This window comes from Glycine soja, chromosome 18 (genome assembly GCF_004193775.1).
Source record: "Glycine soja cultivar W05 chromosome 18, ASM419377v2, whole genome shotgun sequence".
Lineage (NCBI taxonomy): Eukaryota > Viridiplantae > Streptophyta > Magnoliopsida > Fabales > Fabaceae > Glycine > Glycine soja.
The window spans coordinates 26215487-26276797 of record NC_041019.1 but is presented as its reverse complement, the minus strand read 5'-3'; the positions used below and the strand labels follow the sequence as shown (position 1 = coordinate 26276797).

Below are 61311 nucleotides of genomic sequence, written 5' to 3'. Positions count from 1 at the left end.
CCACTTTTATTCGGAGCCCCATGATTGATTGTCGTTCATGCATCCTCCACCAATGAGTCTAGAGCCATGCGCAGTGATTGCCTAGTGCAATTCTCCATCTCCACTTTTATTCGGAGCCCCATGAATTGATTGTCGTTCATCCATCCTCCACCAATGAGTCTGGGCCATGCGTAGTGATTGCCTAGTGCAATTCTCCATTCTCCACTTTTATTCGGAGACCCATGATTTGATTGTCGTTCATGCATCCTCCACCAATGAGTCTAGAGCCATGCGTAGTGATTGCCTAGTGCAATTCTCCATTCTCCACTTTTATTCGGAGCCCCATGATTGATTTCGTTCATGCATCCTCCACCAATGAGTCTGAGCCATGCGTAGTGATTGCCTAGTGCAATTCTCCATTCTCCACTTTTATTCGGAGCCCCATGAATTGATTTCGTTCATGCATCCTCCACCAATGAGTCTGGAGCCATGCGTAGTGATTGCCTAGTGCAATTCTCCATTCTCCACTTTTATTCGAGCCCCATGAATTGATTGTCGTTCATGCATCCTCCACCAATGAGTCTGAGCCACGCGTAGTGATTGCCTAGTGCAATTCTCCATTCTCCACTTTTATTCGGAGCCCCATGAATTGATTGTCGTTCATGCATCCTCCACCAATGAGTCTGGAGCCACGCGTAGTGATTGCTAGTGCAATTCTCCATTCTCCACTTTTATTCGGAGCCCCATGAATTGATTGTCGTTCATGCATCCTCCACCAATGAGTCTGGAGCCATGCGTAGTGATTGCCTAGTGCAATTCTCCATTCTCCACTTTTATTCGGAGCCCCATGAATTGATTGTCGTTCATAGCATCCTCCACCAATGAGTCTGGAGCCATGCGTAGTGATTGCCTAGTGCAATTCTCCATTCTCCACTTTTATTCGGAGCCCCATGATTTGATTGTCGTTCATGCATCCTCCACCAATGATCTGAGCCCATCGTAGTGATTGCCTAGTGCAATTCTCCATTCTACTTTTATTCGGAGCCCCATGAATTGATTGTCGTTCATGCATCCTCCACCAATGAGTCTGGAGCCATGCGTAGTGATTGCCTAGTGCAATTCTCCATTCTCCACTTTTATTCGGAGCCCCATGAATTGATTGTCGTTCATGCATCCTCCACCAATGAGTCTGGAGCCATGCGTAGTGATTGCCTAGTGCAATTCTCCATTCTCCACTTTTATTCGGAGCCCCATGAATTGATTGTCGTTCATGCATCCTCCACCAATGAGTCTGGAGCCACGCGTAGTGATTGCCTAGTGCAATTCTCCATTCTCCACTTTTATTCGGAGCCCCATGAATTGATTGTCGTTCATGCATCCTCCACCAATGAGTCTCGCGCCACGCGTAGTGATTGCCTAGTGCAATTCTCCATTATCCACTTTTATTCGGAGCCCCATGAATTGATTGTCGTTCATGCATCCTCCACCAATGAGTCTGGAGCCATGCGTAGTTGTTGCCTAGTGAAATTCTCCATTCTCCACTTTTATTCGGAGCCCCATGAATTGATTGTCGTTCATGCATCCTCCACCAATGAGTCTGGAGCCACGCGTAGTGATTGCCTAGTGCAATTCTCCATTCTCCACTTTTATTCGGAGCCCCATGAATTGATTGTCGTTCATGCATCCTCCACCAATGAGTCTGGAGCCATGCGTAGTGATTGCCTAGTGCAATTCTCCATTCTCCACTTTTATTCGGAGCCCCATGATGTGATTGTCGTTCATGCATCCTCCACCAATGAGTCTAGAGCCATGCGTAGTGATTGCCTAGTGCAATTCTCCATTCTCCACTTTTATTCGGAGCCCCATGAATTGATTGTCGTTCATGCATCCTCCACCAATGAGTCTGGAGCCACGCGTAGTGATTGACTAGTGCAATTCTCCATTCTCCACTTTTATTCGGAGCCCCATGAATTGATTGTCGTTCATGCATCCTCCACCAATGAGTCTGGAGCCATGCGTAGTTATTGCCTAGTGAAATTCTCCATTCTCCACTTTTATTCGGAGCCCCATGATGTGATTGTCGTTCATGCATCCTCCACCAATGAGTCTAGAGCCATGCGTAGTGATTGCCTAGTGCAATTCTCCATTCTCCACTTTTATTCGGAGCCCCATGAATTGATTGTCGTTCATGCATCCTCCACCAATGAGTCTGGAGCCACGCGTAGTGATTGCCTAGTGCAATTCTCCATTCTCCACTTTTATTCGGAGCCCCATGAATTGATTGTCGTTCATGCATCCTCCACCAATGAGTCTGGAGCCATGCGTAGTGATTGCCTAGTGCAATTCTCCATTCTCCACTTTTATTTCGAGCCCCATGAATTGATTGTCGTTCATGCATCCTCCACCAACGAGTCTGGAGCCATGCATAGTGATTGCCTAGTGCAATTCTCCATTCTCCACTTTTTATTCGGAGCCCCATGAATTGATTGTCGTTCATGCATCCTCCACCAATGAGTCTAGAGCCATGCGTAGTGATTGCCTAGTGCAATTCTCCATTCTCCACTTTTATTCGGAGCCCCATGAATTGATTGTCGTTCATGCATCCTCCACCAATGAGTATGAGCCATGCGTAGTGATTGCCTAGTGCAATTCTCCATTCTCCACTTTTATTCGGAGCCCCATGAATTGATTGTCGTTCATGCATCCTCCACCAATGAGTCTGGAGCCATGCGTAGTGATTGCCTAGTGCAATTCTCCATTCTCCACTTTTATTCGGAGCCCCATGAATTGATTGTCGTTCATGCATCCTCCACCAATGAGTCTGAGCCATGCGTAGTGATTGCCTAGTGCAATTCTCCATTCTCCACTTTTATTCGGAGCCCCATGAATTGATTGTCGTTCATGCATCCTCCACCAATGAGTCTGGAGCCATGCGTAGTGATTGCCTAGTGCAATTCTCCATTCTCCACTTTTATTCGGAGCCCCATGAATTGATTGTCGTTCATGCATCCTCCACCAATGAGTCTGGAGCCATGCGTAGTGATTGCCTAGTGCAATTCTCCATGCTCCACTTTTATTCGGAGCCCCATGAATTGATTGTCGTTCATGCATCCTCCACCAATGAGTCTGGAGCCATGCGTAGTGATTGCCTAGTGCAATTCTCCATTCTCCACTTTTATTCGGAGCCCCATGAATTGATTGTCGTTCATGCATCCTCCACCAATGAGTCTGGAGCCACGCGTAGTGATTGCCTAGTGCAATTCTCCATTCTCCACTTTTATTCGGAGCCCAATGAATTGATTGTCGTTCATGCATCCTCCACCAATGAATCTGGAGCCATGCGTAGTGATTGCCTAGTGCAATTCTCCATTCTCCACTTTTATTCGGAGCCCCATGAATTGATTGTCGTTCATGCATCCTCCACCAATGAGTCTGGAGCCATGCGTAGTGATTGCCTAGTGCAATTCTCCATTCTCCACTTTTATTCGGAGCCCCATGAATTGATTGTCGTTCATGCATCCTCCACCAATGAGTCTAGAGCCATGCGTAGTGATTGCCTAGTGCAATTCTCCATTCTCCACTTTTATTCGGAGCCCCATGAATTGATTGTCGTTCATGCATCCTCCACCAATGAGTCTGGAGCCACGCGTAGTGATTGCCTAGTGCAATTCTCCATTCTCCACTTTTATTCGGAGCCCCATGAATTGATTGTCGTTCATGCATCCTCCACCAATGAGTCTGGAGCCATGCGTAGTGATTGCCTAGTGCAATTCTCCATTCTCCACTTTTATTCGGAGCCCCATGAATTGATTGTCGTTCATGCATCCTCCACCAATGAGTCTGGAGCCATGCGTAGTGATTGCCTAGTGCAATTCTCCATTCTCCACTTTTATTCGGAGCCCCATGAATTGATTGTCGTTCATGCATCCTCCACCAATGAGTCTGGAGCCATGCGTAGTGATTGCCTAGTGCAATTCTCCATTCTCCACTTTTATTCGGAGCCCCATGAATTGATTGTCGTTCATGCATCCTCCACCAATGAGTCTGGAGCCACGCGTAGTGATTGCCTAGTGCAATTCTCCATTCTCCACTTTTATTCGGAGCCCCATGAATTGATTGTCGTTCATGCATCCTCCACCAATGAGTCTGGAGCCATGCGTAGTTATTGCCTAGTGAAATTCTCCATTCTCCACTTTTATTCGGAGCCCCATGATGTGATTGTCGTTCATGCATCCTCCACCAATGAGTCTAGAGCCATGCGTAGTGATTGCCTAGTGCAATTCTCCATTCTCCAATTTTATTCGGAGCCCCATGAATTGATTGTCGTTCATGCATCCTCCACCAATGAGTCTGGAGCCATGCGTAGTGATTGCCTAGTGCAATTCTCCATTCTCCACTTTTATTCGGAGCCCCATGAATTGATTGTCGTTCATGCATCCTCCACCAATGAGTCTAGAGCCACGCGTAGTGATTGCCTAGTGCAATTCTCCATTCTCCACTTTTATTCGGAGCCCCATGAATTGATTGTCGTTCATGCATCCTCCACCAATGAGTCTGGAGCCATGCGTAGTGATTGCCTAGTGCAATTCTCCATGCTCCACTTTTATTCGGAGCCCCATGAATTGATTGTCGTTCATGCATCCTCCACCAATGAGTCTGGAGCCATGCATAGTGATTGCCTAGTGCAATTCTCCATTCTCCACTTTTATTCGGAGCCCCATGAATTGATTGTCGTTCAAGCATCCTCCACCAATGAGTCTAGAGCCATGCGCAGTGATTGCCTAGTGCAATTCTCCATTCTCCACTTTTATTCGGAGCCCCATGAATTGATTGTCGTTCATCCATCCTCCACCAATGATTCTGGCGCCACGCGTAGTGATTGACTAGTGCAATTCTCCATTCTCCACTTTTATTCGGAGCCCCATGAATTGATTGTCGTTCATGCATCCTCCACCAATGAGTCTGGAGCCACGCGTAGTGATTGCCTAGTGCAATTCTCCATTCTCCACTTTTATTCGGAGCCCCATGAATTGATTGTCGTTCAAGCATCCTCCACCAATGAGTCTAGAGCCATGCGCAGTGATTGCCTAGTGCAATTCTCCATTCTCCACTTTTATTCGGAGCCCCATGAATTGATTGTCGTTCATGCATCCTCCACCAATGAGTCTGGCGCCACGCGTAGTGATTGACTAGTGCAATTCTCCATTATCCACTTTTATTCGGAGCCCCATGAATTGATTGTCGTTCATGCATCCTCCACCAATGAGTCTGGCGCCACGCGTTGTGATTGCCTAGTGCAATTCTCCATTCTCCACTTTTATTCGGAGCCCCATGAATTGATTGTCGTTCATGCATCCTCCACCAATGAGTCTGGAGCCATGCGTAGTGTTGCCTAGTGAATTCTCCATTCTCCGCTTTTATTCGGAGCCCCATGAATTGATTGTCGTTCATGCATCCTCCACCAATGAGTCTGGAGCCATGCGTAGTGATTGCCTAGTGCAATTCTCCATTCTCCACTTTTATTCGGAGCCCCATGAATTGATTTTCGTTCATGCATCCTCCACCAATGAGTCTAGAGCCACGCGTAGTGATTGCCTAGTGCAATTCTCCATTCTCCACTTTTATTCGGAGCCCCATGAATTGATTGTCGTTTATGCATCCTCCACCAATGAGTCTGGAGCCATGCGTAGTGATTGCCTAGTGCAATTCTCCATTCTCCACTTTTATTCGGAGCCCCATGAATTGATTGTCGTTCATGCATCCTCCACCAATGAGTCTGGAGCCATGCATAGTGATTGCCTAGTGCAATTCTCCATTCTCCACTTTTATTCGGAGCCCCATGATTTGATTGTCGTTCAAGCATCCTCCACCAATGAGTCTAGAGCCATGCGCAGTGATTGCCTAGTGCAATTCTCCATTCTCCACTTTTATTCGGAGCCCCATGAATTGATTGTCGTTCATGCATCCTCCACCAATGATCTGGAGCCACACGTAGTGATTGCCTAGTGCAATTCTCCATTCTCTACTTTTATTCGGAGCCCCATGAATTGATTGTTGTTCATGCATCCTCCACTAATGAGTCTGGAGCCACGCGTAGTGATTGCCTAGTGAAATTCTCCATTCTCCGCTTTTATTCGGAGCCCCGTGAATTGATTGTCGTTCAAGCATCCTCCACCAATGAGTCTAGAGCCATGCGCAGTGATTGCCTAGTGCAATTCTCCATTCTCCACTTTTATTCGGAGCTCCATGAATTGATTGTCGTTCATGCATCCTCCACCAATGAGTCTGGCGCCACGCGTAGTGATTGACTAGTGCAATTCTCCATTATCCACTTTTATTCGGAGCCCCATGAATTGATTGTCGTTCATGCATCCTCCACCAATGAGTCTGGCGCCACGCGTAGTGATTGACTAGTGCAATTCTCCATTATCCACTTTTATTCGTAGCCCCATGAATTGATTGTCGTTCATGTATCCTCCACCAATGAGTTTGGAGCCATGCGTAGTTGTTGCCTAGTGAAATTCTCCATTCTCCGCTTTTATTCGGAGCCCCATGAATTGATTGTCGTTCATGCATCCTCCACCAATGAGTCTGGAGCCATGCGTAGTTGTTGCCTAGTGAAATTCTCCATTCTCCGCTTTTATTCGGAGCCCCGTGAATTGATTGTCGTTCATGCATCCTCCACCATTGAGTCTAGAGCCACGCGTAGTGATTGCCTAGGGCAATTCTCCATTCTCCACTTTTATTCGGAGCCCCACGAATTGATTGTCGTTTATGCATCCTCCACCAATGAGTATGGAGCCATGCGTAGTGATTGCCTAGTGCAATTCTCCATGCTCCACTTTTATTCGGAGCCCCATGAATTGATTGTCGTTCATGCATCCTCCACCAATGAGTCTGGAGCCATGCATAGTGATTGCCTAGTGCAATTCTCCATTCTCCACTTTTATTCGGAGCCCCATGATTTGATTGTCGTTCAAGCATCCTCCACCAATGAGTCTAGAGCCATGCGCAGTGATTGCCTAGTGCAATTCTCCATTCTCCACTTTTATTCGGAGCCCCATGAATTGATTGTCGTTCATCCATCCTCCACCAATGATTCTGGAGCCACACGTAGTGATTGCCTAGTGAAATTCTCCATTCTCTACTTTTATTCGGAGCCCCATGAATTGATTGTTGTTCATGCATCCTCCACTAATGAGTCTGGAGCCACGCGTAGTGATTGCCTAGTGAAATTCTCCATTCTCCGCTTTTATTCGGAGCCCCGTGAATTGATTGTCGTTCAAGCATCCTCCACCAATGAGTCTAGAGCCATGCGCAGTGATTGCCTAGTGCAATTCGCCATTCTCCACTTTTATTCGGAGCCCCATGAATTGATTGTCGTTCATGCATCCTCCACCAATGAGTCTGGCGCCACGCGTAGTGATTGACTAGTGCAATTCTCCATTATCCACTTTTATTCGGAGCCCCATGAATTGATTGTCGTTCATGCATCCTCCACCAATGAGTCTGGCGCCACGCGTAGTGATTGACTAGTGCAATTCTCCATTATCCACTTTTATTCGTAGCCCCATGAATTGATTGTCGTTCATGTATCCTCCACCAATGAGTTTGGAGCCATGCGTAGTTGTTGCCTAGTGAAATTCTCCATTCTCCGCTTTTATTCGGAGCCCCATGAATTGATTGTCGTTCATGCATCCTCCACCAATGAGTCTGGAGCCACGCGTAGTGATTGCCTAGTGCAATTCTCCATTCTCCACTTTTATTCGGAGCCCCATGATTTGATTGCCGTTCATACATCCTCCACCAATGAGTCTAGAGCCATGCGCAGTGATTGCCTAGTGCAATTCTCCATTCTCCACTTTTATTCGGAGCCCCATGAATTGATTGTCGTTCATGCATCCTCCACCAATGAGTCTGGCGCCACGCGTAGTGATTGACTAGTGCAATTCTCCATTATCCACTTTTATTCGGAGCCCCATGAATTGATTGTCGTTCATGCATCCTCCACCAATGAGTCTGGAGCCATGCGTAGTTGTTGCCTAGTGAAATTCTCCATTCTCCGCTTTTATTCGGAGCCCCATGAATTGATTGTCGTTCATGCATCCTCCACCAATGAGTCTGGAGCCATGCGTAGTTGTTGCCTAGTGAAATTCTCCATTCTCCGCTTTTATTCGGAGCCCCGTGAATTGATTGTCGTTCATGCATCCTCCACCATTGAGTCTAGAGCCACGCGTAGTGATTGCCTAGGGCAATTCTCCATTCTCCACTTTTATTCGGAGCCCCATGAATTGATTGTCGTTTATGCATCCTCCACCAATGAGTATGGAGCCATGCGTAGTGATTGCCTAGTGCAATTCTCCATGCTCCACTTTTATTCGGAGCCCCATGAATTGATTGTCGTTCATGCATCCTCCACCAATGAGTCTGGCGCCACGCGTAGTGATTGACTAGTGCAATTCTCCATTATCCACTTTTATTCGGAGCCCCATGAATTGATTGTCGTTCATGCATCCTCCACCAATGAGTTTGGAGCCATGCGTAGTTGTTGCCTAGTGAAATTCTCCATTCTCCGTTTTTATTCGGAGCCCCATGAATTGATTGTCGTTCATGCATCCTCCACCAATGAGTCTGGAGCCATGCATAGTGATTGCCTAGCGCAATTCTCCATTCTCCACTTTTATTCGGAGCCCCATGATTTGATTGTCGTTCAAGCATCCTCCACCAATGAGTCTAGAGCCATGCGCAGTGATTGCCTAGTGCAATTCTCCATTCTCTACTTTTATTCGGAGCCCCATGAATTGATTGTTGTTCATGCATCCTCCACTAATGAGTCTGGAGCCACGCGTAGTGATTGCCTAGTGCAATTCTCCATTCTCCACTTTTATTCGGAGCCCCATGATTTGATTGTCGTTCATGCATCCTCCACCAATGAGTCTTGAGCCATGCGCAGTGATTGCCTAGTGCAATTCTCCATTCTCCACTTTTATTCGGAGCCCCATGAATTGATTGTCGTTCATGCATCCTCCACCAATGAGTCTGGAGCAATGCGTAGTTATTGCCTAGTGAAATTCTCTATTCTCCACTTTTATTCGGAGCCCATGAATTGATTGTCTTTCATGCATCCTCCACCAATGAGTCTAGAGCCATGCGTAATGATTGCCTAGTGCAATTTTCCATTCTCCACTTTTATTCGGAGCCCCATGATGTGATTGTCGTTCATGCATCCTCCAACAATGAGTCTAGAGCCATGCGTAGTGATTGCCTAGTGCAATTCTCCTTTCTCCACTTTTATTCGGAGCCCCATGAATTGATTGTCGTTCATGCATCCTCAACCATTGAGTCTAGAGCCACGGGTAGTGATTGCCTAGTTCAATTCTCCATTCTCCACTTTTATTCGGAGCCCCTTGAATTGATTGTCGTTCATGCATCCTCCACCAATGAATCTGGAGCCATGCGTAGTGATTGCCTAGTGCAATTCTCCATTCTCCACTTTTATTCGGAGTCCAATGAATTGATTGTCGTTCATGCATCCTCCACCAATGAGTCTGGAGCCACGCGTAGTGATTGCCTAGTGCAATTCTCCATTCTCCACTTTTATTCGGAGCCCCATGAATTGACTGTCGTTCATGCATCCTCCACCAAAGAGTATGGAGCCACGCGTAGTGATTGCCTAGTACAATTCTCCATTCTCCACTTTTATTCGAAGCCCCATGAATTGATTGTCGTTCATGCATCCTCCACCAATGAGTCTGGAGCCATGCGTAGTTGTTGCCTAGTGAAATTCTCCATTCTCTTCTTTTATTCGGAGCCCCATGAATTGATTGTCGTGCATGCATCCTCCACCAATCAGTCTGGAGCAATGCGTAGTTATTGCCTAGTGCAATTTTCCATTCTCCACTTTTATTCGGAGCCCCATGATGTGATTGTCGTTCATGCATCCTCCAACAATGAGTCTAGAGCCACGCGTAGTGATTGCCTAGTGCAATTCTCCATTCTCCACTTTTATTCGGAGCCCCATGAATTGATTGTCGTTCATGCATCCTCCACCAATGAGTCTGGAGCCATGCGTAGTTGTTGCCTAGTGAAATTCTCCATTCTCTTCTTTTATTCGGAGCCGCATGAATTGATTGTCGTTCATGCATCCTCCACCAATGAGTCTGGAGCCACGCGTAGTGATTGCCTATTGCAATTCTCCATTCTCCACTTTTATTCGGAGCCCCATGAATTGATTGTCGTTCATGCATCCTCCACCAATGAGTCTGGAGCCATGCATAGTGATTGCCTAGTGCATTTCTCCATCCTCCACTTTTATTCGGAGCCCCGTGATTTGATTGTCGTTCATGCATCCTCCACCAATGAGTCTAGAGCCATGCGTAGTGATTGCCTAGTGCAATTAATCCATGCTCTACTTTTATTCGGAGCCCCATGAATTGATTGTCGTTCATGCATCCTCCACTAATGAGTCTGGAGCCATGCGTAGTGATTGCCTAGTGCAATTCTCCATTCTCCACTTTTATTCGAAGCCCCATGATTTGATTGTCGTTCATGCATCCTCCACCAATGAGTCTAGAGCCATGCGCAGTGATTGCCTAGTGCAATTCTCCATTCTCCACTAATGAGTCTGGAGCCATGCATAGTGATTGCCTAGTGCAATTCTCCATCCTCCACTTTTATTCGGAGCCCCGTGATTTGATTGTCGTTCATGCATCCTCCACCAATGAGTCTAGAGCCATGCGTAGTGATTGCCTAGTGCAATTAATCCATGCTCTACTTTTATTCGGAGCCCCGTGAATTGATTGTCGTTCATGCATCCTCCACTAATGAGTCTGGAGCCATGCGTAGTGATTGCCTAGTGCAATTCTCCATTCTCCACTTTTATTCGGAGCCCCATGAATTGATTGTTGTTCATGCATCCTCCACTAATGAGTCTGGAGCCACGCGAAGTGATTGCCTAGTGCAATTCTCCATTCTCCCCTTTTGTTTGGAGACCCATGAGTTGATTGCCTAGCGCTATTCCTGTGTCCTCCACCGTCAAGTGCGGAGCCTCCGGTGACTGGGAAATGTGGTTTTTGTTATTTTCCCAATTGGTCGTTTCGCCAAACATGTGTGTATAAGTATATTATGTTATTGTTGTTTTTGTTGTTATTTGTATTTTGTTTTGTGTTGTGCAGAAGAAAGAAGAAGTAGAGACGAGAGTCGTCATAGACTAATCACGGAAAGGGTAAAGACGGACAAAATCAGTGTTTTTATCTTTACTTTCCTCTTATCTCCAATAAAAGGTAAGTAAAGAGGGGCAACTGTCATACCCTAATTTCGTCCGAGGACTATTGCTTGATGGCATGCAGCCTTTGATTGACCGCTTTGAAGTACTTAGCACCCTTTGTTGCACAATATGTGAAGTCCCGAGACGCGCCGGAAATCAAAAGAAAGCATGGTTACACGATCCGTGAAATTCTGTAATGTGGCGGAAACCAAAAGGAAGTATTGTTACGCAATCCGTGAGTTTCCGTAACTTCTTCGAAAGCTAAAAACAGAGTAAATATATGATCCATAAGGTTTTGTAGCCTTACGAAAAGAAAATAAGTATCGTTACGAAATTCGTAAAGTTTCGTAACGTTACGGAAAAAGAATCGCAAAAAAAACAAAGAGGGGTGCATTTAGTAAAAAAAAAGGGGTATAAATAGCAATCAGGCCCACTTGGGCCTTCCAGTTTCTTCCTCCAGAAGGCGGTTGCTTCTGGAGGAAGCAACCTGGCTCGCCTGGGCGTGCTGAGCTCGCCTAGGCGAGCTGGGTGGCAAGCTCCTCCCCTATTTTGCTATAAATAGGGGGAGGAATGAAGAAGGAAGGGGTTCAGCCTTCCTGGCACTTCGTATTCTCTTAAATTTGCTGAGGAAAATTGTTTCCGTGAAGAAAATCCAAACCGAGGCGCTTCCGTAACATTTTCGTGGGTAATTACGCGAAGATTTTCAACCGTTCTTCGACATTCATCGTTCGTTCTTCATTTTTCTTCGGTCTTCAACTGGTAAGTACCCCAAACCGAGCTTTTCAATTCATTCTATGTACCCGGGGTGGTCCCCATTTGTTTCATGAAATTTTATTCTCGTTTTCATTTACTTTCCGTACCCCCTTTTGACGTGCTTCAGTCATTTATTTAAGTCATTTCTCGCCTAATCAAAAAATAAAATAAATTTTCACCGATCATTTGATTTGTAATATCCGTTAATTTCTGTTAAAATGAATTTCGACCGTTCGGTCGTGCCGTAACGACATTGGAAATCAAAAAAGAGGTAAAATAATAATATAATAATCAAAAATACCTTTTAGTAAAAATGAAGCGAAAAAAAATCAATCGGGCGTTTTCTCTTTGGGATTTCTCATTCTTAATCGAATTGACTAATAACTAAAGTGAAACTAAGGCTAAAATCAACTCGCCTAGTCAAGCTCGTCCACAAAAAAGTCACTAGAAAGGGTTTGAAAGTTTATCATCTCAGTTTTCCTTATCAAGTAAATGGATCATTTTTAAGGTCCAACGCCTTAAAATGATCACCTTTCAAGTAAAAAGAATCGCTTGATTCACTCTTAAGAAAGAACTACGTAGGTCTGATTTCCTCTTCGATGGAGGGTACGTAGGAGCAAAAGCCCCACTTTTGTCGACCTCAAAAAATAAAAAGAAATAAAAGTTAAGGTAACACAATTTCCACAATTCTAAAAAATAGGTTGTTGTCCTTTGAGACAAACGTGAGAGGTGCTAATACCTTCCTCAAACGTAAATACAACTCCCGAACTTAGAATTTTCATTTTGACCGGTTTCCTTCGATTTTTCTGACGTTTTCCACAAATAAACCCTGGTGGCGACTTCGCGCATCTTTCCTCCTTTGGAAAGCGCACCCGTGAGCCTCGCCTCGCACGCCCGCAAAAGGGCATGTTGCAACAGGTACTAGTACCTATCACCTTTAAAGGACTATATGTCCTCGCCATCAGAGGATTGCACATCCTCGCCTGTAGAGGGCTGCACGCCTTCGCCTTTAGAGGGCTACACGTCCTCATTTTCAGTGTGCTCCATATCCACACCTTAAGAGAATATAAGGTCCTTTGCCCTTAGATGCTTAACCGAGACTTGCACTCCCGGTTAAGGGGCCAGTAATTTCCTTTTATCAGTTCTTGGGCCACCCCCTGATATTGGAGGGCGACCAACTATGCGAGCACATCCAGAGAGGGAGGCTATCACGCATCAACTATGCATACCGGGGCAAGATTTCACCCATGCCACTGCAAAAAGACGAGTGTGGATCATACGCACCAACATGACCACTCTTACATGGATATGGATGATGTTGCTATTTAGCAACATTCTTCCTAGCGACCATAATGCCAATCTCCCCCTGCAGATGTATCAGTTGGTCTGTGCCGTCATGACATAGGTAAGTATGCACGTTACTCAATTGATTTCTGATGTCATCTATTGTTTGCAGGGATCGCGCCCACAAGACACCCAGTGGACCCGAAGAAGTCCAACAGGGCCTTGGGGTTTCCAGCTCTGGTTACGGGCCTCTGTCAGTCCTACAGGGTGCCCGTTCCTCCAGTAAGGTCATCCCATCATGACATAGGTAAGTATACATATGGTTCAACCGATTTCTGATACCATCTATTGTTTGCAGGAATCGCACCCACAAAGACACCTAGTGGACCCGGAGAAGTCCAACAGGGCCCCGGGGTTTCCAGCTCTGGTTACGGGCCTCTGTAGTCCTATAGGGTGCTCGTTCCCCCCGGCAAGGTCACGTCATCATGACATAGGTAAGTATGCACATCGCTCAACTGATTTCTAATTTCATCTATTGTTTGCAGGGATCACGCCCGCAAGACACCCAGTGGACCCGAAGAAGTCCAACAGGGTCTTGGGGTTGCCAAGCTCTAATTACGGGCCTTTGTCAGTTCTACGGAGTGCCTGTCGCCCCCAGCAAGGTCATCAGGCCCCCTACTAATCGAGTTTTCATCAAGAAGTACTGCGTCCCCAGGCAGGCGCAGGGCGAAACACCACAGCAGCCTGGGGATGGCCAGCAGTGGGCAACAGACGCACCGCCATCACCTCTAGAGTTCACCTCAGCTCATCCACAAAAACGTTAGAGCGTTGCTTACGACCCATGGCCGACCAATAGGCAACCAAGTCCAAAGCCAAAGGTGAGCAAAGTACTAGGTTCGTGACTGACAAGCCATCACGCATCCAGCTCAAGACGTTAAAGAAGCACTACTAGGAGACAACCTAGTACCTTTTAAATCTCTGCTTGTTATTTGATCACTTTTGTTTCTCAAGTCATAGCAGGACACACCTAGTTGCTCACGATCCTAGGAATTTAAATAAAACAAGCACAAGCTCGGAAGGTAGTCATACCTCACAAAATATATATATATATATATATATATATATATATATATATATATATATATATATATATATATATATGTTTAGGTAGAAAGATACCTTGGATATGCATGTATGTAGCAAAAATACTTCACAAAATATATATGTATGTTTAGGTAGCAAGATACCTTGGATATGCATGTATATAGCAAAGATACCTCACAAAAATATGCACATGTTTAGGTAGCAAAATACCTCAAAAAAAGTGTGGGTAGGTCTTGTGCACTTTCGTTCGCACACCTTTTTCGAAAAAAAAAAGATGTGATCTCGGGCATCAACCGTGTCCAAATTACAAGCTGTTAAAAAAAAGAGAAAAAAAACAAAAAAAAGACAAAAAATATATCTTTCAGCTGAAATGCCAACATGCTTTTGAGAAGAGATAACTTCCAGCTTTTCTTTGAAAAAAATTCACTGATCATAATCAGTTTCTGAAAGAAAATGTGTGTAATACACCTGAAGGGTGAATGCTGTGAAAATTTTCCCGAACACCCAAAACGGACTCGGATGAATGCATGAATTGATAAAAGAAAATATTTTGGAAACACTAGGTTGACTTAAATAGGGAAAATGAATCCTGAGCCCTAGTGTCACATGGCCATAAAAACTTGATGCTTGAGTGTCCACATGGGTGCATGCATGACCAGTTTTGCAAAAAATTTCATAATCATCATTGTTGCATGTGTATCATGGAAATAATGTAGGACATCCCCTTTATCCCCGAACCGCTGGCCAAACCCTGACATATATCATGACCAGCCGTTCAACAAGCCTTGAGCCAAAATCCCAACTTATCATAAACCTTGACCCAGGGTGAGAATGTCAATCCTTGCCCTCGGAAAACAAAAAAAAAAAAAGAAAAGAAAAATTCCCAATCAAAGAGTGGGAGAAAGCAAAAAAAATAAAAAAAGAAAATTCCCGATCAAGGATCGGAAGAAAACAGAAGAAACATCCAGAAAGGTCTTTGGACCAGACAATATTTGAATAATACAGAATTGTCACCAAGTAAACAAGAAAAAGGAAACCACGACCTAAAGTGGTCCTCTCCCTTTGATTGCTGACAAAATCCTATGCGCTAGCAACTTTCTCGCCACGAACTAAACAAAAACAGAAGAGGAAAAGGCGAAAACGCTCAAAGCCAAATTCCCCACCTAAAAACCATTCCCAAAATAAGTCCTATTGATCCATGATCACGCATGTAATCTTTAATTTGATAGGAAATGATTTGCAAAATCAAGTCATGACATATCTATGGTTCAGAATTAGGATAAAACACTTACCTGTGTGAGATTGATACACTTTGAGTGATTTTCTCCTATTTTTATTGGACCCAGTGTTTCCTCTAAATGGTTGTTTAGAAACGAAATGCTAACATCCAAAATCTCATTTATGGTTATGAGAAAATTTCATCAGCATACTCTCCTTCCCCGATAGACACATCATTTTTCATAAAAAAAAAAGCATATGTTGCTCTGATCTGTTGGAAGTTTTGTCTCTTTACTAAAGCATGTTCGCATTTTAGTGAAGAAAACACTGAGACTATTTTTTAGTCTCACAATTATCAAGAACTACATAGGTCTGAGTTCCTCATCACAAATTGAGGATACATAGGAGCAAAAGCCCTGCTTTTGTCGACCACCCCACTTTTTGTTACCGTGACCCAAGAGTCCGGTGGCATGCGGAGCCACATGACCGTGGGATCCCCAGATTCATGTTCTTTTTATGTTTCATCCTTTATCATTTACATGTTATTTTATTTCTATGACTTTAGGGACTAACGTTTGTTTTTTGTTGTTGCGATTGTCATTTGTTTTGTGCATATATTTTGTTTGGACTATTGCGTTAGTGCTTACTTCGTTGTTGTCAATAGTCTTTGTTGAAATTCCGAAACCGTGTAGAGTTTTTCATTTAGGAACGTCGTCCTAAAAATAAAATGAACAAAAAATCATGATAACGCCAAAAAATAAAGCGTTGTGAACAAATGTCGTGTCTATGTATACAAAGAAAAGAAAAGAGTTTTTTATATATGTAAAAGAAAATGTGTATAGAAGGATTTTGTGTGTGTAAATAATGTGTGAAAAGAAATTCTTGTGTGTGTGAGCGATGAGTGTATATAAAGAAACTTTTGTATAAACTGCGGGTGTCTGTTTGAAAAAACGAAAAAAGAAATCTTTGAGCATGAATAGGGTTTGTATATAAACCGTGTTGACGTCCAGAAAAAGAGTTCTAATGCGTGTACAGAAAAAGTTCGTCATGTATAGGAATGAAGGTGTACAAAGAAAAGTTTTCTGGTAAATGGCAATGGATGTCTAGTTTTTGTGAACATAAAAATGAAACAAAAGGAAAAAGAAAGGAAGACCTCAAAGGTCGACATGTTACAGTTAGGAAGGATAAATCATTCGTAGAGAGCAAACATATCTTCTGGAAACAAGGGACTGACGCTAAGAGTTTATTTTCCTGAATAACCTAGATAAGAATGGATGAATTCATTGAACTAATGAAAGAACATAATTTGGAAACGTTGGGTCTGTTTGTGTAAATTCCCAACCGTAGTATCACAATGCCATAAACGTTGGGTCTGTTTGTGTAAATCCCGAGACCGACACCTTGACACACGAATTTGTTTTGCCCCAGATATCAAGATCGGGCTCCCACGATAAAAGACCCCATTGAGACACAACCTTATACTATTTTGAACCTTGGCCTATAAAAAGAATCCTCACCCTTTCCTCCGAAGCAAAGGACAAGGAATCTCCTCAAGGAAGAGCAAATGACGAATGCTGAAACCTGATTTCCCAAAGAAAGAAATGGAGAAGGAGGAATAAAAAGAAAGAAAAGAAAAAAATGAAAAGAAAGAAAAAGAAGGATTCCCGATCAAAGATTGGAGGAAAGTAAAAAGGAAAAGATCAGAGGAAAACAGAATAATTCCCGATCAATAAAAGAAAAAGAACAGGAAGTCTTCAGAACAGATAAATTTTTGGCAAGATAAATGACTGCCGGCAAAGGAAAACCCATTTTTGGTGGTTCTTCCTTTGGGATTGCCATTCCAATTCATTCTCGACTGGCGATATCCCATCCCACTTAAACAAAGAGGAAAAGACCGAAACGCCTAGCTTCCTCTCCAAAAACACTACCCTCGAGAAAATCCTATTGATCCGTGATCGTACGTGTGATCTATGATTCGATAGGAAATCGTGTGCAAAGTAAAGTCATGGTGCAGTTATGGTTTGGGGTTAGGGTAAAACACTTGCCTGTGTGAGTATTTATACACTATGAGTGATTTATTCCCAGTTTCAGCTTAACCCGATGTTTCCCCTGAATGTTCATTTAAAAGCTAAATGTTGACATCCTGCCCTTCATTTTTGGTTACAAGGAAGATTACCCTCGGCATGAGTATATTGTTTCTCTAAGATATGGTGCTCTCGCGAATGATTTATTTTTCTTTGCAAAAAGCATGTTTGCCTTTTCAGGTGGAAAAAATCGGTGGACCATTCGGTCCTGCCAACAAATCTTGTTCGGAGACCCATGAATTGATTGCCTAGCGCTGTTCATGTGTCCTCCACCAACGAGTCTGGAGCCCCACGAATTGATTGCCTAGCGCTGTTCGCCAATTCTCCATTCTCCACTTTTATTCGGAGCCCCATGAATTGATTGTCGTTCATGCATCCTACACCAATGAGTCTGGAGCCCCGCGAATTGATTGCCTAGCGCTGTTCGCCAATTCTCCAGTCTCCACTTTTATTCGGAGCCCCATGAATTGATTGTCGTTCATGCATCCTCAACCAACGAGTCTGGAGCCCCGCGAATTCATTGCCTAGCGCTGTTTGCCAATTCTCCATTCTCCACTTTTATTCGGAGCCCCATGAATTGATTGCCTAGCACTGTTCATGTGTCCTCCACCAACGAGTCTGGAGCCCCGCGAATTGATTGCCTAGAGTTGTTCGCCAATTCTCCATTCTCCACTTTTATTCGGAGCCCCATGAATTGATTGTCGTTCATGCATCCTCCACCAATGAGTCAGGAGCCCCGCGAATTGATTGCCTAGCGCTGTTTGCCAATTCTCCATTCTCAACTTTTATTCGAAGCCCCATGAATTGATTGTCCTTCATGCATCCTCCACCAACGAGTCTGGAGCCCCACGAATTGATTGCCTAGCGCTGTTTGCCAATTCTCCATTCTCCACTTTTATTCGGAGCCCCATGAATTGATTGCCTAGCACTGTTCATGTGTCCTCCACCAACGAGTCTGGAGCCCCGCGAATTGATTGCCTAGCGCTGTTCGCCAATTCTCCATTCTCCACTTTTATTCGGAGCCCCATGAATTGATTGTCGTTCATGCATCCTCCACCAATGAGTCTGAAGCCCCGCGAATTGATTGCCTAGCGTTGTTTGCCAATTCTCCATTCTCCACTTTTATTCAAAGCCCCATGAATTGATTGTCGTTCATGCATCCTCCACCAACGAGTCTGGAGCCCCGCGAATTGATTGCCTAGCGCTGTTCGCCAATTCTCCATTCTCCACTTTTATTCGAAGCCCCATGAATTGATTGCCGTTCATGCATCCTCCACCAACGAGTCTGGAGCCCCGCGAATTGATTGCCTAGCATTGTTCGCCAATTCTCCATTCTCCACTTTTATTCAGAGACCCATGAATTGATTGCCTACCGCTGTTCATATGTCCTCCACCGTCAAGTGCGGAGCCTCCGGTGACTGGGAAATGTGGTTTTTGTTATTTTCCTTATTGGTTCCTTCGCCAAACATGTGTATATATGTATATTATGTTATTGTTGTTTTTGTTGTTGTTTGTATTTTGTTTTGTGTTGTGCAGAAAAAAGAAGAAGTAGAGACGAGAGTTGTCATTGATTAATCACGGAAAGGGCAAAGACGGACGAAATCAGTGTTTTTATCTTTACTTTCCTCTTATCTCCAATAAAAGGTAAGTAAAGAGGGGCAACTGTCATACCCTAATTTCGTCCGGGGACTATTGCTTGATGGCATGCAACCTTTGATTAACCACTTCGAAGTACTTAGCACCCTTTGTTGCACAATATGTGAAGTCCCGAGACGTGCCGGAAATCAAAAGGAAGCATGGTTACGCGATCCGTGAAATTCTGTAATGTGGCGGAAATCAAAAGGAAGTATGGTTACACAATCCGTGAGTTTTCGTAACTTCTTCGAAAGCTAAAAAAGAGTAAATACATGATCCGTAAGGTTCCGTAACCTTACAGAATGAAAATAAGTATCGTTACGAAATTCATAAAGTTTCGTAACGTTACAGAAAAAGAATCACCAAAAAAAGAAAACGGGGTGTATTTAGTAAAAAAAGGGGTGCACATAGCAATCAGGCCCACTTGGGCTTTCCAGATTCTTCCTCCAGAAGGCGGTTGCTTCTGGAGGAAGCAACCTGGCTCGCCTGGGCATGCTGAGCTTGCCTGGGCAAGCTGGGTGGCAAGCTCCTCCCCTATTTTGCTATAAATAGGGGGAGGAATGAAGAAGGAAGGGGTTCAGCCTTCTTGGCACTTTGTATTCTCTGGAAATTGCTGAGGAAAATTGTTTCCATGAAGAAAATCCAAGCCGAGGCGCTTCCGTAACGTTTCCGTGGGTAATTATGCGAAGATTTTCAACCGTTCTTCGACATTCATCGTTCGTTCTTCATTTTTGTCGGTCTTCAACCGATAAGTACCCCAAACCGAGCTTTTCAATTCATTCTATGTACCCGTGGTGGTCCCCATTTGTTTCGTGTACTTTTATTCTCGTTTTCATTTACTTTCCGTACCCCATTTTGACGTGCTTCAGTCATTTATTTAAGTCATTTCTCGCCTAATCAAAAAATAAAATAAATTTCCACCGATCATTTGATTTGTAATATCTGTTAAATTCTGTTAAAATGAATTCCGACCGTTCGGTCGTGCCGTAACCACGTTGGAAATCAAAAAGGAGGTGAAATAATAATATAATAATCAAAAATACCTTTTAGTAAAATAAAGTGGAAAAATCAATCAGACGTTTCTCTTTGGGATTTCTCGTTCTTAATTGAATTGACTAAATAACTAAAGTGAAACTAAGGCTAAAATCAACCCGCAAAGTCAAGCTCGTCCACAAAAAAGTCACTATAAAAGGGATTTGAAAGTTCAATATCTCAGTTTTTCTTACCAAGTAAATGGATCACCTTAAAATGATCACCTTCCAAGTAAAAAGAATCGCTTGATTCACCCTTAAAAAATAACTACGTAAGTCTGATTTCCTCTTCGATGGAGGGTACGTAGGAGCAAGAGCCCCGCTTTTGTTGACCTCAAAAAGAAAAAGAAATAAAAAGGTAAGATAACACAATTTCACAATTCTAAAAAATAGGTGGTTGTCCTTTGAGACAAACGTGAGAGGTGCTAATACCTTCCTCAAACATAAATACAACTCCCAAACTTAGAATTTTCATTTTGACCGATTTCCTTCGGTTTTTCCGACGTTTTCCACAAATAAACGTTGGTGGCGACTCTGTGCATCTTTCCTCCTTTGGAAAGCACACCCGTGAGCCTCGCCTCGCTCGCCCGCAAAAGAGCATGTTGCGACATTAGTCAACTCGATTAAGAAAGAACAATCCTAAAGAAAAACATCCGATTGATTTTTTTGATTATTTTACTAAAAGATATTTTTTTATTATTATATTATTATTTTGCCTCTTTTTGGTTTTAAACGTCGTTACGGCATGACCGAATGGTCGGATTTCATTTTAACAGAAATTAAAAGATGTTACAATACGAATGATCGGTGGAAATTTATTTTATTTTTGATTAGGCGAGAAAATAACTTAAATAAATTACTAAAGCACGTCAAAAGGGGGTACGGAAATTAAATGAAATGAAAATAAAAGCACGCGAAACATGTGGGGACCACTAAGGGTACATAGAATGAATCGAAAAGTTCGATTTCGGGAACTTACCGATTGAAGACTGAAGAACGACGAAGAACGAACGAAGAACGACGAATAACGGTTGAAAATCTTCACGAAATCACTCACGGAAATGTCTCGGAAGCGTTACGGAAGCGCCTCGACTTGGATTTTCTTCACAGAAACAATTTTTCTCACTAATTTTAAGTGATTTTTAGATACCAAGAGGGTTGAACATTTTTGTTCTTCCTTCATCCCCCTATTTATAGGAAAATGAGGGAGGAGCTTGCCACCCAGCTCACCCAGGCGAGCTAGGTTGCTTCCTCCAGAAGGCACCGCCTTCTAGAGAACTTCGTGGAAGGCCCAAGTGGGCCTGGTTGCTATTTGCACCCCCCTGTTTACTAAATACACCCCCTGCCTTTTTTTGTTGATTCTTTTTCCGTAACATTACGGAACTTTACGAATTTCGTAACGATACTTGTTTTGTTTCCGTAATGTCACGAAACCTTATGGATTACGTAATCATCCCTTTTTTACCTTCCAGAATGTTACAGAACTTCATGAATTGTGCAACAATGCTTCCTTTTGACTTCCGACATGTTACGGAACCTCACGGACTGTGCAACAATGCTTCCTTTCGACTTCCGGCATGTCATGAAACTTCACGGATTGTCTAACGATGGGTGCCAAGTACCTCAAAGTGGTCAAACAAGGGTCGCATCCCAACAAACGGATGGTCCCCAGACGAAATTAGGGTATGATAGACGATTTTTTCAGGTTTTTTTTAAATTATAAAATCTTGTTTATAATCATAATAAAAATTAACATGTTGTAGATTTAAATATTCCTAAAGAAAATAAAGTATAAAAACATAAAACAGTCAAATAATTCAAGTAATTCATACAAATCTGCTACAACAATAATTCAAGTAAAACATAAAAACATAAAACAATCAATAGATCCAAATAATTCATAAAAATCTGCTATAATAATAATTCAAGTAAAACATAAAAACATATGAATAATGATTTCAACCTTCCAATTCTTCATCCTTAGTCTCCAATAATTGCATGTCAAACAATCCAAGCCTTCATTCTTCATTCTGCAGAAATTAAAACAATCAAATAATTAATATATTTCTTTTAATACTCGATCAGTACTCAGTACTATTATCTTTGAATTGAAAATGTAAAGGAGATGTGTCATCCAAATCCAAATCCAAATCTATTCATGCTTCCTAGAATAACTCTAACTAGAACAACAAATCATGTCACACAAACACCTTCACTTACTAATCAAACATAAATTTTTGCAAATCTCCCCTACAATAATTTTTTCCTGAAAATCTCCCCTAACCAGCAACATATATATGGTTATATACTACATGACACAATCAATCCTTAGTAAGTTAATTAGTAATCTTATCATCAAGATCAAAGGCAACAATTCAGTTATCCAAATCCAAGAAAAAGATCATATTTCAGCATCTCCCACCATTCAATTGCAAAACCAAGACAACCCAGCAACACAATCAATCCTTTGAGGTGCGCCGCTGCCCGCTGGTACTCGCAGAAAGAAGAAGAAGAATATTAGGGTTTAGGATAATGGTAAGTGAAACGTGAATTGTGTAGTCAGTAGTGTGTAAGTGAAACGCAAATAATGAAACTGAAACGCAATCCGCACCTAATGGGTAATGTCACACGTACTAAAATAAAAATTAAAAAAATATATAATATGTAAATATGCGGTTTGATTTGAATTTTCAGCTAGAAACCGAAACCGAACCAAACCGCTCGATTTCTATAAAAAAAACCAAACTAATCCGAAAACTTGCGGTTTGGTTTGGATTTCGGTTTTGAACACCCCTATTAATTATACATAAATGCTAATTAAAAATATATTTATTACTTTTTTTTAATTTTATTTTGAAATTTTGTTACTTTTTAAGGACCTTTGAAATTACAAAGTTGACCCTTAAACTATTGGGTAAAATTTAAATGCATTGATGTATGGTTTTAGCATTGATTTAAATTTTAAATGCATTGATTCTACTTTTCCAACTTGCATAATTCATGCGTAAATTGAAAACCTGGTAAACAAATTTGAAATGGCTTTCTTGCATCACCACTTTGGCAGGTATTCAACCATCGCATCACATCACATCTACAAATAAAACTCAAAATCCGCACACCACCTTGTCTATATATTATCATATTTATTGTAAGCATCACCACTAACTCTACTGCTACTTTCACCTTTCATCATCATTCAACTTCAATCCAATGGAGTGGTCTTTCTCCATATCTGTGGTGCTGTTTCTTACCCTTCTCATTCAAATACATGGAAGTGGTTATCTTGATCACAAGCAAGCAAGAGGCTTTGCAGAGAATTATGGTTGTAATTTGTTCCAAGGAAGCTGGGTTTATGATGATTCATACCCTCTTTATGAAACCTCTAAGTGTCCCTTTATAGAGAGGGAATTTGATTGTCAAAACAATGGTAGACCAGATAAGTTTTATCTTAAGTATAGATGGCAGCCCGCAGGGTGTAACTTAACAAGGTATTCACATCTTTTATTTGCTTTTCTTTTTTCTTTCTTTTTTATCTATGCATGCCATGCCATTTGATTATTTCCCACCCAATCAGGTGGACATAGATTTATCATGTATGTCTTCTTTTTTTTGCCGGGGATTTTTTTTATTTATTTATGGTTGTTTCTCTTTCCAAAATTAATGTCTTCTTAGTCATATGATAATGGTTATGTTTGACAAAATTAATTGAAAAACTAGCTCATAGTGAAAGCTAACTAAAAGTTAAAAATTATTTTATGGAATTATAAGTGTTTGATAAAGTTATTTTTTAAAGTAGCTCAAAAATGTAAAATTACATAAAGAATAAAAGTAATAAAATTTAACCTTAAATAAAAAAAATTAAAAAAGAATCTAAGAAATATTTAAACAAAAAGGAAATAAGTATAAAAAGTTATAAGTTCGAAGCTAGTGTTTTAAAAATGATATTTCGGTTATGTTCGGTAAAACTAACTGAAAAGTTAACTAGAAACTGAAAAGTTATCTGAAAACTGAAAAGCTAGTTGGAAGTTGGTAGCTGAAAGCTAAAAAATTAGCTTATTAAATTATAAGTATTTGATAAAACTAATTGTTGACGTAGCTTAAAAGTTTATAATAACAGAAAAATAGTATAATTATAATTTATTCAAAAAATTGAATGAATGTATTTATGATATAAATGAAAGAAAATATTAAAAACTATAAGCTAGCGTTTTTAAAAATGTTACTTCAAGTAATATTTCAAAAAATGTTAGAAGTTATTAAAAATATTTGTTTACCGGATAATCAAATAAGTTTTTCAGCTAGTAAAAAAAAGTTAAAAAAATAGTTAAAATGTGTTGTTGAACATAAATTATATATGTTCAACAAAGACATATCGCAAATTTAAGTCTATTTTTGTTGGAATAAAAACATTTACATGTATATATAAAATTGATTTTTACACTTTTTATAATAAATTTATCCTTTTTATCCCATTCTATCATAATAGTTTCTATCATAAAATAGGGTAATAAATAATTCAAAAGATTGTCAAAGATGAATTATTTACCTATTGACCACTAGTGGAAACAGAAGAAATGAATACTTAATTATAGAGATAGTATAATAAAGAAATTAAATTAACACTTTATTAAAGAAAGAGAAAGAGAAATTTATTCATCATGAAAAAAAATTAATTGATGTGAGAGAAATGGATGCATTGTGGAAAAAAAAATTGCAGTGAGTGAGTATAGTAAAAAGGGGATTGTGAAGGGTATAATAGGAAAAAAAAAACTATTCTATTCTTATTTATAAAACATAGTTTTGAAAAAAAATCATTTTTTTTTTATAAAATTTCATTTCAAATGTTTTGTGCACTAATTATTTTGACTAAATTTTTATCTTTAATTGTCTTTTATTCTCTCCACGGAAATTGAAGAAAATGAATACAGGTATCCAATAAAGTTAAAAATAAATTTTAAAAAATATTATAATTATAGAGAAATTTAATACTAATAAAAAAATTAATCAACTCTTTTAATTAATAAACGCAAATTAATCCATTTTGTCTTATAATTGAGATGAAGAGAATATTATTTAGAAAGATAGTGAGCAATTAAGACTATTTTTATCGGTATAAATTGGTCAGTTGTGTCTTATATTGTTTACTTTTCTATATATTCTGCATGTATGTTAAAAAGATTGCATATAAGTTGCGTATAAATAGTAATTAATTTACTATTCCGTGTCAGTTACCTTTGAATCTGCTGGTTAATTATTTGACTTTTAAATGGAAGAAGACAATGCCCAACTAAGCTAAATCAGAGAGGGACAAAAATCCTCTGAAGCTAGTAAATTGTTTTCTTGGGATGATGGTGGGGTTCAAGCCTAGCTTGAATTGAGTGCGAGATGAAATTTCTAATATAAATTATAAAATAATAATTATTAATTAAAATATAAAGTTAAAGTTTTTATAATTTTGTAATGTGTATAATATATGTATAATTATAATTATAATTACACTAATTTTAACAAAATTGACGGTTATTGTTTTATATTCCACCCTCTAAAAAGTTTACTGTATAAGTCAGCAGACTTCCTCCATTAAATAAGAGTTATCAGTTGTAAAGTTGCTCTCAACCAATTGGTTCTCAATTAAGATCACATCCTACATTAGTTCCAAACAAAAAACCATTTCAATGATCATCAAGACCATGTTATCACCATTTTAATGAATGTTGTTGTTTTGCAGATTCAATGGTGAAGATTTCCTAACTAGACTTAGAGGGAAGAGTATCATGTTTGTGGGAGACTCTTTGGGTTTGAACCAATGGCAATCACTCACTTGCATGCTTCACATAGCTGTGCCACAAGCCCCATACAGCTTAGCAAGGAATGGAGATGTCTCCATTTTCACCTTTCCGGTTAGATCACTTTTATGACTTTTATTTGTCTTAATTTTCTTCCTATATATTCTTAGTCAGTCCCTACCCAAACCTATCACATCTACACAAATTCACATTCACCCCAATTTCTTGAGACATGTCAAGGTAGTTGTTGTGCTCCCAATTTTAACTCCAAATGATAATTAGTTGCAAAATAAAATTTGGATTGGGTTGCAACCATGCATACATGGATAATATTGAAATTAAATAGAGCATTGTTGTCAATCAATGATAATCTAAATGATATCATATATATTAATAATGCATTCTTACAACTAGTCTCTTAGTTAACTATTGACACACCCAAGATATTAGATTCCCACTCATGCAAGCAAGAAAAGGTAACCAACCAATTTATAGAATGAAGGTTGTATTGATAAAAAAATATTAATGTAATACTTTGGTTTCATGGATCCATCATTGAAGAGTAATAACATGCTGGTTAATAATCCAGACATATAACAGAAGAACCAAGATTATTGTTGAAAACACACCGACAAAAATAGTGGAAGAAACGGATTATGTCGAGTTAAAAGTTAGGAAACAATGAAAAATTTCAAACTAGGACAAGGAAAATTGTTTCGACGGTAACAATCTTGACTTCGGGTTCAATTCTTGGGACAAATACCACATAACTTTGGTCTTGAATTAATGGAGCAAGTATCAGTGATCATTTATCTCTTGTAGTAGTGGATTGGCTCTACCTCTACTACTATTTTACATCATGCAACACTGAAACTCTTGTATGCATGTTTGTTCATTTCCTGGTGCTTGGATGAGCATATTCCTTATGCGTCATTCATCGGCATCTTCTCTAATATATAAAAATTAAAAATTAAAAATGAATTAGTGTATCTCATAATTTTGCAGACCTATGATGTTAAGGTAATGTTCTCGCGCAATGCATTACTTGTGGACATTGTTGGTGAGAGTATCGGTCGAGTATTGAAACTAGATTCAATTCAAGCTGGCCAAACGTGGAAAGGAATAGATGTAATGATATTTGACTCTTGGCATTGGTGGATTCACACAGGAAGAAAACAACCGTATGTACTCATTTATAAGCTAGTTTCACTCTTCATCATATTTCACACGCAAAATCGATCTATAACACTTTTTTTCTATTTCTTTTTTTTTATGATTTGGGCTTGTAGATGGGATTTGATTCAAGTAGGGAATCATACATATAGAGACATGGATCGCTTGGTTGCATATGCGATAGCATTGAATACATGGGCCAAATGGGTTGATTACAATATTGATCCTACCCGAACAAGGGTGTTCTTCCAAGGAGTCTCTCCAGATCATCAAAAGTAAGTATCTGCTACAATTTTTAAATGTCCCTTAAAATTGTAAAATTGTGATATCAACTTTTTTAGGCATATTTCATTTTCAAAGAGATTTTTTTTAATTTAATTCATTTATAACATACGAAAATCCACTAGAAAACTCACCTTCCAAGTTCATATACTCAATGAAAAACTTCTATTTGACTTCAAGAAAATTAACCAATCTTCTGAGAAGTAGTTTCGTGAGCTTTTGATTATCATGATATGTACTTCTAAGTAATAATTAGCAGCTTACTTTTTTAAAAGTTAATAATTTTAGTCTGAGGTGAGGTAGTTTTGTTTTTGACATTGGTTAGCATAATAACTAAAATTAATTTTCATTAGTCTATGATAGCCTGAGTTTGACTCACATAAATTTCACTCAATAAAAAAAAGTACGTAGGAAAAAGATTGATGATGATGACTTTGTAAAGGGCAAAGGCAAACAAGATAATGAACTCTAGCAAGAAGATATCCCTCAGCCCATCTTTATCATTTACCAAAATAAAAAAATATTTATTTTCAAAAAAGATAACTGGTCATTGTAAAAATATATACAAATAAAAAGAAAATCAACATATAGTTTTGTAAAACTGGAGTTAACTAACTTGCGTTTGAATTGTTCCAGTCCAGCGCAATGGGGTGAGCCAAGAGCAAACTTATGTGAAGGGCAAACTAGGCCAATATTTGGATTCAGGTACCCAGGAGGACCACTCCCAGCAGAGTTGGTATTGGAGAAAGTGCTAAGAGCCATGCAAAAGCCTGTGTATTTGCTGGACATTACTACCCTATCCCAACTAAGGATAGATGGCCACCCATCTGTTTATGGCTTTGGAGGGCATTTGGACCCGGATTGTAGCCACTGGTGCCTAGCTGGTGTTCCTGATACTTGGAATGAGCTTCTGTATGCTAGTCTCATTAAAAATTAAGCTCTTGTTCTTATTTTTAGGAATCATTTAGCCCAACTTTATTTTTACTTTAAAATTACTTTTAAGTTAAAGTTAAAACTAAGTTGTGTTAGTTTGTTTTATTTTTAATTTTAAAGCTCTGATTAAACTAAAAGTTGTTTGGAAAAAAAATTAATAAGAAATAATATAAAAAAATCAGAAACCACTCTAGTGAAAATAAAAGAGGCTAAAATTTATCCTTCTAGTACTTAGCTCATGTTTATATAGAGAAGACATGCAATTTACAAATTTAATGTCCAATGATAAAGACAGTACTATAGTTAATATTAATATTAACTAATAGCTATAAATAGTATTAAATGGAGAAAAACTAAAAATCATATTACTGTCATTTATAACTATTTTTTTGTTGAATGAGATTGAAAAAAAGCACCCCAACTAAGATATTAACGGCAATAAAATTACAACTTAATTATAAACGACAACCCTTACTTATAAATATAAGACGTGAATTATAAGCTATTAATCTTTATATTTATCTTTATGTATATATATATATATATAAAGAGAGGTGAGCTAGAATATTAAATGCAATCATTTTCCCACTCAAATGCAGGATAATTTGTTAAACATATGTAATTGTTAATATTAACATAATTCTAATATATTCCAGCGGAATAATCCATAAATAACGCGTATAATCAATGCTAATATTTGTTGTTTTAATTATGGTAATGTATATTAATGTGTAAATTTAAATGGGAAGCTCTAATATTAATTATTGGCCAAGATTTTTTCTATAATTAATGTAAAAAGATTTGGGAATGTAATAGATGTTACATGCAAATTCTTTGAGTATTTTTAATAACTTTTTAAAAATTAATATGTTAGGTCTAGATGATCTACTAATAATCATTGGAAGACCAATCATACCTTTGATTTTGATGTTTAAAAAATTTTAATTGTGGATGATCTAATGAGTTGTTAAGCAAACAAGACTTACTTCATAAAAGAGTTAATTACTTTTTTTTTATTATATCAAATCTACAACTCTAGTGAGTATGTGTCCCCTCTTAAGAGGAAAATAATTTTGTTAAGATATATTCAATGACCAACGCACTATTAAATCAATCACACTACTAAAAAAAAGGTCTTTTACATCGGTTCTAATGGCCTTTCTACATCGGTTACGACGCGTGGTGGTAACACAGTGTCGTTGAATACCGACATCGGTTGGAGGACCGTCTTTGAAGGACGACCTTTCTACATCGGTTGTGTAGCTCAACCGATGTAGAATGTGAGTTTTCTACATTGATTCTAAGGTTGAAACCGATGTTGAATAGTAGGGTTTCTACATCGGTTATCAGTCAACCGATGTAGAATGGGTAATAATGGCAAGGTTTCTACATCGGTTATAAGTCAACTGATGTAGAATTTGAAGGATTTCTACATCGTTTATTACTGAACCGATGTAGAATGGGTAGGAATGGCAAGGTTTCTACATCGGTTATAAGTCAACCGATGTAGAATTTGAAGGGTTTCTACATCGTTTATCACTCAACCAATGTAGAATAATGAATTTTTTATTATTATTTTTGCGAAATTTATAATTTCCCCTTCAAATTTTGATGTGATGTTAAAGTGCATGATTGTGGTTTACTAAATGTAAAAATACACATATTTGAGTCAGTAATTGAAAAATCACAAACTATGTGTAAGACTAATGTGAAAAATCAAGAACACCAACAAACAGTTTATTGAAATGTTGTTTAACAACTTCTATAAAGATTTTGCAGGGCCAAGGAAAGTACCTACTGTAGAAGCATTAATCTGCAATAGATGGTGTGAAAAGCCCAAGTTATAATGCACTATCAACCCATCAACCAGCTGATAGACGAAAACAAGGTTTGAATAATTAATATTGCAAAAGATAGGAATAAAGCATGACAATACATTTTCCTATTTCATGATTAACAAACAGATAAATGGTCCAGATAAGATAATCCTTCTTTTGTTTCCCCTCATTTACTCCCATAGTTAGTAGCTGGTTGGGTCCTGCTCTTAAGAAAGTCATGTGAAAAAACTGGAAGCTCAATTACTATTAACTATGTGTATACATAATACAGTTTTATAATCCTTTTAGGCAATTAAACAGTGTTAAAGAATGCTCAGAAGTAAATAACCCCACTAAACAAAATTTATCATAATTAAATACTAAAAGAGTCCACTAGTGACAAAGCCAAAGAATGTATAGGAAGCTGTGGAAGCAGAAGCAGCAGCTGCGGCTGCTGCTTGTGCCGCAACAGCTTCTTTCGCTCTTTTTGATGAACTACCCTTGGGAACTATAGGAATTCTAGGTGGTAATGCTGATTCCAATATAGAAAATCTGTCACGACAAGTATCCCAAGCGAGAAGTCTTGCACTTCCAGAGTCAACAATTGACCAATCACTAACGTTGAAGACAGAGAAATAAGGAATATCTGGCCAAACAATTGCTAGATACCTGTAAACATACGATGCAGTAAGAAAGCAACAGAAAACGCACTCCAATTTAAGAAACTAAATGCTAGAAGAGGAGGAAGCATAACCAAAAAAAGATCTAGGAATACAAACCACAAACACATAAAAGATAGTATTTATTTTGAGTATCACTGATATATATGGAATGCCAGAAGTTAGAATTTTATTCATCTTATATTCTATAGAAAAACCCAAAGCCACAAAATTATATTGAAGAACAAAATATTAGTTACTTTTAAATTACAAAATTTCTTTACAAGAAAAAAAAAAAGCAACCAAGCTGTAGCAAAAGTCAAAGGCAACTTACTTTCCGGAACTGCTGACAGAAAGAACTAAATGCGAATCATGTGGAACAGGAGTACTTATGTGCTTCTTCCCCTGCTTGACAAGTAATGGTTCAAAAAAATCTCCCTTGGGTCTTCCTGTTTCTGACAAGGAGCTGTTATTTCCAAGAGATGGATTTGCAGAGTTGTTTAACTGAAAATTTAATAGCTTTAATTCCCTTTCAATTAGAAATATGGCAGAATGCTCTCTACTGTCTGATGGGGTTGGTAGAGGAGCAACGGGTGGAAGAGATCTAGCATCAAACTCACAGATAATAACACCAATGTTGGTTCCAATAGCTACAAGATGCGGCTGCAAAGTATGTGCAACCATACAATACACCTGCCCCAAAAAATCATAGGCAAAATTAAGTTTGACCAAACTCATTACCAGGTAGAGTAAACAAAAAGAATGGGAAATTGGGCAGGGAGTAATGAGGGTTGGGCTTGAAATTCAATTTCTTCTTTGTTAATGAGGACTTATTGGCCTGAGGTATATAAACATATTATACAACATACAGAAACTGATAACATGATTGAAGTAAAGCTTTCCACAGATTGTGTTACACTCAATTTTGATCTATCCTTGCCTCCATTCAAAAAGATTGATATCAACTATTTGAATGCTTTGAAATATATTCATATCATTCCAGGTTGGATAGCTTCAAGAAGAAGTCATACATGGAACAAAAAATACTACGCCAATTCAGAAATTAGAAGAAAAAAAAGGTTTGGAGAATATCAAGGTTTGGAGCTCGAGGATGGCACCAAGAAGCCACACTGTGGCAAGCCAATTTAGGAATTGGCTTTATACGCCGCAGATCCTGAGAATCAAAAGCTTTTTCATGCTAAGTCTTTCTAGTTACCAGGAGAATTTTCACAAAATTTTAAAATAGCCAGGCATTAGCCCCACTACCACACCTTAAAGGAGACGGTGTCCCATATGGCTAATGTCTTATCTACACCAATTGTGATTAGCTGAGGAGCACCTCCCATCACCCTTGACAACTCAACTGCCACAACCCCTCCATCATGTGCCTAGATAGATGCATTAAGTGGTATCATTAACCAATGAAATGTCCATGCACAAAATCATTAATGAGTCATACAGAAAAGAATAATAAGGTAGAAAAAGAGAAAAGGGGGGGGGGTGGGGGGTGGGGGGAAGATACATTATTTGCCAATGTAAGTTTGCATTTCGCCTTGTACCCAAATTTTAGATGTTCCTTTCTATTATAATAATATGTTATTCATCTCATATCCTTCCTTTCAATTGTATTCTCACCTTCCAATGTAGAATGCAATTGCTTGAACAACAAAAAGGAAATAGGAACAATAATTAAGCCACAACTAACAATGGCTTATCCCTGTTTAGCAGCCATAGTAAGCAATTGACAAATAGGAGTTAGAATGAGGAAAAGAGTGGTACTTTTAAACTCAGCTTGGGTACAAGTTCACGTGAATCTTGTCAGTGGTCAGCACTCCAAATTATGAGCAATCCATCACTAGCACCCGAAACTAGAAGAGCCTGAAATCCAAACATACCCCACACAAATGAACTGCCATACCAAAGTACAAAAGCAACTTCCAATTATAAAAGCAATATATAGAGATAATCAGTCATGCGAAAAACCTGCACATACATTTCACATATCAACTAGCAATTGTAATTTCTCAATAAATTATCTTGATTGGGGGTGCTAGAGAATCCTAACTAAGTTCTTAAAAATTAATGCAAGTAAAATACAATAAAGTAGAATAAGTTCTTCAATGGGGAATCAAGACTTACCTCACCAGAAGCAGCCATGAATGACATCAAGCAAGAGATAGACCCCTTATGACCTCCAGTGTACCTTCGCACAAGCTGCAAGTAACCAAAGTATCACATGATATGCTAATAATTGTAACTAGATTAATATTAATTTTTCAGGTCCCCACCTTCCATGTCATCATTGATAGAACTCTAATGACACCATCAGATGCACCGAAAGCAACAAGAGGACCATCACCACCTATTCTATAAAGGAACTTCATGCTGCAACAACATGTAAAATTGGAAAATTGAAACAACTTATACAGTATGCATAAATATTGCAAAGAAAAGTATAATATGTAAACAAAATATGTATTCATTGCAATTAATTAACTTAGGACTACGATAGAAAATTATGTCATACAACATGTGATGCCAAATTTCCATCAAGAATTGAGAAGGTGGAGATTTTACACACGAAGGATTTTAATTTGTACAAATAAATAGAATTAGAATATCAAAAGAAAAGGTGGCAAACAAAAGATTGTCTAGGGAGAGAAATCTCTATTTGGAATTTGGCAATTTATTCACACATATTCCCACCTATGTTGTATTTTTATGCGTGCCTCAATGATTGCTTCTGTGAAAGAGAGATATTTGGGAGCGGGGAAGGCAAAAAGCTCACACAGTAGAGACTAATTAAGGAGCAATCATCATTTATTACGCACCAGCTATTTAATTAATTCAATTTAATTTTATTATCTAAATTAAATCATCATCATGGAGAAATCATATTTGATGAAAATTTAACATCGTCTTATTTTAAATGATTATAAATATATTTTTTAATATGATTAATTTAATTTAGACAAAAAAGGATAAAATTAAATCAATTTTAAATAATTTTAAAAATCATAATTTAAAATTTTGAATAAAAAATTAAAACATCAAGTCAAGAAAAAAAAACTGATTTAACTTAAAAATGCTAAAGGAGGAGAATTGAATAATAAGAAATTGGAGTGGCAAGGTGGCAGAGGGGGCAAATCAAATCAGGAAAACATGAGCACATATAAAGTGGAGCCAGTGGATGAAATGGAGCCACCTAAGCAAATAAGAATCTCCATGATGCCTAAACTGGTAATATTCAATTCATTGATGCAAATCGGGTTGTCTGCACTTGAGAAAAGCTCAATGCATTGAGCTAAATATGTACACCGTAAATTATGTTCATTGTTAACTAAGCACTATAGCTAGTAAATAGTAATTATCACAAGCATCATACTAAAACATCAAAAGAGCATCATGAGCAAATTTGTTCTTTAAAATAAAAGATAAAATTTTCACTTACATAGAAATGGTCCAGTTCCAGCAGAGTCACCCTCCACAAGCTTGAGCTGGATGGTCACTTTTCGAAACATATATTTTCTCTTAGATCCAAATCCAGCACCTGCAGTGTTCAAAAAAAGGTCACATGTTTAGATGAAAAATAACACATTTTGCAGGGCTATTAAATGGACTAACAAGAATTAGATCTAACAAAAAAAAGTGCAAAATTAGATCTAATAAGAATTAGTTCAAAAGTGATTTGTAAAGACTTCTCATCACCATGAAATATATATGATGTAAAGGAGCTGCTCACTCCACATACCTTGCCCAAAAAGCATATTCCTTGGGAATCCTTTCTATCCTTATTTGGTAGATCAAATTTTGTGGCATTGCGGACTTCATCCTGCAGATGATGTGGTAGGAGATAAAAAATAGATTAAATATTTCTCTAAAAATAGTGTTAAAAAAATCTTCATTAAGAAAAGTTTAACATGTTAGCATTCATAAAATTGTGATACCTGGTTACCTTAGTAAAAATACTTTTTCATTTATTTAATTTTTACGCTTCGCCTTGAAGAGTCCACTTTTAGTGATACAATATCCTACATTAAGAATAATTATGGGTCATTACAATTAACAAAATTAATACACACACACACTGGAGTACACTAATTAATTGAAGATTAAAATCCAGCAATTACTGGCAAGACAGTAGGAAACACAACAAACCTTAAGATGACCAAGTTTCTTCACTGCACTAATGCTCTCCCTTGAAACAGCTCCTTCAGGCCGTTTTAGATGCGATCCATGCTTGAAATATTTTTCTGCGTCCTTGCTACATATTGCAGAGCAAATGAATAAAAAAAGAAGTTACTACATTTAAAAAATATATATTAATTATAGGTTTTATACAAAAGATATAAACACTTAGTGATGTGCCATCATTTTCTTCTATTTTCTAAACCATTTTTGCACCATTTTAATTACTGATTGGTCTTAATTGTCAATTAATCAGGCAGTTTTATTATTTGGGCTCATTTAGCTAATTTGATGTTTTTAATCTAATTTCAGGAATAAATGAAACATTGGGCTTAATCCGGATTTTGGTTATGGACTTGAAGAGGACAAATTAAGCAGCGCTTACCTTAGTTAATTAGGAAATTTCGCAATTTTATTTTATGTTGTTCAGTGTTTATTTCGTTTTGGGCCAGAGTATTGTAATAGGGCCCAGTGACTTTGAGTGACTCTTTTTAAATAGCAGCCTTGGGATTCATGCAAGGCATTCTGTTATGCTATTCATTATTCAGAGCTTTTGTTTTAGGGTTTTACATTTTCTGCTTTGATGCTACTGTTCACGTAATGCAATTTTACGTTTTTTGTTTCTAATCACAATTTTGTTCTTGCTTCTTCTTCTACTCTCATTTACGTTTCTGTTTCATCTACATTTCTGTTCATTTACGTTTCTGCTTCATGTTTCATTTGCGTTTTCTGTTTGAATCCATGGAAGGCTAGATTTTCTGGTGTTGTTTCCTTTTGAGGACGAAGCCCAACTCTCTTTGAGGTTTCGCTTGTAATGTGGTTTCCTGGCAATTTTCCCTTCACCAGTTATCCCAAATTCGTGAATATTAATCAGTGCATGCTTCGTGTTCGATTAATTGCCTCTGAGCCTAACTTGCGTTCATGCTTGATGGACGAAGGGCTAACTGGTGTATGTGGTGCCTAATCACGTATAGAAAACCCTAAGTTGATTTTCGCTTAGTAAATTGAAATAGGGTTGGATTAAGTGGTTGACTGTTAGGGACAAATTCTCCATAACCCAGGATAAGAGAATGGCTTCTGAATCAGAGGAAACAACCCGTTTTTAATATTAGTAGTTTCGTATTTCAGTTTACTTGTTATGCTCTTTAATCACAAAACAAACAACCCCCCCCCCAATCGTTATTGTTACTGCAAGTATATTATGAACATTTGGTTTGTCACTGCTCGTTGGGAAACGACCTAGGATCACTTCCTAGTTACTGCATTTTCATGTTTATTTGATTCGGGTACGGCCTCCATCAAATTTGGCGCCGTTGCCGGGGAGCAGTGTCCTAAGGTTCATAATAGCTAGCGTTGTGTGTTTAATTCTTTCGTGTTTTATGTTTAATTGTTAGTATTGTGTTAGTATGTGTGTTAGTGTCGTTTAGTATCTTGATATTTTGTTTAGTGTGTGTTCTGTTTCAGTTTTCCCATTAAGCGTTTCCCCTGTTACAATCTGGGGTGTTTTGCTGTGAATAGTGTTTTGAAACGGACTTAGCGACCATTTCTGCTTGCGGCAAACCAGAGTAGTAGTAGAAGTTCCTTAGCAACGGATTTTAGCGACCACCCATGCTGAATTATTTGTGATTTTTTGTTTTAGTAGCTAGGGTTGTTATTTTTGGCTGAATTTTTTTGTGGTAACTTCTTTTAATCCATATTTTGTGGGAAAAGTAGCTAGAGCCTTTAGTTTGGTCAAATTTGAAAGTTCCAAAAAACTAGCAAATTTTGTGTTTGTCAAAACTTCAAACGGCCATAACTTTTGCTCCGGTTATCAGAATCGCAATTATTATATATGCATTTGGGGTAGAAAAGAAATTCCTACACCGTGGCAGCCTGCCGTAGGCTGGTTGAGGTCTCCATCGTCCAAAAAAAGCGATTCTGTCAAAAGTTTTTTATTTTTCAAGTTTTATTCACTTATTTTTCTTAACCTACCATTTTTAGCTTTCATAGTTAGACTTTGAATTTTTGTGTGAAATTTTTTGTGCTATCTTCTCATCATTTTATAAGGTTGCTAACAAAATTTCAAGTCATTTGGATATCATTTGAGGGTAGCTGTAGTTCAAACCTACACCTTTATTTACATGACAAGGCAACTAGTTGTGTGCATGCTGAATGTAGTGTATGACTAGAGGCAATCAATCTGACTTACAATCCTTTGATCCTGAGATAGATAGGACATTTCATAGATTAGTTAGGAATCATTTTATACCTTTTGATCATTCTGAGCATTCCATTACTGGTGAATTTGTGCATTCTGTTATTGGTGATTTTGAACATCCTGATCTTGAGCATTATAATTTTGAGCATTCTGATTCTGAGCATTCTGATTTTGCACATTCTGAGAACATGGCACAACCTCCACCCCGTGAGAGGACTCTAAGGGAAATGGCTGCACCTGATTTCACCTACGAAAGCTTGTGCATCCAATACCCTGATGAGGATGTCCCATATGTTCTTAAAACTGGACTGATTCATTTGCTTCCAAAGTTTCATGGCCTTGCAGGTGAAGACCCGCACAAACATTTGAAAGAATTTCACATTGTCTGCTCCACCATGAAACCCCCAGATGTCCAAGAGGATCACATATTTCTGAAGGCTTTTCCTCATTCATTAGAGGGAGTGGCAAAGGACTGGCTGTATTACCTTGCTCCAAGGTCCATCACAAGCTGGGATGACCTTAAGAGAGTATTCTTAGAAAAAAATTTCCCTGCTTCCAGGACCACAGCCATCAGGAAGGATGTCTCAGGTATTAGACAACTCAGTGGAGAGAGCCTGTATGAGTACTGGGAGCGATTTAAAAAACTATGCGCCAGTTGCCCTCACCATCAGATTTCAGAGCAGCTTCTTCTCCAATATTTTTATGAAGGACTCAGTAATATGGAGAGAAGTATGATAGATGCTGCCAGTGGTGGAGCCCTTGGAGACATGACTCCTGCTGAAGCTAGAAATTTAATTGAGAAGATGGCTTCCACCTCTCAGCAGTTTAGCGCCAGAAATGATGCCATAGTCATTAGAGGAGTGCATGAGGTAGCTACAAACTCAGCTGCATCATTTGAGACTAAGAAGCTTGAAGGAAAACTGGATGCATTGGTTAACTTGGTAACCCAGCTGGCCCTGAATCAGAAATTTGTACCTGTTGCAAGGGTTTGTGGTTTGTGCTCCTCTGCTGACCACCATACAGACCTTTGCCCTTCCATGCAGCAACCTGGAGCGATTGAGCAGCCTGAAGCTTATGCTGCAAATATTTACAATAGACCTCCTCAACCTCAGCAGCAAAATCAACCACAGCAGAATAATTATGACCTCTCCAGCAACAGATACAACCCTGGATGGAGGAATCACCCTAACCTCAGATGGTCCAGCCCTCAGCAACAACAACAACAGCCTGTTCCTTCATTCCAAAATGTTGGTGGCCCAAGCAGACCATACATTCCTCCACCAATCCAACAACAGCAACAACCCCAGAAACAGCCAACAGTTGAGGCCCCTCCACAACCTTCCCTCGAAGAACTTGTGAGGCAAATGACTATGCAGAACATGCAGTTTCAGCAAGAGACCAGAGCCTCCATTTAGAGCTTAACCAATCAGATGGGACAATTGGCTACCCAATTGAATCAACAACAGTCCCAGAATTCTGACAAGCTGCCTTCTCAAGCTGTCCAAAATCCCAAAAATGTCAGTGCCATTTCATTGAGGTCGGGAAAGCAGTGTCAAGGACCTCAACCCGTAGCACCTTCCTCATCTACAAATGAACCTGCCAAACTTCACTCTACTCCAGAAAAAGGTGATGACAAAATTTACCTAACAATTTCTGTGCAGGTGAATCTTCTTCCACAGGTAATTCTGATTTGCAGAAGCAGCACATTCCCCCTCTTCCATTCCCTCCAAGAGCAGTTTCCAACAAAAAAATGAAAGAGGCAGAGAAAGAGATCTTGGAAACGTTTAGAAAAGTAGAGGTAAACATACCTCTGTTGGATGCAATAAAGCAAATTCCAAGATATGCCAAATTCTTGAAGGAGCTGTGCACTAATAAGCGGAAGCTTAAAGGAAGTGAACAGATTAGCATGGGCAGAAATGTCTCCGCATTGATTGGTAAATCTGTTCCTCAAATTCCTGAAAAATGCAAAGATCCAGGTACATTCAGCATACCTTGTATTATAGGGAATAGTAAGTTTGACAATGCCATGCTAGATTTAGGAGCTTCTGTTAGTGTTATGCCTCTGTCTATTTTTAATTCTCTATCTCTAGGTCCCTTGCAGTCAACTGATGTGGTAATTCATTTAGCTAATAGAAGTGTTGCCTACCCTGTTGGTTTCATAGAAGATGTCTTAGTTAGAGTTGGTGAACTGATTTTCCCTGTTGATTTTTATATTTTGAATATGGAAGATGGATTTTCTCAAGGATCAGTTCCCATCATTCTAGGCAGACCCTTTATGAAAACTGCTAGAACTAAGATAGATGTTTATGCAGGCACACTATCCATGGAGTTTGGTGATATAACTGTTCATTTTAATATTTTGGATGCTATGAAATACCCATCTGAAGATCTTTCTATATTTCGTGCTAAAATAATTGACCATGTTGTTGATGAATACATGACTGATCTTTATTCTAATTTGCATGCCTCTCACTCTTCATGCATTGAGTCTGAAATTGTACTTGATCATATGTCTGAATTTGATGCTGAGAGTGAATCTGAGAGTGATATTGATTGCATGTCTGGTGGTGGTGTTTTACCTCTTGAGATTGATTTTATAGAGTCAGATAGGACTAACCATGTTTCAGAAAGTACACATACCTCTGACATTCTTTATGAGGTAAAGGCTGAGAAACCATCTCCTTCTACCACTGTCCAGCCGACCACACCAGAATTGAAGCCTCTGCCATCAAATTTAAAATACGCTTACTTGGATGATAGCAAGAGTTTTCCAGTGATTATATCTGCCTCTCTTGCTGATGAGCAAGAGGAGAAGTTGTTGTCAGTTCTCAAGAAGCATAAGAAGGCTATAGGCTGGACCTTGGCGGACATTCCTGGTATTAGCCCATCCACATGTATGCATCAAATAAATTTAGAGGATGGAGCTAAACCAGTAAGACAGCCACAGAGAAGACTCAACCCGGTGATTCTTGATGTAGTGAAGAAGGAGATAACCAAGCTTTTGCAAGCTGGAATCATTTATCCTATCTCCGACAGCCAATGGGTGAGTCCCGTCCAGGTAGTCCCGAAGAAGACCGACCTCACAGTGATAAAAAATGAGAAGGAGGAGCTAATTCCTACTCTGGTGTAGAACAGTTGGAGAGTCTGCATTGACTATAGGAGACTGAACCAGGTTACCAAAAAGGACCATTTTCCCTTGCCATTCATTGATCAGATGCTTGAACGCCTGGCAGGTAAATCTCACTACTGTTTCCTTGATGGTTTTTCTGGTTATATGCAAATTACTATTGCTCCTGAGGATCAGGAAAAGACCACATTCACCTGCCTCTTCGGCACTTTTGCCTATAGGAGGATGCCTTTCGGCCTGTGCAATGCCCCTGGTACCTTCCAGCGGTGCATGATTAGTATTTTCAGTGATTTTTTAGAAAATTGCATAGAGGTGTTTATGGATGATTTCACTGTATATGGATCCTCTTTTGATGGTTGTTTGAATAGTTTGGAAAAAGTTTTGAATAGATGCATTGAAACTAACCTTGTTCTAAATTTTGAAAAATGTCATTTTATGGTTGAGCAAGGTATAGTTTTAGGCCACATTATTTCCAATAAGGGTATTGAAGTAGATCCTGCAAAAATTTCTGTTATTTCACAATTGCCTTACCCCTCTTGTGTGCGAGAGGTGCGATCTTTTCTTGGTCATGCAGGATTCTACAGGCGCTTTATAAGGGATTTTAGCAAAGTAGCGCTTCCATTGTCCAACTTGTTGCAAAAGGAGGTGGAGTTTGACTTTAATGACAGATGCAAAGAGGCTTTTGATTGCCTCAAAAGAGCGCTGACTACCACCCCCATCATCCAGGCACCCGATTGGACAGCCCCTTTTGAGCTTATGTGTGATGCATCAAATTATGCATTGGGGGTTGTCCTTGCTCAGAAAATTGATAAATTGCCCAGGGTGATATATTATGCTTCTAGGACTTTAGATGCTGCCCAAGCGAATTATACTACTACTGAGAAAGAGCTTCTAGCCATAGTTTTTGCTCTTGAAAAATTTCGATCTTATTTGCTTGGTACCCGCATTATTGTTTATACTGGCCATGCAGCTCTAAAGTACTTGTTGAAGAAGGCTGATTCTAAGCCTAGGTTGATCCGATGGATGCTCTGGCTCCAAGAGTTTGACTTGGAGATCCGTGATAGGAGCGGAGCACAAAATCTAGTTATTGATCATTTGAGTCGGATCGAACGTGTATCTGATGCAGATTCACCTATTCGGGATGATTTCTCGGATGATCATTTGTATATACTGTATAGTATTTCTGACTCTCTTTCTACTCCCTGGTTTGCTAACATTGTCAATTATTTAGTTGCTTCTATTTTTCCTCCCTTAGCATCTAAGGCCCAAAAAGATAAAATTAAAAGTGATGCTAAGCATTTTATTTGGGATGACCCTTACTTGTGGAAATTGTGCAGTGATCAGGTCATTAGACGATGCATTCCAGATCATGAGACTGACTCAGTCCTGCAGTTCTGTCATTCTTCCGCACCGGGAGGTCATCTAGGTGTTCAAAGGACAGCTCGCAAAGTGCTTGATTGTGGTTTTTATTGGCCCACCATCTTTAAAGATGCGTGGAAGATCTGCAACACTTGTGAGCAGTGTCAGAGAGCAGGAAATACACTTACATGGCGACAACAAATGCCTCAGCAACCTATGCTATTCTGTGAGGTGTTTGATGTCTGGGGTATAGATTTCATGGGCCCTTTTCCTGTCTCTTTTGGTTATGTTTACATTCTCCTTGTAGTTGACTATGTTTCAAAATGGGTGGAAGCCAAACCCACTAGAACTAATGATGCTAAAGTTGTTGCAGATTTTGTCAGGTCTAATCTGTTCTGCAGGTTTAGAGTACCTAAAGCAATTGTTAGTGATCAAGGAACCCATTTTTGCAACAGAACAATGCGTGCCCTGCTTAACAAGTACGGGGTGGTACACAGGGTATCCACACCATACCACCCCCAGACCAATGGATAGGCAGAAATTTCTAACAGGGAAATCAAGAGAATTCTAGAGAAGATTGTGCAGCCAAGCAGGAAAGATTGGAGTACCAGGCTTGATGATGCTCTCTGGGCACATCGGACTGCCTACAAAGCACCCATAGGAATGTCTCCTTATCGGGTTGTCTTTGGAAAGGCATGTCATCTTCCAGTGGAAATTGAGCACAAAGCATACTGGGCAGTGAAGACTTGCAACTTCTCTATGGATCAAGCTGGTGAGGAAAGGAAGTTGCAACTGAGTGAGTTAGATGAAATCCGCCTAGAAGCCTACGAGAATGCCAAGTTCTACAAAGAAAAGACCAAGAATTTCCATGATAGCATGATAGTTAAAAAGGACTTCATGGTTGGGCAAAAAGTGTTATTGTATAATTCTAGGCTTGGACTCATGAGTGGTAAGTTGAGGTCTAAGTGGATTGGTCCTTTTGTTGTTACTAATGTTTTTCCTTATGGTACGGTTGAGATCAAAAGCGACTCCACAAACAAGAGCTTCAAGGTCAACGGACATCGACTTAAGCCATTCCTCACGAACCCTTCTCTAGTGGACGTAGTGGTGGAAGAGACTTCCTTACTCCACCCTACTCTTCCTCCACCATGACTTAGGGAGTTTTTCTTTTCCTATCTCCTTCTTTGCTTTTACTACACTTGTCCGATTCTATTTGATGATTTAATTGTTTTTAATCTTTTAATTGTGCTACATTGAGGATAATGTGTTGTTTAAGTATTGGGGGGGGGGGGGAGTGTTCTTTGGTTTTGCTAGTTTTGTTGGTTTTGTTAATTTGTTAATGTTGTTAGTTTCGTCGGATTGTTAGTTTAATATTTTGGGTCAATTTTGTGTGCATGTACGACTTTGCATGTTTTTCTTTGAATTATAGGATATTTTCAAGAAATGGGTAATTGTTTTGAAAATAAAAGTTTTTGACATTTTGTGACTTGAAATCCTTGATTCTCCTCTGCATGTCATGATAGTTTTGAAAGCTCAATTTGAAAGTGATACGTTTACCTTTGTGAGAATTTGAGCCATCCATCATCATAATCATTTGGTGTGTTTTGCCCCATTGATTGCTTGCACAATAGCCTTGGCTTGATTCTTGTTGATGCGTCCTAATTCACATGCATATTTGGAAATGATTGAGGCAATTTTGTTCTTATAAGCTTCTAGCCAAATGGACTTACCTTGAATTAATTCCTTTGATAGCCCTTTTGAGCCTTGTTTCCCTTTCCTTGTTTTGAAGCTCACTACAAGCCTTAAGTGAAAAACCATGATATCACCATATCCTTAAGGAATTTTGGAGCTTTGGAATTGTTTTGGGAATAAGTGTGGGGGGGTTTTTGTTTCATTGGATAACTTGTTTTGTTGGCTATACTTCATGATGTATTTTGGGCCATACTTGATGTACATTGTATATTGGTTAAATGTTGGACATGCTGAATGAAATGTTGTTTCTCAAAGGATATAGAGTAAAAAAAAAAATCGAAAATGAAAAAGAAAAGCAATAAAGTTGAGTGAATAAGATCTTAAATGGCAAAAGAATGATGAGACTCTTGGTTCTACTCTTTATGTTTAAATTTTATCTTTACTTCTTTTTATTTTCTTATTTTTTCTTATTATGCACTTATTCCCCATTGCTCCTCTATTCCTTTGGGATTTAGCCACTTATTCCATATTTTTCCATACCTTGTCCTTGGCCCCATTACAACCTTAAAAGACCTTTTGATCCTCATGTGCTTGTGCTTATGGGTTGATTGTCAATTTTAGAATCTTGCCAAGTTTATGTGGTGTTTGTTTTCATGGGTGCTTTGAGGGTAAATAGTAGCCTAGACACTTGAGAGATAGAGTGTATATCTTGTGAGGCTTTATCACTTTTCATTCTTGAGCTGATTAACTATTTTGCCATGATTGGGTTGCTTAGATGATTTTCATGAATGTCTTGACTTTTCAGATCTCCTTATGTTAGATGTTACCCATTACTTTCATTCCTTGATGTTCATTGAGAAATATGTGAATGTTTTCATTTGTCTCTCTTTGATACCCTTGGATTTTGTTCTTTGTTTCATTTTGCCCAGGAGTGCAAAAGGCTAAGTATGGAGGGTTTTGATGTGCCATCATTTTCTTCTATTTTCTAAACCCTTTTTGCACCATTTTAATTACTAATTGGTCTTAATTGTCAATTAATCAGGCAGTTTTATTATTTGGGCTCATTTAGCTAATTTGATGTTTTTAATCTAATTTCAGGAATTAATGAAACATTGGGCTTAATCCGGATTTTGGTTATGGACTTGAAGAGGACAAATTTGAAATTCTGATACCGATGACAGATGTCGTACCGGATGTCACGACATCACACTTCAGAACATGCAGATTATATTTGACAGTATGAACAGATTAAACAAGTAAATAACACAAGAGAATTGTTAACCCAGTTCGGTGCAACGTCACCTACATCTGGGGGCTACCAAGCCAGGGAGGAAATCCACTAAAATAGTGTTAGTTCGAAGATCTAACAGCCACTGTTTACAACCTTCTCACCTAACCACTACCCATGCAACCTCTACCTAAGAGCCACTCTTAGATATGAGAACCCCTCTCACTCCCTCTCAATCACTCTCCCGTGTTTACAAATAAATCAAAGACACACCAGAGATTGCTCTCTGAACAATAGAGATCAACTCTACACACTCAGGTCCAACACTTGATGTTAGGGTAACATCAAGGTGGCTCACAAAACACTCAAGTCCCAAAACTCACAAAATAACTCTTCAATCTCGGACTTGGTAGAAAACTCGTGCAGCCTTCATGTTTATATAGCAGTGTGCGTATCTGGGTTGCAACAACTTGCGCTGGATAAGATCTATCATTCTCCTGAAAATCTGCACTTAAAGATCTAAAAGATAAAGTTTGATCTTTTAGTTTTTATCTTTAATCTTTAATCCCTGAACGAACTATTCAAGTTTGTAATTCGAACTTTAATTATCTTTTAATTCGTTCCTAAAGATAGATCGCCAAATCTGTTGCTAACTGCACATTAATCTGTTAAAGATATAACAGATTTATGTGTCCAGTATTTTCGGGCAGGATGTCCTGGACATCGTATCCGACATCGTGGATCCTGCAGCTTCAATTCTTCATTTGACATTTTATCTTGCCTTGTGCATTGTGCAGCCCAATCTGATTCCTTGACATAACGTTGGACATCATGTGCAGCAACTCCAGCTTTCCTTCATTGTCTAAGTGCTTATGTTTTAACAAAATTTTAGCCAATCTTTTAAAACTCAGTAAAGCTAAGCACTAACAAAATTAAGCAGCGCTTACCTTAGTTAATTAGGAAATTTCGCAATTTTATTTTATGTTGTTCAGTGTTTATTTCGTTTTGGGCCAGAGTATTGTAATAGGGCCCAGTGACTTTGAGTGACTCTTTTTAAATAGCAGCCTTGGGATTCGTGCAAGGCATTCTGTTATGCTATTCATTATTTAGAGCTTTTGTTTTAGGGTTTTACGTTTTCTGCTTTGATGCTACTGTTCACGTAATGCAATTTTACGTTTTCTGTTTCTAATCACAATTTCGTTCTTGCTTCTTCTTCTACTCTCATTTACGTTTCTGTTTCATCTACACTTCTGTTCATTTACGTTTCTGCTTCATGTTTCATTTGCGTTTTCTGTTTGAATCCATGGAAGGCTAGATTTTCTGGTGTTGTTTCCTTTTGAGGACGAAGCCCAACTCTCTTTGAGGTTTCGCTTGTAATGTGGTTTCTTGGCAATTTTCCCTTCACCAGTTATCCCAAATTCGTGAATATTAATCAGTGCACGCTTCGTGTTTGATTAATTGCCTCTGAGCCTAACTTGCGTTCATGCATAATGGACGAAGGGCTAACTGGTGTATGTAGTGCCTAATCACGTATAGAAAACCCTAAGTTGATTTTCGCTTAGTAAATTGAAATAGGGTTGGATTAAGTGGTTGACTGTTAGGGACAAATTCTCCATAACTCAGGATAAGAGAATGGCTTCTGAATCAGAGGAAACAACCCGTTTTTAATATTAGTAGTTTCGTATTTCAGTTTACTTGTTCTGCTCTTTAATCACAAAACAAACAAACCCCCCCAATCGTTACTGTTACTGCAAGTATATTATGAACATTTGGTTTGTCACTGCTCGTTGGGAAACGACCTAGGATCACTTCCTAGTTATTGCATTTTCATGTTTATTTGATTCGGGTACGGCCTCCATCACTTAGTCAAATCATTTATAATTTAATTATATTTTAAAATATTTTTTAAATTTACTAATTTATTGTAACCACTGTAATATTGGATCTTTAATGGAATCTCAAATATTCTAACCACTAATAATCAGTCTTTATTTATTGATAAGAATTAAATCCAGTATCAAAGATTTACAATTTTTCCACGTACTAAGACTCATTTGATAGACTAATAAGCAGTCTAATATCATACTTAAAAAATTATAATAAAAAAATCAAACAATATCTTAAAAAATTCCAAAAAATAATGAATGATTTCGAATTTTTCTTTTAGCATGAAATTCTACTCGTAATCACCATTTTGCAATAAGGAAATAAACAAACAAAAAATTGCTTGGAAGATTTCTCGCAGGTAAGGGTATTAAGAAATTGCCATCAACAAGACAGAATTAAGCATCAAAAAAAGTAATTGAATTCTCGAACAGCAACGCTCGAAGTCTCGATCAAGCACATACACCATAGTAATCAACATCAACTTGTTCAGAATCAGGCAATTGCAAATTTGCAATAAGAAAATTTTAATAAGGAATTAAGTATTTAAAAACAGAAATAAGAAATCGTGAGAAAGCATGGTACAAAAATTGAAACTAAGAAAATTGATGATGAAGAAGAGTTAGTTATTTCTTTGAATCTCCTGGAAAATTGAAACCGAGAAAATTCCCAAAAGTTCAAACCTTTCCCAACATGCCACAAATTAACAAGAAAACTAGTAGTCTTTTGATTTCACCTGTATAATTACTTTTGATTTCCAAAAAACCTTCATGAATTCCTTAAAGTTCAAACCTTTCCCAACATGCCACAAATTAACAAGAAAACTAGTAGTCTTTTGATTTCACCTGTATAATTACTTTTGAATTCCAAGAGGGAAACACAAGAGGGAAAGTGTTAGAGTATCTCGAACCAAAAAGATAATTGGGGTTCTTGATATTCTTTTAACATACAATTAGAAATAAAAGCCTTATCAATATGATTAAGAGATATATTTATCTTGCACTAAATTGAAAAAAAAAAAAACATACAAAGTTGCACTGCAAATATAAAATACAAGAAGCGCATTATGAGTTTTTTTCTTAAATGTTTTTAGTTCCCATAAATTTGTATTTTTCAATTTTGATCTGTGTAAAAAAATTGTTTATTTTTAATCCTATAAATTTACATTTTTTTTTTTAAATTTTGATTCTTGTCGAATATTTTACTCATTTTTAATTCTTATGTGTTTATGTTTTTCTAATTTTAGGTTAGTGCAAACTTTTGGAACTGTAAATAAAAAATTGAAATTTTAAAACAACTAAATTAGAAAAATAAATTTGGAGAAACCAAAAATTTAAAGACGATAACTTACATGCACCACAAAAACATTTTGTGCCATCAACTATTGAACTTTGGAGCAGCTATATGGGATATGGACTTAATCTTCAGGGTGAATAGTGGTTGTTATATTCATGGATACGTGGCCCAATTCAAATGTGAAGAAACTTGCTTTTTCTAATTATAACTTTTACTTTACATTATAAAATAGTTTTAAAATGTGTTTAACTTTACGTTACTAAAAATACATGGTTCTAAATAAAATTTAAAGTTATTTAATTCTATTGAGCAGATAAAGATAAATGTTTTTGCGTATAACAAGAAAATTACTCCATTGAAATAGTTATAGTAATTAATATTTAAAAAAGAAACATGTTTCTTTACTAATTACTGCCATAAACTCAGAATTAGAATTAAAGAAATAAACTCAGAATCAAGCAATTCCTAACTAGCATTAGCAATCTCAACTCAACCCAACGTATAACGAAAGTGTGAGATATCTTGATTCATTCCACCTCAGCAAGTGAAATACAAGACAAAGTGGACTGGATTTAAAATAAAAGAGATGGAGCCCAATGAGAAACAAGACAGGCAAAAATTAACATTAGCCGAGAGAGAATGAAGAGAAGGAATGCACAGATGAGTTAGCATAGATAAGAAGCCCAGTTCAGAAATGAGAAGTATGACAGAATAAGAACCAATGTGTGAAAAGCTAAGCAGAAGTTATGACAGAAAAATAGATGACAAAATTAGTTATGACAGAAATGAGAAGCCCAGTTCAGGTAAAATTTCTCTTTATAAGAAAAATAGATGACAAAATTAAAAAAGTAAGTGAGTAATAATAATTAATAATATTATATGTATGATTAGAGTAAAATATATGAAAATAAGTTAATATTGTACCAGCAAATGAGTCATAAAACTAAATATTATACCAGCAAATGAGTGCAAAGCATAATAAAACTTCTCCAGCAGTCATTTACCTAGTGGCTAAGGCAGTGATGCATGATAAACACTGAATGTGGAAATAGAACTCACCGTGAGAAGAAAAATGTTAGTCAAAGTTTAATTCCTCTTGCAGCAGAAACTTCAAACCGGTAGTAGATTAGCAAAATTGATCGAATTGGAGTCCCTAGTTCCATCTGGACACTAAACTTAATACAAACAAGTAATTAATTAATAAATTGAATATGACTTGCCCACAAATAACTTAATATTGTGCACTACTCTTTAAGTCAAAATACTAAAACTTGGATTAGTTATTGGTTTCTGGGCAGGCAACATACCTTAGATTAAAAAAAATTATTACTCGAGTACTAAAACAAATAAAAACTTTAAAAAATGGTAGGTCCTTCCCAAACAATTATTAGTTTATAATTTTTTAGATGTTATTTTCTAGAGGTGATAATTGTTGCAACAAGGAAATTTGCTCTAAATTACCTTAGCATTGTTTTGATGTGGATATTTATCACCCTTGTATAAAATAGGCATAAATTTTGGGGTAAGCTGATAGCAACAACAAAATATATAGACTCACAGACAGAGAACAACAACAATAGCATTAACAGGCCAAAGAGAAATGTAAACAAGCCCAATTACCCTGAGTGACTACGTGTGAGGGAAGCAGCACTCAACAAATGAGATTCACACTTCCACTACTCTGCCCTGATTCTGTTTTGAGCAATTCCATCACGTGTTTAGTTTAGTTGTTATTTTCCAAATTGCAATTCTGTTATAATAGATTTAGCATAAAACAAAGTTTGTTACTCTATAAATATATATGAAATCAATAATAAAGGGCATGAGAAACTTATCCAATTTTAGTATCCATTCTTCATAGTCTTAACTTTTCTCTATACGCTACCATAAGCCCAACAATGGAAAATCACATATAGCTAGTAGCTTTCAATTAACACACAGCTAGATCAACCATTTAGTCAGAGTTTTCATAAAGGAAAAATTCTCCAAAAAAAGAATACAAAGGTTCAATAATCAACTTAAATTGACAAATTACAAAATCAAAGAACATGAGAAATTAAATGGAAAGAAAATGAAGCCAAGGACATACATCAGGAGAAGACAAAGCAGAATTTTGAAATGGCACAGGAGACCATAAGACAGGTATGTCCACACTAGACAGTGAGGTCAACAAAAATCTGCAGAGTGCAGACAAAAAAACATTAGTTAGCAACACATGATTGAAAATATAAGAGTAAACATCAAATAAGTCTGATTTAATTTAGGCCAATGAAAGTGACCGATGACCTTCCTAAAAGCATTGTTTAACTTATTTCATAGTCAAGCTTGTCAAAATAATATTTTTATTTTTTCAGTAAACTTCACACTCATGTTTACAAATAAGCTCTCATTTTATAAGAACTTACAGAATAAATGCTTAGTTAACTTGTTTACCAAAACATGCCAAAGTCTCAATTAAAAAACCTGGAAAGGAAGCTATAAAGAATTTAAAAGGTCAGTCACCTGTAGTTTAGTAAAAAGTCATATAAAGCATGTACATTGTTGATGCCACTAAAAGCCAGCAAAGATGCTGGGCTATTATCAACATCAGAGAATGACCTTAATCGCCAAGTCTGTGTTATTTCAAATAGCAAGCACCAATTAATATAAATTATACATAGAGAAGAAAAAAATAGCACTGGAATTAATTGATAGACAAACTCACAGAACACCATAATATGCATAAAAAGGACAGCCAACTATTAACATGAAATGCAAGACAAACTCAAAGAGAAGTAGGTATTAATGGGAAGCTTGTGTACACGTTATATTGTTTAGATAAATTTGAGAGAGATTTTCGTAGGGTCATCAGGAATGTTAGGGGGGAAGGGGGTGAAATTAAATTTATTCACTTGGTGTAACACTGTGAACTGCAATTAATTGCACTTTAATTTCTTTTTCTACTGTTCCTTTTCTCTTTTGTTTTCAATATTTAGAACAGAAAAGCATATATATATTGCATTGGTGGTTTCCGAAAAATGTTATGGTTACGCATGAAAAAAAAAATGTTCAAACAAGGAAGATTTGAATGAACCAGTTAAACACACCCGGAACTTGTTATTATTATTTTCTTCACCAATTTAACACACACAAGAAACAAGATATTCACAATCACCAATAAAAAAATCTAATTATCCATTTTCAAAAACAAAAGGAAAAACAAAAACCTAATGTGCACGCCCCTCGACACCTTCTGTGAGAGCCAATCAGCAGCGACAGCGTCCACAAACGTCGTCCCAACGCTGAACACCTCGTCCAATTCATCGTCGTCGTCGTAGTCGTCGTCACTATCGTTGCTCACGCTACCGTGCTCGGCCACCATTGACTCCTCCTCGAAAGATAAAGATAGAGAAAATAAGAGAAGTAGACGGCATAAACACTATACCGTGTCACACATTTTTTTAACATCACATAATACTAATGCCCATCGTGAACCAATTTTCTGCAACAATTTTCTGCAATTACAGTTACACAACCCCTAAAAATTGAATGAAAAGGAAGAAACATAAAGAAAAACCTAAAGAATTGAAGAGAGAGAGAGAGAGAGAGAGAGAGAGAGAAACCTAACCCTAAGTAGAAGTGAAAAGGGGGAAAATAGAGAGAGAGAGGTTACCGCTTCATGGTCTTCTCCACTCTGTGTCGCGCGGCCTCAACGGGCTTCTTCTCTGACAACACCACAATGGCAAAAGAAATTGACGCCCCCCTGCGTCCTTCTCTGGCAACACCACGATGACACAGTGAGGGTTCTTCTCTGGAGCGTTCCCTTCTCCAGGGTGTGGTTGTTGTGCTTCTTGGTTTATTATCTCCGAAAAGAACTTCAATCTTCCTCTGCGTCCTTCTCTGTGGTTCTCCTCAGGTGCATCCCATTTCTCGAAGCTTTTTAGCTTTAGGTTCATCATGTTGTTGTTGTGAATTAATGAAAGAGAAAATAAATAAAATAATTTAAAAAGACCTTTGGGATCAAAGACGGTTTTTATAAAACCGCCTTAGTAACGTTAACATCAAAGGAGGTTTTATAAAAATCATCGTTAACAGCGTAATATAGTTGAACTTAATTACAAAACTGCCATCGTATTATGTACTACATCTGTTTTTGGTAACCGACGTTGATATCGCAAAGTGAAAAGGCAGTTTTTTAGTAGTGTGATGTCCACTTAATATGAAAACCAATTAAATCCACTAGACTTAACATCACTTATACACTTTTTTATAACCTCATAAATGACATCCAAAAAGGTACTAAAGGATAATGTTAGTCACAAAGGGAAGTGCACATTCTTGCTTTTCAAATTTCAGTTTACCTCTCTTTATTTGAATTGCTAACATTTGAAAATTAAAAAAGGACAGAATAGAAGATAATTGAAGGAATTTGCAGAATATTCACCAAGGGTCGCTTTTGTCGAGAAAGAGGACCACATGTAGTTGTATTAGAGCTATCAAAATGGGCCAGCCCAACCCACGTGGGCTGACCTATAATGGGTTGAGCTAAAAGTGGGCTAACCCAGCCCCGTCCACTTTCGCGTGGGCTAAGAAAATGCCAGCTCGGTCCGGCCACCACGGATTGGTGGGTTATGCGGGCTGGCCCACTTTTCAGCTTTTTTTTTTTGTAAAAAAAAATCATTCCAAACTTAAAATAAAATCCAATATAGAAACCAAACTAAATCAAATCCAAACATTCAATATTAAAGTGATTGAAGTCTTCAAAATAAACATTCAACATTAAGATAATTGAAATTTAAATGTCATAAAAAATAAACTTCTAAACTATTGAAATTAAACCTTAGAGTCATGGATGGACTGTGAAATCCAAAACAACTTCCTCTTCTTTCTCAACATCACCATTAATTTCATCTACAAAGACAAAAAAAAATAAACAATATCAATAATAAGTCAAGTAAATAAAACAACACACTAATAAAAAACTTAAAATTATGGAAAAAGAAATATAAATTACCAATATCTTCAAAACCATTTATCCAATTTTGGGTTAAAATTAGTGCTTGAACATTGGAAGGAAGAAGACTAGCGCGACACTTGTTTAGCACACGAGCACCAATGCTAAATGCCGATTCACTAGCAACAGTTGTTATAGGAATGCTTAATGTTCTTGGCGATCCTTCCAATAACTCAAAATGTCCAACTTAGGAAAAAAAAACTTTGGCTCAAACGGTGTCTCAGCCAAATAGAGATCTAATTCAGACTTGCCATTGACATTAAAATTTTGGCTCACATAATTGATATATTCCTATGACAATATAAGAGAAAAATTAAATAAAATAAATTGAATCATAAAACAATTAAATAGTTAAACAAAAGACTAACATTATATGGATCATCCATCTCTTGATTTTCTTCTATACTGAAATCTTCTTCAACAGTAGGTTGTTGAGAACTTGATGCAGTAGATGAACTTGACTTTACAATCACATATTCAACAAAGAGCTTGTACATCTTCTCTTTTATGTTATTAATCTTTTCATCACAAGTAGAAGCATCAAGCTTTGAATAGTAAAACCGAAGTGCTTCAAGCTTCATCTGTGGGTCAAAAATCATAGCAATTGAAAGAATGACATTACAGTCACTCCAATACTTGCTAAACTTTTCCATCATCAACACTGACATATTTTGCAATACTGGATCATGAAACTTAAGTGTTTCTCGCAACAACCATTCAATTTTCCATACTTGCATGAAGTATTCATTGGGCTTGTCTATTTGTCTTAAGTTTGGGCTAGGAAATAGGAATTGGTCTATTATTGAATTTGGTTGCTAACTTGCTACAAAATAAAAACTGAACTTCCTAACAATTATAAACAATTATAAATTTATAATAATAATAAAATAAAATAATATATTATTTTAATATGGTGGGTTGATGGGCTAGCCCATCAACCCACGGGTTGAGCCCACCTAGCCCACGGGCTAAGTGGGCTAGGCTGAAAATTTGATGGTATCGATTTTTTTTAAAAAAATTGAGCCTGACCCACGGGCCAAAACCCATTTTGATGGCTCTAAGTTGTACGTACCTTTATTCTTATCCTTGCCATACAGAGCACACCACATGTTTTCACCTCCAGTTGTGAGACAACGGTTATATCAAGGCTCAACATTGATCCTGTAACAAATTCTTCACTGAAGTCTATAAAAGGCATATCTTGTTAAAGAAACCATCATTGAAAATAATCAAGAGAAAAACGAGCGCAAGTTCTCTAAAGCGAAACTTTGCTGAATTAGTGGACGATATACTCAACACTTAATCTTTTCATCATTTGCTAAGCAAAGTTATTTGCATTTGAGTTTAACTATTTATCCACTCTTTGAGTGTTGTTGAATCATTGTATTCATTCAAACTTTTGTTTGAGAAAATCAAAAGTGGCTCAGTGTTAAACCATACTTGAGTGTTCTTAGATTCAGGGGGAGTCTAAGGGTGTGTCAAGAGTGACATAGAGAATACTTTTATAGCCAAGAGTGATAGGATAGAATACCTGGTTGTAATGGAAGTTTTGATTAGTGGATCCCTTTATAGTTGTGTAAAGGAGAGCTGGACGTAGCTCTATTTGAGTGAACTAATATAGACCAAGTATTTCTACTTCTCTCTTAAGTTGTTTATTGAGTATTCTTTTAAGCTTATCTTGACACAATTGTTCACTAAGTGTTTACTTGGAAAATCTTTGTGAAAATCTTGTTTTATCATTATTGGACAATCAAACCTTGTTTTTCATAAAAACTTGTTTTTCTATTCAGTAGACAACACCTGTGTATATATTTTTTTTAATTTGTGATAAAGGTCATTATATGCAGAAAATTATTATCTTTGATTAACACACTATTCAACCCTCTTTCTAGTGTGATTATTGATATTTCAATTGCTATAAGACCTCAGCCTCACGGGTTGAGTATTTAACAATACCAAGGAAAAGATCTTGCAATCAAAGAAAGAAATGGAAGAATGATACTCTACCAACAAACAACCCATGTTCAGAGGTGTGAAGTACGATTACTGGAAGGAGCAGAAGATAACTCATTTTAAGTCCATTCACATAGACCTATGGGATGTGGTAGAAAATGGAAATTACATTCCATATGACGATGAGCTAAATGAATTCCCAAGGAGCCAGTGGAGGGAGGAGCAAAAAAACATATTCCTACTCAACTACAAGGCTCAAAACATTATGTTATGTGCCTTATCAGAAAAAAAAAAACCAAAGTACATAGCTTCATGAGTGCCAAACCGATGTGAGAAACTCAAGCTATAACTTACAAAGGAACATCATAGGTAAAGAGGAACAAATTATGTCTCCTCACTTGTAAGTATGAACTCTTCTCTATGGTAGAAGGGGGAGAAATACAACGTATGTTTGGATGCATTCAAACCATTCTAAATGAATTAAGATCTCTAGGCAGAACTTATGATAACTATGATCATACTGACAAAATCTTAAGAAGTTTGTCTAGAAAATCTAGACCACAAGTGATGCAATCCTACCCCTCAAGGGCATTGAATAGAAGACTGCAAGAAGATTGGGCTAGAGATGCAAGAGAAGGCTCTAGGGTTCTCATGAGCCTTAGGGTAGATTTTGGGTCCTTGGGCTAAGTATGAGCCCACTTATCTTTGTACATATTATATTAGGGTTTCATTATATTTGGGCCTTGTATTTAGGTTTCCTTGAAAAAAGAAAAAAAAAAACGAACTTAATCATTGTTATAAAAAAGAAAAAAAAACATGCTTTACGGTGCCCTTACCGAACCCGTGCTAGAGCTAGAGTAATGGGTAAGGCGGAGGGGGTACAAGAGAAGATGAAGGACGACATGGAGGCCATGAAAGAGAAAATGGCCACGATGATGGAGGCCATGATGAGCATGAGGAAGATAATGGAAGCCAATGCAGTTGTAGTTGCCGCTACCAGCGCTGTCGCTAAGGTGAACTCGATGCCCCCGTCTAGCCTTAACCAAATGAATCATCCAACCTTAGCTATGGTAGGCAAAGATTTGGGAAGTACGAATGGCCCCATGATGTGCAAATTCAAAACGAGCACGCCTTCCCGCCATATGGCTTGCCTCCCAACTTACACCAGCCAATGTGGCATACACTCCCAATGAGAATGTCAATAACTCCACTCCTATACTCATTAAGAGCCAACAACCTCAATCTGATCATGCACATGTCTCTTGACCCATGGGGGAGGCACATAAAATGCCCCACCACAATCTAGCCGACTTCGAGCCTTGCCTTGGATATGCCACTGAAGGGCAAGCAGTTGGTGATATACCCCTGCAAAACACTTTGTAGGGCCCTTAGTATCACCCACAACCACACCTCTTGCATTCCACAACAAGTAAAAACCCTCATGCTATGGAAGAAATGGGAAAGTTGGATCATCTAGAGGAAAGGCTCAGGGCCATTGAAGGAGGTGAAGATTATGCCTAAGAGAGTTGTTCCTAGTACCCAATATCATCACCCCTCCCAAGTTCAAGGTGTTGGACTTTGACAAGTACAAGGGGACTACTTGCCCCAAGAACCATCTAAAGATGTATTGTCGGAAGATGGGGGCATATGTAAAAGATGAGGAATTGCTGATACATTCCTTCCAAGAAAGTCTTACTGGGGTAGCTGTTACCTGGTACACTAACTTGGAACCTTCCCGAGTCCATGCTTGGAAGGACCTAATGGTTGCCTTCATTAGGCAGTGTCAGTATAATGTCTTCGGATAGGATGCAACTACAGAACATGTGCAAAAAGGGGGCACAGATCTTTCAAAAGAATATGCCCAAAAGTGGAGAGACCTGGCAGCTCAAGTGGCACCTCAATGACAGAGAAAAAAATGATGACAATGATAGTAGACACATTACCAGTATTCTACTATGAAAAGATGGTGGGCTACACACCTTCAAGCTTTCATGATTTAGTTTTCACCGACGAAAGGATCAAAGTGGGTCTGAAAAGAGGCAAATTTAATGATCTTGCTTGAATGAATGAGAAAAAACTGGGGCAAATGAAGAGGGTGAGAATGAAGGAGAAACCCATTCTGCAACTGTCATTCCTACGTGGCCAAACTTCCCACCAACCCAACAATGTCATTACTCAGCCAATAACAAACCTTCTCCTTACCCACCACCCAGTTATCCACAAAGGCCATCCCTAAATCAACAACAAAGCCTGTCTACCACACTTCCAATGACGAACACCACCTTTAGCACAAACCAAAACACCAACCAAGAAATGAATTTTGCAGCGAAAAAGCCTGTAGAATTCACCCCAATTCCGATGTCCTATGCTGACTTGGTCCCATATCTACTCGATAACTCAGTGGTAGCCATAACCCCAGCCAAGGTTCATCAACCTCTATTTCTCCGAGAATACGACTTGAACGCAACATGTGCATATCATGGAGAAGTCCCGGGACAATCCATTGAGCATTGTAGGGCCCTGAAGCGTAAGGTGCAAGGTCTAATTGATGCGGGCTGGCTGAAATTTGAGGAGGATCACGTGTAAATCTTGACATTGACAAGAGATGCCATACATGGGGCAATTTTGAAAGCTGTTGTTAGATGTCTCTAATGACTCATCAGGATTTTCAAGTTTATACCATTATCGTAAACCACAGTTATAGTGCTGAATAAAATGGATAAATTTGATATCTTTGTCCCTCATCCTCTCACAAACGCATCTTTGCTTATTCAACTTTCACCGGAATGTGGGTGCAAGCCATTGGTCTGTTTGCTCAAGCGACCTGCGCTCTTGAGTGTTGACTTCCGAGACCGTTCAATCAGAGATTACTCGTCTTGCTCGTTGGTGGGGGTGCCGTGAAACAACGAGTAAAGTTCAAAACAGATAAGTTTCAAAATAAAAAAAAGGGGTTCAAAAAGAAAAAGGAAAAAAAGCATTTGATTGACTGTGTTTTCAAGACGTTCATGTGACCTCATTTATCATTACGGAAAGTTTGTCTTTTTAGAGAGAAATAGTTATCAAGAATAGGATGTTGGACAAATGGCCTCAGTTATCTTAAGAAGGGGGGTTGAATTAAGATACAAAGACTATTTCCCAATTAAACTTTCACTCTCTCTTTTTGGATTAACAATGCACCCTTAACATGAATTACTCAAAATGCAATTCAAAATAAAATTCTCTAAAGCAAAAGATAAATAGCAATAAATAAAAGAAGTTTAAAGGAAGAGAGGAATGCAAACTTGATTTATACTGGTCTGGAGCCCCATGAATTGATTGTCATTCATGCGTCCTCCACCATAAAGTCTGGAGCCCCACGAATTGATTGCCTAGCGCTGTTCGTGTATCCTCCACCGTCCTATTCGGAGCCCCATGAATTGATTGCCTAGCGTTGTTCATGTGTTCTCCGTTATCAAGCGCGGAGCCTCCGGTGACTGGGAAATATGGTTTTTTGTTATTTTCCCGATTGGTTCCTTCGCCAAACATGTGTATATGTGTATATTATGTTATTGGTGTTTCTTTTGTTGTTTGTGTTTGTTTTGTGTTGTGCAGAGAAAAAAGAAGGAGAGACGGAAGTTGTCATAGACTAATCACGGAAAGGGCGAAGACGGACGAAATCAGTGTTTTATCTTTGCTTTCCTCTTATCTTCGATAAAAGGTAAGTAAAGAGGGGCATCTGTCATACCCTAATTTCATCCAGGGACCATTGTTTGATGACATGCAACCTTTGTTTGACCACTTCGAGGTACTTGGCACCCTTTGTTGCACAATATCTGAAGTTTCGAGACATGCCAAAAATCAAAAGGAAGCATTGTTACGCAATCTGTGAAATTCCGTAAGATGCCAAAAATCAAAAGGAAGTAGTGTTACGCAATCCGTGAGTTTCCGTAACATTCCGAAAGCTAAAAAAGGAGTAATTACATGACCCGTAAGGTTCCGTGACCTTATGGAAAGAAAACAAGTATCGTTACGAAATTCGTAAAGTTTCGTAACGTTACGGAAAAAGAATCACCTAAAAAAGCAAAGGGGGGTGTATTTAGTAAAAAAAAGGTGCAAATAGCAACCAGGCCCACTTGGGCCTTCCAGGATGTTCCTCCAGAAGGCGGTTGCTTCTAGAGGAAGCAACCTGGCTCGCCTGGGCGAGCTGGGTGGCAAGCTCCTCCCCTATTTTCCTATAAATAGAGGGAGGAGTGAAGGAGAAAGGGGTTAAGCCTTTCTGGTACTTCGTAAACACTTAAAATTAGTGAGGAAAATTGTTTCTGTGAAGAAAATCCAAGTCGAGGTGCTTCCATAACATTTCCATGGGTGATTTCGTGAAGATTTTCAACCGTTCTTCGTCATTCGTCGTTCGTTCTTCGTCGCTCTTCGGTCTTCAATCGGTAAGTTCCTAAAATCGAACTTTTTAATTCATTCTATGTACCCTTGGTGGACCCCATTTGTTTCGCGTACTTTTATTTTCGTTTCATTTACTTTCTGTACCCTCTTTTGACGTGCTTTAGTCATTTACTTAAGTCATTTTCTCGCCTAATCAAAAAATAAAATAAATTTCCACCGATCATTTGAATTATAATATCCGTTAATTTCTGTTAAAATAAAATCCAATCGTTCGGTCATGCCGTAACCACGTTGGAAACCAAAAAGAGGTAAAATAATAATATAATAATAAAAAAATATCTTTTAGTAAAATAAACCAAAAAAAATCAATCGGACGTTTCTCTTTGGGATTTCTCTTTCTTAATTGAATTGACTAATAACTAAAGTGAAACTAAGGCCAAAATCAACTCGCAAAGTCAAGCTCGTCCGCAAAAAATCACTAAAAAGGATTTTGAGGTTCGATACCTCAGTTCTTCTCACCAAGTAAAAATGGATCATTTTAAGGTCCAACGCCTTAAAAGGACCACCTTCCAAGTAAAAAGAATCGCTTGATTCGCCCTTTAGAAAGAACTACGTAGGTCTGATTTCCTCTTCGATGGAGGGAACGTAGGAGCAAGAGCCCCGCTTTTGTCGACCTCAAAAATAAAAAAGAAATAAAAGTTTAGATACATAATTTCACACAATCCTAATCTAAGGTTGTTGTCCTTTGGGACATACGTGAGAGGTGCTAATACCTTCCTCAAACGTAAATACAACTCCTGAATCTGGAATATTCTTCATGACCGGTTCCTTCGGTTTTTCTGACGTTTTCCACAAATAGGTCTGATTTCCTCTTGCGTATGCCCCCATCTTCCAACAATACATCTGTAGATGGTTCTTGGGGCAAGTTGTCCCTTTGTACATGTTAAAGTCCAGCACCTTTAACTTGGGAGGGGTGATGATATTGGGTACTAGGAACAACTCTTCTAGGTTAGCAAAGGCATAATCTCCACCTCCTTCAATGGCCCTGAGCCTTTCCTCTAGATGATCCAATTTCTCCTGTTTCTACCATAGCATGAGGGTTTTTTAATCACTGTGGAATGTGAGGGGTGTGGTTGTGGGTGATACTGAGGGCCCTCCAAAGTGTTTTGCAGGGGTATATCACCAACTGCTTGCCCTTCAGTGGCATATCCGAGCCAAGGCTCTAAGTCGGCTAGATTGTGGTAGGAAATTTCATGCGTCTCCCCCATGGTTTAAGAGACATGTGCATGATCAGTTTGGGCTTGTTGGCTCTCAATGGGTATAGGAGTGGAGTTATTTACATTCTCATTGGGAGTGTATGCCACATTGGGTGGCGTATAGTTGAGAGACAAGCCATATGGCGGGAAGGCGTGCTCGTTTTGAATTTGCACATCATAGGGGCCACCCGTACTTCCCAAATATTTGCCTACTATATCTGAGGTTGGATGATTCATTTGGTTGAGATCAGATGGGGGCATCGGGTTCACCTTAGCAACAGCCCTGGTAGCGGCAACTGCAACCGCATTGGCTTCCATTATCTTCTTCATGCTCATCATGGCCTCCATCATTGTGGCCATTTGTTCTTTCATGGCCTCCATCATTGTGGCCATTTGTTCTTTCATGGCCTCCATGTCGGCCTTCATCTGCTCTTGCACCTCCTCTACTTTACCCATTAATTACTCTAGCTCTAGCACGGGTTCGGTAAGGGCGCTGTAAAGTGTGTTCTTTTCTTTTTCATAACAATGATTAAGTTCTTTTTTTAAGGAAAGAATGCGATGAGCAATGCAACCAATGAACAACATGGATGTATGCGAATGATGCACGGTTGAAGTATTGCGAATTTTTATGCAGGATATGGGGTTGAATCAATTTAGATTTTCAACATGGTCCTTGACATCTTCGTCAAGGTGAAATTGGAAGTAACAGGGACATCGATAGTCCTAAATGTGTTTGGCAGTAGACGAAGCAGCGATGTAA

The 61311-nt window shown here is 38.4% G+C and overlaps 1 protein-coding gene, 1 long non-coding RNA gene and 1 other non-coding gene across 3 annotated transcripts; 1 reads left to right on the top strand and 2 right to left on the bottom strand.

Annotated features, from left to right (window-relative positions):
* The first annotated feature begins 23395 nt into the window (after positions 1 to 23395).
* On the top strand, positions 23396 to 28551 carry LOC114396021 (protein trichome birefringence-like 43). Its single transcript, XM_028357922.1, has 5 exons — positions 23396 to 23842; positions 26083 to 26254; positions 27146 to 27321; positions 27430 to 27588; positions 28232 to 28551. The coding sequence occupies exons 1-5, from the start codon at positions 23565 to 23567 to the stop codon at positions 28530 to 28532; spliced, it is 1086 nt and encodes a 361-aa protein (XP_028213723.1). The 5' UTR covers positions 23396 to 23564; the 3' UTR covers positions 28533 to 28551.
* A 3742-nt stretch (positions 28552 to 32293) lies between these two features.
* LOC114396022 lies at positions 32294 to 33348 on the bottom strand. The gene is made up of 4 exons (XR_003663189.1): positions 33293 to 33348; positions 33144 to 33218; positions 32784 to 32882; positions 32294 to 32392 (listed from the first exon to the last, which is right to left on the bottom strand). It is a non-coding gene; the product is annotated as an uncharacterized LOC114396022 (long non-coding RNA).
* Positions 33349 to 37955: 4607 nt separating this feature from the next.
* LOC114397770 lies at positions 37956 to 38062 on the bottom strand. The gene has a single exon (XR_003663395.1). It is a non-coding gene; the product is annotated as a small nucleolar RNA R71 (small nucleolar RNA).
* Positions 38063 to 61311: the final 23249 nt, after the last annotated feature.

Coding starts and splice junctions, on each gene's coding strand:
- LOC114396021 (XM_028357922.1), top strand. CDS start 23,565: ATGGAGTGGTCTTTCTCCATATCTGTGGTGCTGTTTCTTACCCTTCTC. Junction 23,843..26,082: donor GCAGGGTGTAACTTAACAAG/GTATTCACATCT, acceptor GTTGTTTTGCAG/ATTCAATGGTGAAGATTTCC. Junction 27,589..28,231: donor GTCTCTCCAGATCATCAAAA/GTAAGTATCTGC, acceptor GAATTGTTCCAG/TCCAGCGCAATGGGGTGAGC.